Source organism: Rattus rattus, chromosome 14, assembly GCF_011064425.1.
Source record: "Rattus rattus isolate New Zealand chromosome 14, Rrattus_CSIRO_v1, whole genome shotgun sequence".
Taxonomy (NCBI): domain Eukaryota; kingdom Metazoa; phylum Chordata; class Mammalia; order Rodentia; family Muridae; genus Rattus; species Rattus rattus.
The window spans coordinates 38,202,894-38,274,982 of NC_046167.1; the positions used below are offsets into that span (position 1 = coordinate 38,202,894).

The 72,089-nt window shown below is 39.5% G+C and overlaps 2 pseudogenes; one reads left to right on the plus strand and one right to left on the minus strand.

Moving 5' to 3' along the window:
- Positions 1-19,716: 19,716 nt before the first annotated feature.
- On the minus strand, positions 19,717-44,190 carry LOC116883196 (annotated as a pseudogene).
- Positions 44,191-52,679: 8,489 nt separating this feature from the next.
- On the plus strand, positions 52,680-54,294 carry LOC116883162 (annotated as a pseudogene).
- Positions 54,295-72,089: the final 17,795 nt, after the last annotated feature.

The window sequence follows — 72,089 nt, forward strand, 5'->3', positions numbered from 1 at the left end:
AAGACATAAGGTATAAAAGTAAAGCAAAACATCAGGCTATTTAGGACAGGATGTTTCCAAGGAGGTGAAGCAACGGAATGTTCTAGTGGGAGATGAAACATTCTGCCCTGTAGGAGAGCTCTGTTAAGATTGAAGTAAATAACTCAAAATAGCCACTACAGGTCTCTGAAGCTGACCAGATTCTGCAGGCATATAAACAGAAAGGCTTCTGAGGGTCATTCTCAGATAAGCCGAAGCTGTCTGGGAGAAGCTGGCACTGCTTTCTGGAAGGGGCTTAGCCCAGCTGGGTCACCTGGAAGGACACTCTCCAACCTGTTGAGCTGCTGCAGCACACTCTAGATTTCTAACTTTTGTGGTCTGTTAGCTATGCTACGGTGGGATATTGTGAGACATTTCCCCAGGAAAAATATCACTGAAAAAGTACAGAAGTTGGTGTTTCACAGCTTTCCTCCCCATCAGTCAGTTCTAATATTCTTTCCGCCCATTCTTAGATGTTCCTTTGATGGAAGAGATTTATACAGATGACATATCCATAGCTGGACATTCACCGTTACATACATTTGGTACTTTGACCTGGCCTAAGTCTTCATTTTAACCATTACCCACATCAAAAGAGCCTTCTCTAGCCAACATTGAGAGCACATCAATGGGTATCAGTATTTGAATAGAAGTCCCACAAGATAATAATTTAACATAATTATAAGGTATGTTACCATCTAGGACCTATGATATCATTAAATTTTGATGAGGTTTACAGTGGCTGGCAGGAAATCCCTCTGTTGAGCAGGCCTCATATATAATCTATTACTTATTCATTCTATGATTGCACCAGTAGCTAACAGGCTGTGATCCAGCTAGTCCAACAATGGCTATCTACCAAAGAAAATTCAAGAATCTACAAGTTGTTCAGCCATCAAGGCTGGATGTCTCAGCTGGTCTTCAATATATGCTAGAAACCTGAAGAAGTAGGATTCACTACTACTAATGCCAATGAAGGAAAGAACTTGCCAGAAAGAGCAAATACAAGCAGGCAAGGATCAAGTGCTAACTTCTTTCATGCACTTTATTTAGGTTGCCAGGAAAAGGTATGGCCCAAATGCAAGGTGGATCTTCCACTTAAAATATTCATTCAAGAAAGAATTCTTACACAGATGTACCCAGCCACTTGGGCTTAGTTCATTAAAGAGTAGTCAAGTTGACAACCAAGATCAGCCATCACACATGCCAATTTCTAGATATGACATGGCTGCTACACACACAACATCACAGCAACTGGTTATCTTCACAAGACTTAACTGCACAATATAAAGCTAAAAATGACTAGATGGGAAATGGTTCCCAGAGGTCCCATAACTATTGGCAAAGGATGGTTGCTGAAGAAGAGAGAGCCACTCTCCACTGAGGGCATGGCTGCAGGCTTATTTTCGTGTTCAGTGGATTACTTGGACTCCCGATTATTGTAGTGGTTATACTTGGTTGTCAACTTGACTATATCTGGAATGAGCTACAGTCCAGAATTGGAAGGCTCACCTTTGATCCTAACCTTGAGGCTGGGAGATATATCTTGGTATGGAGATCTTGAGGAGAAGTGACTATGAATCCCAGGAACTTAAGGCAAGGAGATCTCTGAGTTCAAGGTCACCTGGGACAAAGCAAGTCCCAGACCCAGGCATGGTGGTACACACCTTTAATCTGGGACACACCTTCTGCTGGAGATTTACATAAGGACATTGGAGGAAGGAAGAGTCTCTCTTTTTCCACCTGTCTGCCTGTCTTTGTAGGACTGAGCCACTGCTAGATCCTTGGACTTCATCATAGCTGCTGGTGATCATTGTTGGGGAGTTGGACTACAGACTATAAGTCATCAACCAATTCTTTTACTATATAAAGACTACCCATAGAGAATATGGTGGATATGAATTTTGAAGAAAGGAAATGTGGGGGACACTGGGGAGAGGGCAGGAGGTATATTGGGTGTATGTGGTTAAAATATGTTTTATGTTCAATATTTTCAAAAATTAGTAAAAGAAATACATGTGACTGTGAAGCAAAATGTTTTTAGTCTTAGGGAGAACTTGGACAAGTCGTCTTTCTTTTCCTAGAAAAATATATAATCCACAACTTTAAATATGGGGAGCAACAATTTCATACACAAAGTTTAAGAAAAAAATCATTGATATTAAAAACATGAAATGACAGTGACAAACCAGGACTAATGGGGCACAGGTACTATAAAGAACTAAATGGGGGTGAAACTGGAGTGGAGGAAACTTATCATGGGAAGGGAGGGAGGAAAACAGAGGGAGGGGAGGAGATATGAAGATTAAATAACACTAAGGATGCTTGAGAAAACCTCAGGAAATCATAATTTATGTTTAAAATGACATACACACATTATTTTTAAATAAAGTTACACCACTTGGGACAACAATGACCCCCCCACACACACACACACACAAAGTCATAGAGACTATCTAACAAATTCCAGTGCTGGGCATGGAAAAGCTTTCAAGTTCTGGTCCTGGAGATGCCAAGTCTCCCCTAAAAATTAATGTTTTTGTCCTTTGATGGCAAAAATTGAAAGTAAGACTCTCTTACTGAAGACAGTATATTCTTCAGACACTGACCAACAACAGATAAGTGGACTTAATAAGAATAAAGGCTTCTACACGCCTAAAGAAACAATAATTTGGGTGGAAAGAAAGCCCACAGAATGGGAACTTTTGACAGTTATACAGGCAATTAAGGAATTTAAGGAATGCTAAGAGTGAAAAGACAGCATTCTGGAAATAACACAACAATTGGTTATATAATACCAAGTGATGAACCCAAATTAAGAATATATATGTATATCTATGTGTATGTGTATGTATATGTATGTACACACACAAACACACACACACACACACACACACACACACACACACACACGTAACAACCATAAAAATGAGGCCATGAATTTGAAAGAGATCAATAAGGACTATTGGGAGGGTTTAGAGGGAGAAAAGGAAAGAGGGAAGTATAATAATATATATAATAATTATATATAATAATATATAATCTCAAAAAGTAAAAGAAATAAATTTAAAACATTATGTTCAAATGGTAGAATCTCAACTAATTTAATACACTTTCAGAGTAAAATACACGATAGGGGCATGGGTCATTTTTAGTAAAAAATAGTTTTTGGCATGATATTCAGAAAAGAAAACATCACATTGCTGGATGAGAACTGAAGAAAAAGCAGTGGTGTGAAATCCAACACAAAAATCCCTTGGGGCTCTCAGAGTCTGAACTCCAACCAAAGAACATATATGGGCTGGACTTAGGTCTCCCTGTACATATGTAGCAGATGTGCAGATTGACCATCATGTGGGTCCTCAACAACTGTAATGGAGGCTCTCCCAAAAGCTGTTGCCTGAACGTAGGGATATGTTCTATTAACTGGCCTGCTTTGTTTGGCCCCAGTGGGAGAGGAAGTGCCTAGCATAAAAGACTTCAAGTGCTAGAATAGGAGGGATACATAGGGTGGCTCCAACCTTCAGAAGAAAAGGGGGGATGGGAGAAGGATTGTAAAAGGGGCTGATTGGGAGAAGGGCAGTGGGTAGATATAATATAAATAAGTAAATAAAAGAATTAAATTAAACACAAGGACCTCTCACTGAACGGAAGCTACAGATGTGCTCAGGGTGTATGCGTTCAAGCTCTCACACTGATTATTTGACAGTAATTGGGCTCCACCTTGGTTTTCTGTCTGTGGCATGCTGTGGCCCCCCAAAGACTGTTTTAAAAGAAGATTCCTGAAGACCCTATCGAGTCTGTTCTCACTGTGTAAAATGACCCATTCTCCATGGCTGAAAGGTGCTGGTGTCTAGTTCCCAACCTGCATCACTGATTTGATTGCTCTCTCTCCAACCCTCTCGATATTCTGCCATTTCTCCCCTGATAAACTTTCAGTGTACATAATATTGATAGGAATCTGGAGTATTGTTGCCTAAGCCTAAAGTCTTTTCACTGGAAGGTGCAGGCAATTTTCTGCATTCAAAGTTGGGTCCAAGCTTGACTAAAGCTTGACTTACTAAGGTCCTGATTGGACTCAGTACTTCAAATCATTATATACTTTAAGAGGCTGACATGGATTGTTTCTCAGTTTCAAATTTCTTCATTCATGATTCAGTCTGCCTTCTGTTTCTCCATCATTTGTCCTGCAGCTTCTTCACTTCTTGGCCTGACATGGTACTGTGTACCAATGACAAAACTGGCATCCTCTACACTAGTAGCAAATTCTAGGATGATGTTAAGCCACCAAATTATAGGGCCCGCAGTTTCCAGAACTGTAGCTAGCCAGATTTCCCCCACCGTGAGTCTCTTTTTTTTTTTTTTTTTTTTTTTTTTTTTTTTTTTTTTTTTTGTTTTGAAAATGGTTTATTTTAAATTACATGGGAAATTCATAATTACATGCTTCATATAGATAAATTAATACAGAAATGCTGTGTGGTTTATTTCCCAAAATAAACCAGCAATCCCTGTTTGATATACACATGTCTGTACTTCTTTGTCTCATGTATATGCAGATGTATTTTAATTTTTTTTTATTAACTTGAGTATTTCTTATGTACATTTGGCAAACATCCTTCCTCCCCCTTCCTTATCGCTGTTCCCCTCCCCTCCCTCCACCCATTGCCGCCCTCCCCCCGACAGTCTAGTTCACTGGGGGGTTCAGTCTTAGCAGGACCCAGGGCTTCTCCTTCCACTGGTGCTCTTACTAGGATATTCATTGCTACCTATGAGGTCAGAGTCCAGGGTCAGTCCATGTATAGTCTTTAGGTAGTGGCTTAGTCCCTGGAAGCTCTGGTTGCTTGGCATTGTTGTACATATGGAGTCTCAAGCCCCTTCAAGTTCTTCCAGTTCTTTCTCTGATTCCTTCAATGGGGGTCCCGTTCTCAGTTCAGTGGTTTGCTGCTGGCATTCGCCTCTGTATTTGCTGTATTCTGGCTGTGTCTCTCAGGATCGATCTACATCCGGCTCCTGTCGGTCTGCACTTCTTTGCTTCATCCATCTTGTCTAATTGGGTGGCTCTATATGTATGGGCCACATGTGGGGCAGGCTCTGAATGGGTGTTCCTTCAGTCTCTGTTTTAATCTTTGCCTCTCTCTTCCCTGCCAAGGGTATTCTTGTTCCCCTTTTAAAGAAGGAGTGAAGCATTCACATTTTGATCATCCGTCTTGAGTTTCATTTGTTCTAGGCCACTAGGGTAATTCAAGCATTTGGGCTAATAGCCACTTATCAGTGAGTGCATACCATGTATGTCTTTCTGTGATTGGGTTAGCTCACTCAGAATGATATTTTCCAGTTCAACCATTTGCCTACTTAATTTCATAAAATCGTTGTTTTTGATAGCTGAGTAATATTCCATTGTGTAGATGTACCACATTTTCTGTATCCATTCCTCTGTTGAAGGGCATCTGGGTTCTTTCCAGCTTCTGGCTATTATAAATAAGGCTCACGATGAACATAGTGAGACACGTGTCTTTTTTTATATGTTGGGGCATCTTTTGGGTATATGCCCAAGAGAGGTATAGCTGGATCCTCAGGCAGTTCAATGTCCAATTTTCTGAGAAACCTCAGACTGATTTCCAGAATGGTTGTACCAGTCTGCAACCCCATCAACAATGGAGGAGTGTTCCTCTTTCTCCGCATCCTCGCCAGCATTTGCTGTCACCTGAGTTTTTGATCTTAGCCATTCTCACTGGTGTGAGGTGAAATCTCAGGGTTGTTTTGATTTGCATTTCCCTGATGACTAAAGATGTTGAACATTTCTTTAGGTGTTTCTCAGCCATTCGGCATTCCTCAGCTGTGAATTCTTTGTTTAGCTCTGAACCCCATTTTTTAATAGGGTTATTTGTCTCCCTGCGGTCTAACTTTTTGAGTTCTTTGTATATTTTGGATATAAGGCCTCTATCTGTTGTAGGATTGGTAAAGATCTTTTCCCAATCTGTTGGTTGCCGTTTTGTCCTGACCACAGTGTCCTTTGCCTTACAGAAGCTTTGTAGTTTTATGAGATCCCATTTGTCATTCTTGATCTTAGAGCATAAGCCATTGGTGTTTTGTTCAGGAAATTTTTCCAGTGCCCATGTGTTCAGATGCTTCCCTAGTTTTTCTTCTATTAGTTTGAGTGTGTCTGGTTTGATGTGGAGGTCCTTGATCCACTTGGACTTAAGCTTTGTACAGGGTGATAAGCATGGATCGATCTGCATTCTTCTACATGTTGACCTCCAGTTGAACCAGCACCATTTGCTGAAAATGCTATCTTTTTTCCATTGGATGGATTTGGCTCCTTTGTCAAAAATCAAGTGACCATAGGTGTGTGGGTTCATTTCTGGGTCTTCAATTCTATTCCATTGGTCTATCTGTCTGTCTCTGTACCAATACCATGCAGTTTTTATCACAATTGCTCTGTAATACTGCTTGAGTTCAGGGATAGCGATTCCCCCCGAAGTCCTTTTATTGTTGAGCATAGTTTTAGCTATCCTGGGTTTTTTGTTATTCCAGATGAATTTGCAAATTGTTCTGTCTAACTCTTTGAAGAATTGGATTGGTATTTTGATGGGGATTGCATTGAATCTGTAGATCGCTTTTGGCAGAATGGCCATTTTTACTATATTAATCCTGCCAATCCATGAGCATGGGAGATCTTTCCATCTTCTGAGGTCTTCTTCAATTTCTTTCTTCAGAGTCTTGAAGTTCTTGTTGTACAAATCTTTTACTTGCTTGGTTAAAGTCACCCCGAGGTACTTTATATTATTTGGGTCTATTATGAAGGGTGTCGTTTCCTAATTTCTTTTCGGCTTGTTTCTCTTTTGTGTAGAGGAAGGCTACTGATTTATTTGAGTTAATTTTATACCCAGCCACTTTGCTGAAGTTGTTTATCAGCTTTAGTAGTTCTCTGGTGGAACTTTTTGGGATCACTTAAATATACTATCATATCATCTGCAAATAGTGATATTTTGACTTCTTCTTTTCGATCTGTATCCTTGACCTCCTTTTTTGTCTGATTGCTCTGGCTAGAACTTCAAGAACTATATTGAATAAGTAGGAGAGAGTGGGCAGCCTTGTCTAGTCCCTGATTTTAGTGGGATTGCTTCAAGTTTCTCTCCATTTAGTTTAATGTTAGCCACTGGTTTGCTCTATATGGCTTTTACTATGTTTAGGTATGGGCCTTGGATTCCTATTCTTTCCAGGACTTTGATCATGAAGGGGTGTTGAATTTTGTCAAATGCTTTCTCAGCATCTAATGAAATGATCATGTGGTTTTGTTCTTTCAGTTTGTTTATATAATGGATCACGTTGATGGTTTTCCGTACATTAAACCATCCCTGCATGCCTGGGATGAAGCCTACTTGATCATGGTGGATGATTATTTTGATGTGCTCTTGGATTCGGTTTTCCAGAATTTTGTTGTTTATTTTTGCGTCGATGTTCATAAGGGAAATTGGTCTGAAGTTCTCTTTCTTTGTTGGGTCTTTGTGTGGTTTAGGTATAAGAGTAATTGTGGCTTCATAGAAGGAGTTCGGGTAGTGCTCCATCTGTTTCAATTTTGTGGAATAGTTTGGATAATATTGGTATGAGGTCTTCTATGAAGGTCTGATAGAATTCTGCACTAAACCCATCTGGACCTGGGCTCTTTTTGGTTGGGAGACCTTTAATGACTGCTTCTATTTCCTTAGGAGTTATGGGGTTGTTTAACTGGTTTATCTGTTCCTGATTTAACTTCGGTACCTGGTATCTGTCTAGGAAATTGTCCATTTCCTGCAGATTTTCAAGTTTTGTTGAGTATAGGCTTTTATAGTAAGATCTGATGATATTTTGAATTTCCTCTGAATCTGTAGTTATGTCTCCCTTTTCATTTCTGATTTTGTTAATTTGGACACACTCTCTGTGTCCTCTCTCGTTAGTCTGGCTAAGGGTTTATCTATCTTGTTGATTTTCTCAAAGAACCAACTTTTGGTTCTGTTGATTCTTTCTATGGTCCTTTTTTTGTTTCTACTTGGTTGATTTCGGCTCTGAGTTTGATTATTTCCTGCCTTCTACTCCTCCTGGGTGTATTTGCTTCTTTTGTTCTAGAGCTTTTAGGTGTGCTGTCAAGCTGCTGACATATGCTCTTTCCTGTTTCTTTCTGCAGGCACTCAGCGCTATGAGTTTTCCTCTTAGCACAGCTTTCATCGTGTCCCATAAGTTTGGGTATGTTGTACCTTCATTTTCATTAAATTCTAAAAAGTTTTTAATTTCTTTCTTTATTTCTTCCTTGACCAGGTTATCATTGAGTAGAGCATTGTTCAATTTCCACGTATATGTGGGCATTCTTCCCTTATTGTTATTGAAGACCAGCTTTAGGCCGTGGTGGTCCGATAGCACGCATGGGATTATTTCTATCTTTCTGTACCTGTTGAGGCCCGTTTTTTGACCAATTATATGGTCAATTTTGGAGAAAGTACCATGAGGAGCTGAGAAGAAGGTATATCCTTTTGCATTAGGGTAGAACGTTCTATAAATATCCGTTAAGTCCATTTGGCTCATGACTTCTCTTAGTCTGTCTACGTCTCTGTTTAATTTCTGTTTCCATGATCTGTCCATTGATGAGAGTGGGGTGTTGAAGTCTCCTACTATTATTGTGTGAGGTGCAATGTGTGTTTTGAGCTTTAGTAAGGTTTCTTTTACGTATGTAGGTGGCCTTGTATTTGGGGCATAGATATTTAGGATTGAGAGTTCATCTTGATGGATTTTTCCTTTGATGAATATGAAGTGTCCTTCCTTATCTTTTTGATGACTTTTAGTTGAAAATTGATTTTATTTGATATTAGAATGGCTACTCCAGCTTGCTTCTTCCGACCATTTGCCTGGAAAGTTGTTTTCCAGCCTTTCACTCTGAGGTAGTGTCTGTCTTTGTCTCTGAGGTGTGTTTCCTGTAGGCAGCAGAATGCAGGGTCCTCGTTGCGTATCCAGTTTGTTAATCTATGTCTTTTTATTGGGGAGTTGAGGCCATTGATGTTGAGAGATATTAAGGAATAGTGATTATTGCTTCCTGTTATATTCATACGTGGATGTGTTATGTTTTGTGCTTTTTTCTCTTTGTTTTGTTGCCAAACGATTAGTTTCTTGCCTCTTCTTGGGTATAGCTTGCCTCCTTATGTTGGGCTTTACCATTTATTATCCTTTGTAGTGCTGGATTTGTAGAAAGATATTGTAAATTTGGTTTTGTCATGGAATATCTTGGTTTCTCCATCTATGTTAATTGAGAGTTTTGCAGGATACAGTAGCCTGGGCTGGCATTTGTGTTCTCTTAGGGTCTGTATGACATCGAGTCTCTTTCACTAATGAATTCAATATGTTCTTGATTCTGGTTGATCTCCCAATGCCCTCAGTCAGGAACCTGTGACACTATCTACACTGGCACAGCCTTCTACCTCCAAATGAACCTCATCAAGACTGCTCCATCCCAACCTTCTCCTCGACCTATTCCAGCTAGAGCATGGGTTCTCTGCTACAATGTCTGCTCATAGACTCACCTGATCTCATTAATCAACCCCCCCATGCCAAATAAGTCTAAATAGCCATGCCCAGGTAGATATAGATTCTGATAACCAAATAAACCATGCCTTTAAAACCAAGATTGCCCAGGATGGATAGTAGATTGAGTTTAGAAGGAGTACTGATTTGGGTTTTGTGGTTGCTATGTTTTTTCTTTCAACCCTCCCTGGTGCTATGACCCAGCAGCAATTAATTTTCAGCTAGAGATAGAGATAAAGACAGACAGACAGACAGGCAGACAGACAGATAGACAGATAGGCACACAGAGACAGAGACAGAGAGAGACAGAGGCAGAGACAGAGAGACAGACGGCAATTCCAGCATAACTAACATGCATGATAAACAGTTGGTCAAACTACCTAAGCTTAGTCGTGCTCTGTTAACACAGAGGCTTGGAAATGTATCTTTGTGTAGAAGATAACATTCTTCTCAGCACTTTGCCTCTTTCTTCTTACGTTGGCATGGACTCTGGTCATGTTTGCTATACATTTGGGTTAACTCCTCTGATTTACATATATTCTAATATTTTACGTGCTTTGGGATTCTGTGAAACTACTTCCTTTCTTGGTTTTGTATGGTTTATCTTTTATCAAATACAGACAAACCCGTGCCAAGTGTGGAGATGCCAATTTGAATGGAGGCTCTACTGGAGAGTTGACACCATTCCAGTTCTACCACTAGCTGAGTCCTCGTGTGTGGAATACTTTTGAATTGGCTTCTTGAAGCAGGTCACACCAGCATGTGTAGCAGGGATTCTGGGGACATCCGAGTGCATAAACTACAGAGAAACTGATGAAACCTTTTCTGTATAAGTGTTTCCCCTACAGTTAGTCACAAAAAATTACAAAGTTCTGCTCACCCAGGTGTACTTCTCATTTATAATCAGAGAAACCATAAATGTAAAGTGACTCTGATCTTGAAACAGAGCATTTTATCCCCTTCGTCTCCATCAGAGGTGACTTACTTTGATAGACTAAAAATAAAATACTGCAAGCTTAGAAAGAAGGCTCATTACAGTATTTGTTAGATCAAAATTCATATTAAAAAATAGTGACCCAGTATATGGTAATATTATCCTTGTAAAAACTGAATCCTAGCTGAGTCAAAAATTTGACTGCCCAAGGCTGTCTTAAACAGCTAGTCATGTGGATTCATTCACTTAAACACACACACACACACAAACATTCCAGCAGCACCCAAAGGGCAGCGATTCACATGATTCACATGCCTTCTCTCATGTTTGTATGTGCCTTGACCAATATTCAGGTAAGATGCACAATAAAGCATTTTACACCTGAAAAGAAAGCCCAGGCGAAGGCAATTGTAGACAGAGCTCCTACTGCATCCAAATTCTGCGGCTTTCCCCACAAATATGCTCACATAGAAAAAGTCTGCCATGGAGAGAGAATAAAGCATTCCTTTGAAGGGACACAAGACTCAAAGTTAGGAAACGGAATTTGCAGCATACTGAGATTCTGCCCTCGATTTTCATCTATCACGTTTCATTATTAGGATCCGGCTCTACTGAGTAGAATCCTGTGCATAGCAGGATGCTGTATTTTCATAGTTCTTAATGCAGATCTATGCAAAATCTTTTACAAAACATCTAAGAGTATCAAGTGAAAAATTAACACAAGACTGACCACATTTTAAGAATTTATTCCTATTTTAAAAAATTCTGCATGGAGATACACGAATATTTAGAGCATGGATTATTTATAGATAATGGGGATTTAGACAATATTTTTCCATCTTATTCAGAACTATTTGTAATTTTTTTCAGTGAGTTTGAATTGCATGTACGACAATGATACTAAGTAAGAATATGAGCACTATTTCTCAGCACCCACTCTAGTCTATGAAATGAAAGCAGGTACATCATTGCAGAATGGTCTAGATACCAACTAAACTACCACTTCTCTTGCTGTGTTTTAGAAACTTCCATTTGAGCCCCAGATGAATAGAAGGGGAACACTTGCTGGCTCTTAATATAAGTGCAGTGCCTCCCCTCAAGGTGGAGTTTGAATAAAGCTTTTTCAGATATGAATAACCTCTTATTACAGTCAGGATAAGAAAATGGACTGCTGGAGAAAGACGAAAGTCTTGTACAAGTTTGCTCTTTTTTAAGAGCACAAACAAGCACGCATTTATTTGAAGCATTTCTCAGCACAATTCCACAAGACAGGCATATGTAATACATGAAAAAAGGCTTCAGTAATTTCATATGAGTAGTCTAGCTGGTAAGAGGAAAAATTGCATGAACTGATCATCTCCATACAAAGATGGGATGACTAGCAAAGCACACACTTCATAGCAAGCACACTATGAGGTGTGTGTACATCTGTAAGTTCATAAATGTGAACATTTAATTTACTTCCTGATGATTTTAACTGCAGAAGTCAAGGGGCCAGGAAGAAATGCCACTCCTCTATTATTTCTTCAAAATATGAATGGCCACAGTGCTGAATAGGGTTAAGACAGATTTTGGTTCTCTCTAATGGCATATTCCAGAAAATAGTCACATCTCTTTCAATACTCATTATCATAATTATAAAGAACAAAAGCTAATAAGAATTTATAAAGATTGCTTTACCATTAGAGGAAGATTATTCTGATAATGTAGGCTTGCTCCTGGGGTATTTTTAGGTGGGTGACTTAGTAACATAGAAGAGAACTTAGTGGCGGGTGTGTATAATACTCAAAGACACTCATAACCCAAAGTGCAAGGGATAAAAGGCACTGATCATAAGAAAAAAGGTGTTTCCAGATCATCAGATGGCTAGGCAAGACAGGTGCCTTGGACACGATCCTCTAGATTCACTCCAGGGATGTTTTACCGATGAGGGACCTAGAGAACAGAGACTGTCCCACTCACCAAGCTCAGAAATAGAAGATCCAAGGCTTTTGGACAATCTTTCTTTGATTTCAAGGTTTCTTCTTCCATGGAACTGTAACACCATCAGCCTTCTAATCAGACCTCAACGGTAGCTTCTACACATTCTATAGAGCTACTGCATAACAGATACAGTGGGCCCTGGTGAACTTGCTTAAATCTAGGCACCACTGAATGCATTTGTATGCCCAATATGAGTTCATACAGCTTGAAAAGTCCGAAAGTTTGATGCCTTTAGTGACCCATACAACCAATTCCTGTCCATTATTCTCCAAAAGGTGTTATAGTGCAAAGCATTTTCAATTCACTAAAGAAATCTGCTCAGCTTTGATACAATTCCAAGCCAGAGGAACTCTTGTGTTGGGGTTTGCATCAAAGGACTGAAATGATATGTGTCCCTTGCTAGACTGCAAACCGCAATGCCTCAATTCAGATGACCTCAAGGCCTGACCAGAAAATACTCAGTAGCTTCTTCCTGTTACCTTTTCATGCTGGCTTGTCCTTTATATAGCTAATGCTCCCCAGATGTATCAGTGGCAAGCTTTGTTAACCCCTTTGTCATCTTAAATGAGCTTTAGCTTCCTTTCACAGACATGTGAAGGGAAATGTCTCCTAATGGAGAATATAGTAAAATAAATTACTTGAATATATGTATGTTTGTAATTGCTCATATGTATATAGTATTTGTATATAAAGTACGGTATAATAAATTCTACATGTGCCATTATTTAACTTCAGCAAACTTATGTTTTAATAAAGTTGCATCAAAACTTTTCCAAATTATTTTGCAGCAAATTCCAGGTAGTTTTCTACAAACATCCTTAGGTGTCCTTCATGGATGCCCAAATCCTCAGTCACTCAGACCTTTCCATAAAATGAAAAAGTATTTACATACGACACACATATCATCCAGTAAGTTGAAATCACCTGGACATGCTGCATGATACTTAGGCTAATGCAATATCATATAAATAGTCATTATGCTGTATCATTTATGGAATCACCATAAGAAAAGTGTCTACAGACGAAAGTTATTTTAAGCATCTTTTTTAAATTTGAGTGAACCCATGGGACACAGAAACAGATGGTCAACTATATTTTATTAATAAATATTTCAAAAAATAACCGGAGACAAGACTCATCTTTTTTATAAAGTCATAATTTTATAGTTTCATAATAATTACTGAATGTCATTCAATTTTCAAACAGATAAAATTTCCAACTATGGTTCTAATGTCTTTTTTTATAGTTTATTTGAATCCAGATCTAAGTACAGCTGAGTGTAACCATTAACACACAGCATCAATATCTCTTGCTCTATTGCTTTCCCCTTCCACTTGTCCTTCATCTTTGTAGTTCATTGGCTATAGGAATTCAGTGCTCGTCCTGCTGACCACTTCCTTTGATCCATGCAATATCTGTGAATGAGCAAAGGCTCTGGAGACTCAGTCAGGTCCAGATTTGATTTTGCTGAGATGACTCCTTCAGAGAAGTTTAGCTCTTCCCACCAGACACTAGCTACCTGGCTCTCCTCCTCTTTGGCATTGTCAGTGATCAGTGCCCAGTCCTTCCAGCCACAAGTCACCCTGGGTCACAGAAGGTGTCATTGCAAATATACTGTTTATATTTTAATAGTTTACTGAAAAAATATTATAATTAAAATATAGTTGCCAAGAGGTTCTACTGTTAATGGGGTTTAAAAATAAGTAGTTGGTTCACTAGAATTATCCAAGAGTTGACTTTTTTGTGAAGTATCATTATGAACTTACGAATTTAAATTAATTTTATGTAGGTTAGTATCTGGCACTTTCCTTCTTACTGATATTGCATTTATTTGCATGTGGGGGCATGGCTGGGGAATCCCAGAGATTAAACTCAGGTAGCCATGATAGTAAGTGCTTTGACCTGATGAACTGTTTCCTGGATCCCCCTAAACCCCATTTTAAAGTTAGAAAATAATGGGATTAGATATGGGATTTAACAACACATTTTATTTTGGTTGATTCCTGTCCCCATCTTGCTCTGCCCACATCTGTCCGCATCTGCCAGGCTCCCTTTTTTGGCTGAGTCCTTTTATCCTTAGTACTCCCTTCCCTCACACTCTGCTCCATCCTCTTCCCAGCCCAGTTCCTTACAGCCACCCCCTCCTTTCCAGAATCTCCCGATCTTTGACATAACACATGTAATCCTTCTTAGCTTTCTTGTTATAGAGTGTGTTGAGCTTCGATGATGGTCTTACTTTTTTTTCTGTCCAAGAGTTGGACTTAGTTATGCTCTGCACCTGCCTCCAACACTGAATTCTGATTGCTGAAGCAATGGGCATGCCAATCCTCGTGTGATCCTTCAGATGAAGCAACTGATAGCAATATTTCAAGTTCAAGTGTACCACATGTCTAGTTCTTTGTTCTCTCTCATATCTACATTCCCTTTCCCTGCCGCAAAGAATCTTTCTTTGGGGCTAAGAGCAGAGTTTGGTCTTAGTATGCAAAGGCCTGGATTCCATCCTCAACACTGTATATCCTCTCTCCCCAAAGAGGGGCACAGGAGTTTGGAGGTATAATATGAAATAAGTATACACTATAGATACATTTGTTAAATAACAAACTGTCATCACTACTGACATTATTACAACTTTAAAATCTTCCTTGCATCAGTTTTTTTCTTTAGGACATATGAGAGATATAAATTTAAAAATATCTTTAGATTCTGAGCATAGTGGTACAGGTGTGAGGCAAAAGCAGGCAGATTTTGGTGACAGACAGTCCTGGGTTACATAATGAATTATAGAACAGCCAGGGCTGCTTAGGAAAAGCCTGTCTAGGATTTTGCACACACATATACATATATTATATTTTGTCATATCATACATTATATTTCAAATATATTGAAGTGGAAGTTTCTGGTTGTGTCACATGATGCCGACTCATGTGATGTTTTGCTGAAGCAGGTGAGATGTTTGGAAAGACTATAAGTAAGGCTCAACAGACAGGGACAGGGTGACAGGGCGCTTGCATTGCTCGCCCTGCAAAATTTTGCTAGTCTTGCTACTTAGTTGATCTTCACTTCATTGAGCAAAGTATAGCAGCAGAGAACTTCTGGCATTCCTCCTGATTCTGGTTGCTCCTGCTGACTTGTGCCAATTCAGTGGAGACCTGGCTGTTTCTGCTGGACTCTACTGAACTGTACTGTTGGTATCCTGACTCTACTGAACTGGACTGCTGGTATCCTGACAACAGAGTTTGGAATTGCCCCAATGAATTATTTCTAAACAGGTCCACATCCCCTTGTCCTATTTACCATATTTTCTCCCTTACCTTTGATGGTGAGCTAGAAGTGGGGTCAAAGAGAGTAGGTTTTGAAAAATCTAATCATATGTATTATATTACCATATATATGCATATGTATATATAATACTATAATTCAATTTCTACATTTATAATTTTTGATACTGAACTATAATTTCCCATTTTAATTATCAAATTTTGCCTTATAAAGCATGTTTATGTTTTAAAGTCAGTCTTATAAAACAAGACACCTTCAGGGAGTCTATTTTCTGTTTCCATTTCTTCCTATACACCACTCACTCTGTGCACATGTAGGGTGGTATATACATTAGGATTGTCCTGTGTGTCATTGTATAGTGGCTATTGCTACAGCAAACTGTGCCAATGTTCACTCTGTGATGTTGACTTGATGTGGCACTGGTCATTTTTATCATCTGATACCTTCGGTATAATTGACTGTTAATATGAATTTGGTTTTATTCTTTAACAATAACTTATCTAGATTTAAAAAAAAGACATGGATATATGTGGATTAGGTTTTATTTGTTTCATTCCAGAAGGTAGAAAGTGTTGCTATTAAAATCTCGGAGCATTTTCAAGTTTCTTAGATGTTTTCTTTTTATGTTAAAGGAAGTTTCTTACCATCTTTAATGAAGAAGCATTTTCTCTGCCTTTGTCAGGGTTCTTTCTCTATATTCCAGTCATGTGATATGACTTACATTATTTTTAGGAAAGTTATTTTTATAATTGGATATTCTGGTGTACCTATCTAAACATTTCGATGTTTCCTCTTGCAGACTTATCTTATGTATGCTCCTTCTTCTTCCTGTATTGTCCATAAGAGAGAAACCGATTTCTAGAAGGTTGGCTATTAACAGACTAGCTTTTAGAAGCAAAATTTTCTGAACTGTATTCCAAGAATGGATGTGAGTGATAGAGAGGTGAATTGGAAGCAGTTTTAAAAAAAAAAAAACCTCTGCTTTCTTATTTTCTTAAGTGACCAAATAAAAACATTAGATGAAATTTATTACTGCCTCTGAGCTGATGTGAATTTTCCAAAATACAGTTTACTCAATAGTCCTGGGTGTTATTTATAATTCATTCCTAAGCGAAGCTTTGTTTCTTAATTCCTCTTCTCTATGGAACTATCAGAGCTAAGCTTTCCACTCTCTTCCTCCCTTCCTCCCAGGTTATGGAACCAAACAGTAGCTGGTAATAAACACCAACACACAGAGCTATGTCACATGTGTGTATGTGTTCTTTATCTTAGTCATGATTTTTTTGTTTCAAAAGTTTTAAAATATTGCTGTCACAGGAAAAACTTGTGAAGAAGATGTACTCAAAATTGAGTTGAGTACACCTGCCCAACCTCTCTTTTCTGAAAAAGTTTTGACATTCTGTAAGATGGTGGCTTTGAAAGAGGATGTGACTCAAAGATGATATAAAACCCACTCTCTGTGTACTGACTGCTTTATTTGTAAGACAAAGATTCTCTTTTACTACTTTAAGTCTTCAATTATTTGTTCAAAATAAACAGTTTATTCTCTGGACCGTGTTGCCTCTTTCTAGTTTGATTTTCATAAAATAATAATTAAAAGTTTGAAAGAGAATATTCAAAGGTCAATATATGATCTTTTTAAAGTTACTATTGCCAGTGTTTCTGCAGTACTTTTATTCGTGAGAAGGGGAGATAGCTTAGAAGTTAGAAATAGCCTTTGTTATATGTTGGAGCATCTTTTGGGTATATGCCCAGGAGTGCTATAGCTGGGTCCTTAGGTACTACTATGTTCCCTTTTCTGAGGAACCACCAGACTGATTTCCATAGTGGTTGTACCAGCTTGCCATCCCACCAACAATGGAAGAATGTTCCTTTTTCTCCATATCCTTGCCAGCATCTGTTGTCACCTGAGGTTTTGATCTTAGCCATCCTGACTAGAGTGAGGTGAAATCTCAGGGTTGTTTTGATTTGCATTTTCCCAATGACTAAGGATGTTGAACATTTCTGTAGGTGCTTCTCGGCTGTTCGATGTTCCTCAGTTGAGAATTTTTTGTTTAGCTCTACAGCTCATTTTTTCTTTGATTGGATTTTTTTTATTCACATTTTAAATGTTATCCCCTTCCCGGTTTCCCCTCCAGAAACCCACTGTCCTATCCCCTCCCCCCTACTTCTATGAGGTTGCTCCTACCTACTCCTTCCCACCTCCCTGCACTGGGGCATGGAACCTTGACAGGACCAAGGGTCTCTCTTCCCACTGATGCCCAACAAGGTGTATGCAGATAGATGTAGCCCATTTTTAAATAGGGTTCTTTGATTTTCTGGAGTCTACCTTCTTGAGTTCTTTGTATATATTAGATACTAGCCCTCTATTGGATGTAGGATTAGTAAAGATCTTATCTCAACCTGTTGCTGTTTTGTCCTATTGACAGTGTCCTTTGCCTTACACAAGTCTTGCAATGTTATGAGGTCCCATTTGTCGATTTTTGATCTCATGGCTTATGCTTAAACCATTGGTGTTCTGTTCAGAAAAATTTCTCCTGTGCCCATGTGTTTGAGACTCTTACCCATTTTCTCTTCTACTAGTTTCAGTGTATCTGGTTTTATGTGGAGTTTCTTGATCCACTTGGACTTGAGCTTTGTACAAGGTGATAAGAATGGATCGATTTGCATTCTTCTACATGCTGGTATACTATTCAGCTATTTAAAAACAATGACTACATGAAATTCTTGGCGAATGGATGGAACTAGAAAATATCATTTTTTTTGTGACGTAACCCAATCACAAAAGAACACACACATAGTATGCACTCGCTGATAAGCGGATATTAGTCCCAAAACTCAGAATATCCAAGATACAATCATAGACTATATGAAGCTCAAGAAGAAGGAAGACCAAAGTGTAGATGCTTCAGAACTTCTGAGAAGAGGAACAAAAATCCTCACAGGAAGAAATATGGAGACAAAGCGTGGAACAGAGACTGAGGGAAAGGCCATCCAGAGACTGCCCTACCTGGGGATCCATTCCATATACAGACACCAAACCCAAACAATATTACGGATGCCAAGAAGTGCATGTTGACAGGAGCCTGATATAGCTGTCTCCTGAGAGGCTCTGCCAGAGTCTGACAAATACAGAGGCAGATGCTTGCAGGCAACCATTGAACTCAGAACTTGATCTCCAATGGAGGAGTTAGAGAAAGGACTGAAGGAGTTGAAAGGGTTTGAAACTCTGTAAGAAGAACAACTATATCAATCAACCAGATTCCCCCCTCCCAGAGCTCCCAGCGACTAAACCACTGTCCCAAGAATACACAGCGATGAACCTATGGCTCCAGCCACATTTGTAGCAAAGGATGACCTTGTTGGGCATTAATGATAGTAGAGGCCCTTGGTCCTGAAAAGGACCGATGTTCCAGTGTAGGGAGGGAGATGGGAGAAAGTGGGTGGGTGGTGAGGGAACACCCTCATAGAAGCAGGAGGAGGGGCCATGGGATATCTGATTTCTGGAGGGGAAACTGGGAAAGGGGATAACATTTAAAATGTAAATAAAAATATCCAATAAAAGAAAAAAAAAGAAATTAGAGATAGCAATGTTTACAAATATATAAATAAAGAAACCTTAAAAGTGGGATTGTGAGATGGCTTAGTGGGTAAAAGAGCTTGCTGCTAAACCTGATAACCTGAGTTCAATCCACAGGTCCCACATAGGACAAGGAGAGAAAAGATTACTATAAGTTTTCAAACACACACACACACACACACACACACACACACACACACACACACACGCGCGCGCGCGCGCACGCACTTTTGCTCATACAGGTGGGGAGGGGTAAGAAAGGAAGAAAGAAAAAAGAAAAAGGAAAGGAAATAGAGGGGTGAAGGATGAAAAGGGAAGGAAAAGAAATTTCTGCTGCATGTAGAAATATTAGTATAGTCACTATCGTAATCTGTATGGAAGTCCTCCGCAAACTTTTTTTCCCCAATATGTAAGTCTTTTATTGTCCCCAAAGAGCCAAAATTGTACTGGTGATCAGGATCTTGTTTCTGGAACTAGGAAACTGAGGTCTCATTCATCGGCCTGCTGCACGGTTCCCTTCTCAGAAACATAGATGCCATCCAATAACTTTCTGATATTCTTGTTTTTAACTGTTTAACTGGCTTGCTTAATCAGAGCCGCTGGATTTGAAACAAGTTCAATATCATTTCCTTCAAGGATTAGCTCATCCTTCTGGGCTTGAGAGACAGAATAAGCAACACCTGTCCTCATCCGAAACCTGCGGATGTATTTTTCATCCAAGAAATTTTGGATTTCAACCAAAGACCCATTCTCCTGAGTAACGACATTGATAGGGAAGTGAGCATACACAGACCTTATCTTGTAATGGAAGCCCAGTGTCATACCCTTGATCATGTTCTGAACACGACTGCAGATGTCTCTGACAGTGGCCAGTTCTTCCTGTTACCCCACCACTTGTCAACACAGAGCCTTTTCTTTTTCTTTCCAAGAAGACTCAGCTCTACATTGATGTGATCGAAGTTCCTCCGCAGAGTTCCCTGGGGCCCTTCACAATGACTGTGCGCCCCTTCAGAGTGATGTCGACATTTTCTGGAATGTTGACAGTCTGCTGAGAATGGTCTTCGTTCTCGCAGTAGATGGGGCAAAGAGAGCCCTCCACAAACTTAAAACTGGAAACTACCTTACCATCCAGCTACACTGTCTTTGGATACATAACATCCCCACCCCTCACATTCACTGCTAAACTTACAGTGCAGACTCGGTTTCAGGAAATCTTGCTATTTACACTATGTCTCTATGCTCTTTACTCCAGATGTTGGCAAGACCATGATGAAAATGAACTGAGTGGAGCCACTCACTTCAGTTAGAAGAACAGCAGCACTAGAATCATCCTAAAGGTGTCAATCTTAAAATAGATAGTGGTACAAACCACTTCAATAAAGCAGCCTGTCATTCCACATGAGCTAGTTTCATTTTCTCCTCCAAATTTCTTTCAGTCCTTCCATCACACCACACTTCCCTAGGCACAAGGAAATGGTCTGTGCTCTCTTGGTGAACATGCATCAAAATCCATTTGACAGATGCCTCTGGAAACAACTGTCAAGCTCTCAATTAAGAATTAAAATCTAGAAATAATTTCTTTGTTTTATAGACAAGGAAAAGAATTGCATAAGACTTTTAATAAAAGACATTTAGAGATAATATGTACCTGTTTCTGGTAATGGTTGAAAACATGTGTCCAAAAGTCATGTCTTGATAAGGTTATTTAGAAAATGTAATATCCATACGATCAAATAAAGCACAGTAACTAAATGCTAAGTGGAAATTCATTCTCACCAAAGAAAAGAGAAGTGAGAAATTGGAGACCTTTCTCATCATACATTGAGTAATGTGCTATGGTGATTTTGGTGATGACCAATATAACTCTACCCCCATTCTTTTTCTCTCTTTGTCTAACCAATGTATATATTATCATTCATTTCTCAGTACAGTGTAGAGTTGCAACAAGATTATAAAATCAAAGCTAGTCAAACTCGAGAGATAATAAGTGAGCTTCTATTTGGAAACGAATTAATTCTTAACTGAAAGTGTATTGAATAGAATCACCTACCTAGAGTACAACCATATTGTATTGATCCAGTGAATTAATTGCTTGTTGATCTCCAAATATTCTATTCTACATTGAGAAATGATGCATATATTTAATGCATAACATGATGTTTCTATATAAGTAAATATTGACTAGTGATTCAAAAAATCAAGATAATTATCATCACCTGAAAGTTATGGGCAGAGAGGGAGAGAGAGAGAGAGAGAGAGAGAGAGAGAGAGAGAGAGAGAGAGAGAGAGAGAGAGAGAACTCAAGGAGAAGGTTACATTATGGGAAGAGGGACAGTAGTATACAAGTGAAATCGAGATGGAGAGAGAAATCATGGAGGATAAAGATTTTAACAGAGAGAGGAGTTAGAGAATGGGGAAGTGAGATAGATGGAGGTAGGATTAATCAAAACAAGGTTGGTATATCAAAATCTACTGTCTGGTAGCTCAATTTAAAAATGTAAAAGAAAGAAAGACACACCAAAAGGCTAGCCAATGCCCATCAGAGAAGTAATTGATCTGTCTCACATGTGTCATATTGCTATGTGAATTATTGATTATGGGGGAAAGCCGCCCTCAATATGGCCACATAGCTAGTTGTGGTGGATAACTAAGCCCTTTGGTTGAAAACACCATAAACCTTGAATTTAAGATATAGAGAAATTAAGCTGTAACCAAGCTCAAATCTTCTGCCTTATTGTCTAGCACATAAGGTATGATATGGGCTGTGAGGGGGCATGGGAATAAAATTATGATCTTATCAGGCTGGAAACTCTATGAAATGTAATACTAACCCATCAGGTAAGATATGCCTGTTGGTGTAATAGTGGTGCAACCAATAAATTCCTTATTGGATCTGAGTCCTGCTTTACATCAGGGAATCATGTTGAGTATTGTAATACTGTGCCTACTGGCACACACACCACACAACTTGTATCCTCCTAATACTGAGCCATGGATAGGGAAAGAACAAGTCAATGCCACTTACTGCTAGTTTATGGATAACAGATACCAGGAAATGGAGAGGCATAGTATCCAATTACATACTCACTAGTAAACATGTCTGTCTATGATAAATAGAAGTGTTCTAAGTCCAGAGAAACATAAATGACCCTGTGGCTTAAATAGAAAATAAATGATCCTTAATTCTGTGGGACACAAAACAAAACTAAAAGTAATGAATATAGGAAAGAGATTTGTAAAGATAGGAGAGGCCTGGTAAAAGTGGAAGGGAAGTAAGAGACGGAGAGAGTAATAGATAAGTGAATTTATTGTATAAATAAATTATCAAAGAATAAAAATTTCGATGACAAAGCAGAGCATTAAGATATACTTGTTGAGATAATTTCAAATTTAAAATACATCATTATTAGACAAACTTAGCAATAGGTAAAATGTGTTAATTTTTTTTTTTTTTTTTTTGGTGCTGCTACAAAGCACCATAACCAAAAGGTACTTATGCAAGAAAGAATTTATTTGGGTTTATAGTTTCAAAGGATAGCTTCCATAAAAGTATGTTAGAAAGCATAACACCAAGTGGCAGGCATTCTGGTAGGAACAGAACTTGACAGATCGCATCTTCAGCAACAGATATGAGATGGTGAGAGTAAGCTGGGAGTAGAGTGAAGCTATGGCTTCTCACAGCCTATGCCCAGTGATGCACTTCCTCCAGCTAGGCTACATCACTTCCCCAAACAGTATCACCAACTGGACACCACTTGTTCAATTAACTGAGCCTATGGGAGACATTTCTCATGCAAACCATCATAGACTCATTCATTTTATAGTTAAAGGTATCTTTGACCCAATCTCTCCTCTTACCCCTCTAAAATCTTTGAAAAATTCATTTTGTTCCAAGTTCAACTACTTTTAACATCCCACAAGAAGCATATCATGCAATATTTGTCTTCCTGTGTCTACATTACTCCCTTTGGCACCAGGTAATCACAAATGGCAGGACTTCCTGTTTCTAAAGGACAAATAGTATTGCAATGTAAAAAAATCGATGGGTTAATTTTAACCTTCAATTTATTCTTTGATGGGTCAAGGCTGTTTCATATATTGGCTATTAGCATACAGTAAGTTCTTAATTCACTGAAAAAACAAATTGACATTCAAATGCTTGTTCAGTTGAGAAAATGTTGTCTTGATCTTTCAGCCAATGGGAAATAGGATCACTATTTACACTGCTTTTGTGATAACTTTAGAAGTCAGCTCGGAATAGTTTCCTCCTTTTTGTTATTTTTAGTGCAAATAGATTGGGCTTCTACCCTTAGAGAACTGAGATTTGACTTGACGTTTTGAAGTATTTAGAAAGTGGCTAATGATCATACATTGAATGGTGTGGATATAAAAATTGCTTGGGATATGAGGGGAAGGCTGGGTGAATTTTCCTAAACCATTTGAAATTTCGGCAAATTATAACATGTTTGGTCTGTTGTATTATTCAGTTGACTAGAATTAATATTTAGCTTGTAATTCGAAGAACCTGAGGTTGGAAGAAAAATATTTGAGGTTGGACTTTATTTGTGTGAAATTTCTTTTTATGAATTGTGAAGTCAGCATGAACACATGAGCTGAATTCTAATAACAACACTCGCTCCTCTCTTCCCATTGATTCTCTTCTCAGACCATTTTTATGACCAAATGAATGGATCACAAGCAGTTATTTGTATTTTTACACATTTAATGTGTGTGTGTGTGTGTGTGTGTGTGTGTGTGTGTGTGTGCCGGTGTGTGTGAAAATTCTACCGTGCATCTTCTGAGATGAGAGCTATGCTCTAAATGCAGTTACTAAGTAAGGGAAAGTTTATCTTTCTTGTGGTCAGACATTTGATGTTAACTGCAGCAAGCAGGAAGAATGTTGACACTGCACAGAATGAAGCTGAATTGACTTTCCTAAGCTTATAGGACTCACGACTTTCCTGTTTACACACGAATGATCAAAAGAAATCAGAACTAAGAGGCAATTTCTATAATTAATTGTTTTTATTGAAATGATATTTTTCTAGGAGTAGATTCTTCAAATGTCACAGTAGGCTTAAAGGGAAAAATGCAAGAGACGGGAAGGGATTAACTTGCTTTTCAGCTTTAGCATACCCACCCTCCCCCTCCCACATCAGAGTCCTATTGGGGCTAAATTCTCAGGTAGTTATCTCTAAATCACAGAGCCCCATCTCTCTGTAGCTTCATATTTTGTTTAACTGCACTGTAACTCCAGTAAAAAACCAAAAATCAAACAACAACAAGAACAACAAAAACAGAAAACAGAAAACAAACAAACAAACAAACAAAAATAGAAATCATCATCAAATAAAACACACAAAAAGTTTTGTTTAACTTCCCTCCACTCTGTGCCTGGCACTATAATCTTTTCAATAACTCATTTCTCCTGGGAACAGCACTGCTCACCCTTGCATGGATCTGCAACTCAAACTCCCCCTTTGAACCAGACCAATATAGATGCAGATGTACACAGCCAAACATCAGACAGAGCATGGGGACCCCAATGGAGAAGTTAGGACAAGGACTGTAGGAGCTGAAGGGGTTTGCAATTCCATAGGAAGAACAAGAATATCAACCAACCAGACCCCCCAAAGCTCTCAGAGACTAAACTACCAACCAAAGAGTACACGTGGTGGGGGGTTGGAGGGGGAACCCATGGCTCTAGCTGAATATGTAGCAGGGGATTGCGTTGTCTGGAATCATTGGGAGGGGAGTCCTTGTTCCTGTAGAGGCTAGATGACCCAGGATACAGGAATGCTGGGGTGCTGAGACAGGATTTGGTGGGCAGGTGGGGGAGCACCCTCGTAGAGGTGGGAGGGGATGTGGATTTATGGAGGGGAAACTGGGAAGGGGAATAACATTTGAAATGTAAATAAATAATATAATCAATAAAAAATGTAAAAAAGAAAAGCATATTTTAGTTGGCTTATGATCAAGTGGATTTTGATAAGTCTTCTTAATATAATCCTTAGTTTTAGTGAACATTTTTATATGTGTAGGAAAATAAAATTATATATGTATCTTTTACCATGTATAAAAATTGATTCAAACCAAATTAAACACAAGAAGAGGAGACTTGCTACCCTAGATTATCTAAGGGAGGAATAAAGAAAACACTTCATGATGTTTAAATGCGTAAAGATTTTTTTTTTGTAGAGGGATTAAAGACACCAGCAACAAACCAAAGCAGGATTATATTAAACTTTTAAAAATCCACAAATGATAGAGTGAACAAAATAATGAGACAACATGTAAAATAAGACATAATAATGTTTTACATCCATACTCTTATGTTTGCTGGTACAAATTTAATCTATACTATATACATGTTTATAGACATGAGGTTTGTTCCCTTTATCCCAGAGAGATTTGTAAGATTACACATTATTTCATTTCTTAGATATTAGTTTTTCATCAGTGTAAGAAAATACCCAAGTCAGGAAACTTGAAGAGAAAAGAGGTTTATTCTACTCAGTTTGAGAAGTTGTGCCACATTGGAGCAGATGGCCAAGACTAGTTTTGACAGAAGAAAGAAGTTGTGTGTCCACAGAGAAAGGCAGAAGGAAAGAGATGTCGTTGGGGGATACTTTTGTGGTTGCTTTTGGTTTCCTACAGATAGTGGGACTATGTAGCCCTGATAAGCCTGGAACTTGCTATATGGACCAGGCTGGTCTCAAACTCAAAGAGATCAAACTCAAAGTGTTGATCATCTGCTCGACCCTTTCTGGGGCAAGAGCTGTAGTCAATGGTACCTGACACTCCATTAATTCCTGCTTCCAGTAGCTTATGGTAAGCAGGAAAGCTGAGGTTTTATTGCATGGAACCTTTGGGAACAGTGAGAAGGTAAAAGATACCCCCCCTTTTTAACCAGAGGTAAGAAAAAATTTATTGTTACCTTCGAAAAAACCTAAATCCTCTTTGGTCCAAAATATATTTGCAAAATACAGAAGGGCACTATGGGAAAAGCAACCAATTGCTTACCTAGTATTTTATTTATTTGTTTGTTGTTTGTTTGTTTATTTATTTATTATTGGATATTTTTATTTACATTTCAAATGTTATTCCCTTTACCGGTTTCCAGCCATAAGCCCCTATCCCGTCCCCCTTGCCTTCTTCTATAAGGGTGTTCACCTTACCCAACCACCCTGACATTCTCTTACACTGGGGTGTCAGGCCCTGGCAGGACCAAGGGCTTCTCCTCCCAGTGGTGCCCAACATGGCCATCCTCTGCTACATATGCAGCTGGAGCCATGGGTGTGTCCATGTGTATTCTTTGGGTAGTGGTTGAGTCCCTGGGAGCTCTGGTTAGTTGGTATTGTTGTTCTTATGGGGTTGAAAGCCCCTTCAGCTCCTTCAATCCTTTCTCTAATTCCTCCAGTGGGGAACCCATTCTCATTTCAATGGTTTGTTGCTAGCAATTTCCTCTGTATTTGACATGCTCTGGCTGAGCCTTTCAGGGATGGCTATATCAGGCTCCTGTCAGCATGCATTTCTTGACTTCATCAATATTATCTAGTTTTGGTGGCTGTATATAAATGGGCTGTATACCCAGGTGGGACAGGTTCTGAATGGCTATCCCTTCAGTTCCTGCTCTAAACTTTGTCTCATATCCCCTCCTATAAATATTTTTGCTCTCCCTTTTAAGAAGGACTGAAGCATCCACACTTTGGTCATCCTTTTTCTTGAGCTTGATGTGGTCTGCGGATTTTATCTTGGGTAATTCGGGCTTTTGGGATAATATCTACTTATCAGCGAGTATATACCATATGTGTTTTTCTGTGATTGGGTTATCTCACTCTAGATGATATTTTCTAGTTCAATCGATTTGCCGATGAATTTCATGAAGTCATTGTCTTTGATAGCTGAGTAGTACTCCATTGTGTAGATATACAACATTTTCTGTATCCCTTCCTCTGTTGAAGGGCATCTGCATTCTTTCCAGTTTCTGGCTATTATAAATAAGGTTGATCTGAACATAGTGGAGCATGTGTCCTTGTTATATGTTGGAGTACCTTTGGGTATATGCCCAGGACTAGTGTAGCTCAAACCTCAGGTACTACTATGTCCAATTTTCTGAGGAACCTCCAGATTGATTTCCAGAGTGGTTGTACCAGCTGGCAATCCCATCAACAATGGAGGAGTGCTCCTCTTTATCTACATCCTTGCAAGCATCTGCTGTCACCTGAGTTTTTGATCTTAGGCATTATAACTAGTGTGAAGTGGAATCTCAGGGTTGTTTTGATTTGCATTTCCCTGATGACTAAGGATGTTGAACATTTCTTTAGGTGCTTCTCAGCCATTTGACATTCCTCAGCTGAGAATTCTTTGTTTAGCTCTGTATCCCATTTTTAAATAGGATTATTTGGCTCTCTGGAGTCTAACTTCTTGAGTTCTTTGTATATTTTGGATATTAGACCTCTATCAGATGTAGGATTAGTAAAGATCTTTTCCCAATTTGTTGGTTGCCATTTTGTCCTAATGACAGTGTCCTTTACAGAAGCTTTGCAGTTTTATGAGGTCTCATATGTCGGTTCTTGAAAAGATACCCCTTTTAAGTCAGTAGCATAGGTTACCTTTATAGTTTAGGCCTGGTTCCAAATGCACATGTCATGTCATAGAACTGTATCCCACAGATTGTTTAGTGATAGCCTTTGACAACTTTTATATCTTAGCTCACTGTGCCTTTCTTATTCCTCTTTTGACTTCTCCCACTTTCTGTAAATAGAGTGTATCTACCCACATCACACATACTTGGTCATCACTGGCTCTGCAACAGTAGACTATTAAGTATTCTAAGTCACAACACAGGGTGGAACACTGTCACACCTTTCATACAGTGATGTTCTTGAACAAGAGCTGTCATGGTATGCAGCACGTCATAAACAGTATTTTCAACCATTCTTCACTTAGTCTTATACCTTATTTTGTGCCATTTAAATCAAAACTTCAATATATTTGTGTATTTCCTCTAATGTATTTTTGTATTCTGATACCCACAGAACAGAGTTCCAGACATTCAGCTGTTGAGCTGAAACATATGAAAACATCTAATTTTAATAGCTATTACTAGTGGATTCCCAAACCACTGCAAGTTATTTGCATTTCATACTTCTTTAACCATACCTACGCCATCACTATGTGTGAATACTGATCACTTTCAGGATTTCTGTCAGTTGTTAGTGAAAACTCTTCAGAGGCAGTTAGTTACTAAGTGGCCCTCAGTAGGTGGAGATAGGAGGGAGTGATGGTGAATCTTGATCCTTGGCTTGATTGTGGCTACTGAGGCAATCAGCTCTGTGGACTGAGCTGCTGCCTAGTTCTCAGGTTTTTCAGCATGCAGGCAGTTCTTAGACTACCCAGTGCCTGTCACTTTACCTCTCTTTGTTTATCTCTCTCTGTGTCCATTCCTCTCTCTCTCTCTCTATCTATAGCTATATCTATCTATATCTATATCTATATCTGTATCTGTATCTGTATCTGTATCTGTATCTGTATCTATATCTATATCTATCTATATCATCTCTCTCTCTCTCTCTCTCTCTCTCTCTATATATATATATATATATATATATATATATATATATATATATATATATTTGCTATCTTTCTTCCATTTGATGGTTTTGGCTCCTTTGTCAAAAATCAAGTGACCATAGGTGTGTGGGTTCATTTCTGGGTCTTCAATTCTGTTCCATTGGTCTATCTGTCTGTCTCTGTACCAATACCAGGCAGTTTTTTATCACTATTGCTCTGTAATACTGCTTGAGTTCAGGGATAGTGATTCCCCCAGAAGTCCTTTTATTGTTGAGGATAGTTTTAGCTCTCCTGGGTTTTTTTGTTATTCCAGATGAATTTGCAAATTGTTCTGTCTAACTCTTTGAAGAATTGGATTGGTATTTTGATGGGCATTGCATTGAATCGCTTTTGGTAAGATGGTCATTTTTACTATATTAATCCTGCCAATCCATGAGCATGGGAGATCTTTCCATCTTCTGAGATCTTCTTCAATTTCTTTCTTCAGTGTCTTGAAGTTCTTATTGTACAGATCTTTTACTTGCTTGGTTAAAGTCACACCAAGGTATTTAATACTATTTGGGACTATTATGAAGGGTGTCGTTTCCCTAATTTCTTTCTCTGCTTGTTTCTCTTTTGTGTAGAGGAAGGCTACTGATTTATTTGAGTTAATTTTATACCCAGCCACTTTGCTGAAGTTGTTTATCAGTTTTAGTAGTTCTCTGGTGGAACTTTTGGGATCACTTAAATATACTATCATATCATCTGCAAATAGTGATATTTTGACTTCTTCTTTTCCGATCTGTATCCCCTTGATCTCCTTTTGTTGTCTGATTGCTTTGGCTAGAACTTCAAGAACTATATTGAATAAGTAGGGAGAGAGTGGGCAGCCTTGTCTAGTCCCTGATTTTCGTGGGATTGCTTCAAGTTTCTCTCCATTTAGTTTAATGTTAGCAACTGGTTTGCTGTATATGGCTTTTACTATGTTTCGGTATGGGCTTTGAATTCATATTCTTTCCAGGACTTTTATCATGAACGGGTGTTGAATTTTGTTAAATGCTTTCTCAGCATCTAATGAAATGACCATGTGGTTTTGTTCTTTCAGTTTGTTTATATAATGGATCACGTTGATGGTTTTCTGTCTATTAAACCATCCCTGCATGCCTGAGATGAAGTCTACTTGATCATGGTGGATAACTGTTTTGTTGTGCTCTTGGATTCAGTTTGCCAGAATTTTATTGAGTATTTTTGCGTCGATATTCATAAGGGAAATTGGTCTGAAGTTCTCTTTCTTTGATGTGTCTTTGTGTGGTTTAGGTATAAGAGTAATTGTGGCTTCATAGAAGGAATTCGGTAGTGCTCCATCTGTTTCCATTTTGTGGAATAGTTTGGATAGTATTGGTATAAGGTCTTCTATGAAGGTCTGATAGAATTCTGCACTAAACCCGTCTGAACCTGGGCTCTTTTTGGTTGGAAGACCTTTAATGACTGCTTCTATTTTGTTAGGAGTTATGGGGTTGTTGGACATTGAACTACCTGAGGACCCAGCTATACCGCTCTTGGGCATATACCCAAAAGATGCCCCAACATATAACAAAGACACATGCTCCACTCTGTTCATAGCAGCCTTATTTTTAATAGCCAGAATGTGGAAAGAACCCAGATGCCCTTCAACAGAGGAACGGATGCAGAAAATGTGGTACATCTACACAATGGAATATTACTCAGCTCTCAAAAACAATGACTTTATGAAATTCATAGGCAAATGGATGGAACTGGAAAATATCATCCTGAGTGAGGCAAACCAATCACAGAAAAACACACATGGTATGTACTCATTGATAAGTGGCTATTAGCCCAAATGCTTGAATTACCCTAGATGCACAGAACACATGAAACTCAAGAAGGATGACCAAAATGCGAATGCTTCACTCCTTCTTTAAAAGGGGAACAAGAATACCCTTGGCAGGGAATAGGGAGGCAAAGATTAAAACAGAGGCAGAAGGAACACCCATTCAGAGCCTGCCCTACATGTGGCCCATACATATACAGCCACCCAATTAGACAAGATGGATGAAGCAAAAAAGTGCAGGCTGACAGGAACCGGATGTAGATCTCTCCTGAGAGACACAGCCAGACTACAGCAAATACATAGGCGAATGCCAGCAGCAAACCACTGAACTGAGAATAGGACCCCCGTTGAAGGAATCAGAGAAAGGACTGGAGACCCCATATGAACAACAATGCCAACCAAGCAGAGCTTCCAGGCACTAAGCCACTACACAAAGACTATACATGGACTGACCCTGGACGCTGACCTCATAGGTAGCAATGAATAGCCTAGTAAGAGCACCAGTGAAAGGGGAAGCCCTTGGTCCTGCCAAGACTGAACCCCCAGTGAACATGATTGTTGTGGGGATGGCAGTAATGGGGGAGGATGGGGAGGGGAACAGCCATATAGAAGGGGAGGGGGAGGGGCTAGGGGGATGTTGGCCCAGAAACCGGGAAAGGGAATAACAATCGAAATGTAAATAAGAAATACTCAAGTTAATAAAGATAAAAAAAAAACAAAAAAACAAACAACCCAAGATGTTGATTAGAGTATGATTTAATTCAAAGACTGGTTTATTTGCTTTTGGAATAGATTTTTATACAGAGTTTTTCTGAATCACATGGGAAATTTTGCCCGCGGTTTGGAACTAAGATAGGAAAAAGAGACGTTTGTGGCTCCAGGTTGAGAGCATAACAGATAGATGGTATACTGAAGTCTACAGGAAACTCATATTCTTTGTTCGTGGGCTCCATGGAAATTTTGGGTTAATTTTCTGACATGACAGACTAGAAAAAGCCTAAGAATAGGCTCATATAGGATTTTAGTTTACTTCATTTGCTTTGGATTGTTTTAATTTTCAAAATGGGTGTGATTTTGAATTTTGTGGTTTTATTATTTCTTTGGGTGAGAATGCAAGATACAAGCTTTTCTGGTTGCCGACTAAAAGATATGTTGATTTGGGAAAAAGGTTTTGTCTTTGCGTTTTTAGAAATGGTGATTAGACTCCAGAGCTATATAGATCAGATTTGATAGAGGGAGATCCCCAGAAGATCTAGATCCAAGAGAATAAAACCAAAAAGGAACAGAATTTTATCTTAGCCAGTCTGTATACCCGACATGGACTGATACAGTCCATACACATATCTTGATGATACTAAAGTTTGTTTGTATATATATATATATATATATATATATATATATATATATATATATATCAGAGTGTACAGCTTTGGTCAGTCTCATCATCAGATGTGCAGAAGTGACCTGCTTGAACTCCTGATTCAACTGAACAAAAATTGTTGATGTGGCCTTCTTAAGTCCAAGCAACTCTTCCATTTCCCCTACCCCCCACCCCCAAAGATATCTCGATGCCTATGTACAGCTTGAAGAAATTATGAAGAATTGTTGACCTAGTTCACAAAATTTTGGGAGGCTGGAGGTGGTTATTCTAGGGTTGTCTTTCTGGGGAATTTAGAAATGGTCAAAATTGAAGAGGGAAGAATTAGCTAAAATTTATTATACAGCCATAATCTCTCATTTGGTAGAAATCCTTATAATTATTACTAAGTTGAATCTATAATTTCTTACTTTGGTACAGTATTTGTTTTGATTCAGAATCAGGGTTTTCATTGACATCTATTTCCTCTATTGTTACAAAATTTTAAAAGTAGAAGGTTAGATTTGATCCTTCTATTAATGCCATTACAAACTGTCTTTAGATGATTAAGCAAGGGCCAGATAGCAAATTCTTGGCTCAGAGTTAATTGCTAGGGGTGCTTGCTAGATATTTTATTTAGAAAGAGCTGAGAGTAGATAACAGACACTAATTCAGATTACTTTACATAGATAGTTTTCAAAAATGCCAGAAATGCACAGAATGTGACATTTGACATTATCTATCATTTGTTGAGACATATGTGCTCCTAATGGTTCCCCTTTCAAGGATTCAAAGAAGAAACTAAGCATCCACCTTCAGGTGAAGTTATACATTACAGCAAGGTAGCCACTGGGCAAACATTGCCTATTTCATTTACAAACAAAATACCATCAAGAAAAAGGACACACTATGCGGAATAGTTAGCTAATAATCTTTGCCAAGTCAGGGTAATTCGTCCTTCAAAATTCTACATTACAAAGGTCTGCCAGATGATCCTGGGCCAGAAGACTGAAGACTGACACCCCAACTACCTGACATACAGGGGCTGTATAGGTAGGCAGCTGTCTCTACAACTTGTCTCAGTTCTGGAAATTGTTAGGTTTCCTATATTTTCAGATGATATTGATTTTTCTCAGATTTCTAATGGGGTTGAAGACTAATTATAGCCTCATAGCCTGTGCAGTCTGTTTATCATTGAGAAAGCATATTTAATTGGTTAGTTTTCAGATAGTATACAAGCTAGCCAGGCTATAACATACAGAATTTAAGCCTTGCTTAAGTTAGGATAAGTAACTGTCCCCGCCAGCGGGGACCCAGTTATTCAGGGTCCCGAAGAGGCTTTCTACCTGTGGGCCAAAATGGGGGTGAAGAGAAGAAGGAGACCAAGCAAGAGTTCTGTTGTCAAGGTCTCGTTTATTGAGAGGAATGTACAGCATTTAAAGCTCTGAGGCAGGAATAGAAGCAGGAACTGAAGCTTAGGGTGGGGGAGTTTGGGAAGTGCCCAAGGATATAAGGTGAATCACTATACTGCAAGATATCCTCCTATAACAAAGAGGCAACAGTCTTCGGGGACATGTTCTTTGAAAAGGTGAACCCTTCTCAGGAATCTGCTCAGGGACATCCGGTGTTTTGCTCAGGCTGAAACATCCTGTCATTGCTCCCAGGGTCTTCCTGGGAGAGGCTCTTAGTTCAACAACCTCAAGTCTGTATGGCAGTCAATTCAAGGTTAAACCTCTGTGGCCATGCAGCCCAGAGTCAAGTAGCCACCTTGAGCTAAGCAGTCACTAAGCAGCTAGGCCCAAATCCAATACGGCTCACTGCAAGTAACAATGTATTCTATTTAATTGAAAAAAATGATGAACTTGGTGTTAGGCATTTTTATACTTTATAAATTACAGAATGGTAATAGTTATGCTCAGTTTATATTTGAGAGGAAAGAGACTTTTAACTGGACAAAAAGAGAGAAATGTGGGGTAATGTTTATGTGCAGGTGAGGGCAGGCACAAGATAAGGCAAGGCCTGTGATTGAGCAGTGAAAGAGAAAGGCAGGCTGAGAATTTTAGAGATGGGACAGAGAAGACAGAGAGGGGAGAAGAAAGGTAGATGAAGGAAGAGACGTTTGACCCAGATCCATGTGGCTTTAAATAGCACAGGTAGCTATGGTTATCTTCTAAGGGATAGATAAGTATAGGACAATTTGTCTTATCTAGATGGGCAGTTTATATCAATATCAATTGTCTCTGAGTTTATTGTGTGAACATTTTGTGAGGTTAAGAACTTACTGATACAAATCTGATTGATAAATTACAAGCCTGTAGACTTTTGATTTCACTGGGGCACAGGGATTTGTGACAGCTAACTGCGAGATGGGCAGTCAATTGCATGGGGTTGGCATGGCAGAAACCCAGCCTGGGAACATAGTGGGTCAGGTAGAAACATTTTGAGAACAAAGGGTCAGAGATTCTGTCAAGATGAGAACACCTCGTTGGTGCCATGTGGCCCACCAGTGCCCAGCATAGTGTGGAATGGTAAATCCATTTTTTATTATTTCCTGCTACACCCACTCTCTGACCCTAAAGTTGTTACAAAAGAGATGCAACAACAGTGACATCAAGATCAGGAGTGGATTCTCCTTTAACTTATGGTGAATATATTATGGGCATGCCGTGGAATGTTAATCCTGAAGGTATGAGGTTGGCATCCCCAGACTCTTATATCCTATTTCTAAAGTGGCAATGCCTGTACCACCTTTCTTACCTATAAATTTAACTTGCTAGTCTCTTACTAATGTGAACTTATTTCTAATTGATGAGTACAGTGCTATTTTGGAGATTTAGACCTTGTAATTTAAAGTACTGTTTGTGTTTGCTTCTCAGATGTTAGCACTAAACAGTCTCTTACAGTGGAATGAGTTTGCTATGTCAAGAATCCTTGAATGTTAGCTAATGAAAATACAATATATCTCTTGATCAGTGTGAAATAGAGATAGTTCATTGTAAGGCAAATAAATGACCCAGGACATGGATTAGATTGTCCTAAATGATTTGTTTCACTGTGGAGGAGGTTAAATGCATTTTTATAATCACAGCATAACTCACAAGTCAATACACTTGCCAAATACATTGGTGGGAATGCCAGCAGGTGGGTTCCTGCAGCCTGGTCGGGGCTTTGCTATGGGTTTCTATGCTGTCTGCTGACTTTCTCAGCTTTTGTTTAGTGGTACTAGTACTCTGCTAAGTTAATGGATTCCAAAACTTTTACCTAATATTCCAAGACAAAACTTGAGGTTGGTAATACATGGTTATGGAGGGAGTGCTCAAAATTGAGTATGGTTCTTGCTCTGCAACATCTACTCTCTCTATAGCTGCCATGTTCTAATCTTCCAGATGGTCTGCAGAATCAACACACATGAGAGTTTTATTTCTTCTGTGGAATTTAAGATCACACTAAGTCCTCAATTACAGATCAAAGGTAACACACACATAGCATATTGCTCATAGTGAATACTTTAAATATAACAAGGACAGTATTGTTGGTACAAGTCTGTAACTCGTTTTTCCTACGTTTACAAAAAGCAAATGGAAACAAAAGGGAAAATACATTTCTCTATTTTAGTAAATATTTAAAGCCATGGTAGTGTCACCTCTGATAACCAGAGCTATAGGATGGGAAGGTAAGAAAGAGAGGGCAGAGGGAGCAATAGTTGGAATGTCTATGAACTCATGAGCCTTAGTAAAACATGTAAAAAGAGTGGCTTATGAATATTATGTTTGCCACTATGAGCAAATACAAACAATGGACAATGCCATTTCCTGTGTTTGTTGTATTTTCCTCCCTGAAGACATTCACTTAGGACTTAAAATATTCGGGGGTTTTCTTTAGGTGGTAATAAATACATGTTTTCACATCCCATTTCATAGTTCGAGTAAGAGTCTGAAAACAGAGCTAGAATTTGGAAATAGCTCAAGGGATACCTTTAATTATTGAACTAAAAATGTAAGATTAATTTGAAAAGTATCTGTGGGAATACATGGGTAAAATAGCTCCCCAGGGATGAGGGAATGGCTTTGAGTACCATCCATTCAGTTGTTTTGGTTTCAGACAGTGATCAGAGCTGGTTATGGTCACTGCCACTTTGATAAATGACTTTCCCATCATATTCTCATTTTGTGGGTTTCGGTCAGACATCATATTGTAACTTGGTTGGTGTGGAGGCTTGTGCTTTACTGTATTTTTAGAACATCTAGACTATTTAGAAAGTTTACATAATTCTGGTCACAGTGACTAAGGTGACTAGGGTTAAAAGCAGACAGATTTGACAAAGGAAATTTTTCAGCATTAGAATAGGGTGACACTTCCCAGTGTGTCATTCAAAGCCATTGACTTCAGTGCTTATGCAAAAAAAAGGTGCCCTTGAAGAAGAGAAAGCATTGCCACTTTCCCTGCTGTTTGTAGGAATGTGATGCTCCGAAAGACAAAGGAAAGAGACATCTATTTGATGTCATGCAGAATTTCTTGTGTTTTGCTAACTCTGAGGAATCCATATCAGCTCATGTAGAGGAGTGTATGCCCTTGTCATTGAAAAGTGAGACAGAAAAAAAATAAATAAATAAATAAATAAAAAGAAAAGTGAGACAGGCTGAGAAAGTCACAATAGTCACAAATAACATAAAATACCTCAATGTGACTCTAACCATGCAAATGAAAGATCAGTATGACAAAAACTTCAAGTCTCTGAAGAAAGAAACTGAAGAAGATCTCAGAAGATGGAAAGATCTCCCATGCTCATGGAATGGCATGATTAATATTGTAAAAATGGCCATCTTGCTAAAAGCAATCTGCAATTTCAGTGCAATGCTCATTAAAATTCCAACTCAATTCTTCATAGAGTTAGAAAGAGCAATTTTCACATTCATTTAGAATAACAAAAAACCCAGGATGGTGAAAACTATCCTCAATAATAAAAGAACTTCTGGGGAAACCAGAATTCTTGATCTCAAGCTGTATTACATAGCAATAATGATAAAAACTGTATGGTATTGGTATAGAGACAGGAAGGTAGATCAATGGAATAGAATTGGAGACCCAGAAATGAACCCAAACACCTCTGATCACTTCATTTTTGACAACAGAGCTAAAACCATCTAGTGGAAAAAAGACAGCATTTTCAACAAATGGTGCTGGTTCAACTGGAGGTCAGCATGTAGAAGAATGCAAATCGATCCATTCTTATCTCCCTGTACAAAGCTCAAGTCCAGGTGGATCAAGGACCTCCACATAAAACCAGATACACTCAAACTAATAGAAAAGAAAGTAGGGAAGAGCCTTGAACACATGGACACTGAGGAAAATATCCTGAACAGAACATCAATGGCTTATGCTATAAGATCGAGAATTGACAAATGGGACCTCATAAAATTGCAAAGCTTCTGTAAGGCAAAGGGCACTGGCATTAGGACAACATGGCAAACAACGGATTGGGAAAAGATTTTTCGAATCCTATATCTGATAGAGTGCTATATCCAATATATACAAAGAACTCAAGCAGTTAGATTCTAGAGAATCAAATAATCCTATTAAAAAATGGGGTAGAGAGATAAACAAAGAATTCTCAGCTGAGGAATATCAAATGACTGAGAAGCACCTAAAGAAATGCTCAACATCCTTAGTCATCAGGGAAATGCAAATCAAAACAACCCTGAGATTCTACCTCACTCTAGCCAGAATGGCTAAGATCAAAAATTCAGGTGACAGCAGATGCTTGCAAGGATGTGGAGAAAGAGGAACACTCCCCCATTGTTGATACAATTGCAAGCTGGTACAACCACTCTGGAAATCAGTCTGGCAGTTCCTCAGAAAAATTTGACATAGTACTACCTGATGACCCAGCCATACCACTCCTGTGCATATACCCAAAAGATGCTCCAATGTATATCAAGGACACATGCTCCACTATGTTCATAGCAGCCTTATTTATAATAGCTAGAAGCTGGAAAGAACCCAGATGCCCTTCAACAGAGGAATAGATACAGAAAATGTGGTACATCTACTCAGCTCTCAAAAACAATGACTTCATGAAATTCATAGGCAAATGGATGGAACTAGAAAATATCATCCTGAGTGGGGTAACGTAATCACAAAAATCATACGTGGTATGTACTCACCGATAAGTGGATACTAGTCTAAAACTCAAATTACCAAAGACACAATTCAGATATGACATGAAGCTCAAGAAGAAGGAGGACCAAAATGTGGATGCTTCAGTCCTTCTTAGAGGGGGAACTAAGATATTCATATGAGGGGATATGGAGTCAAAGTTTGGAGCAGAGACTGTAGGAATGGCCATTCAAAGCCTGCCCCACCTGGGGATCCAGCGCATATACATACAGTCACCAAACCCAGACAATATTGCTGATGCCAAAAAGTGCATGCTGACAGGAACTTGATAGAGCTATCTCCTGAAGAGGCTCTGCCAGACCATGACAAATACAGAGGTGAATGCTGGCAGCCTACCATGGAAATGAGAATGGCGTCCCCATCGGAGGAGTTAGAGAAAGGATTGAAGGAGCTGAAGGGATTTGCAATCCCATAAGAACAACAATATCAACCAATCAGAACTCCCAGGAACTAAGCCACCATCAGAAGATTACACAAGAACAGATCTATGGCTCTACCTGCATATGTAGCAGAGGATGGCCTGGGCACCACTGGGAGGAGAAGCCCTTGGTCTTGCCAAGGCTGGACTCCCCTCCAGTGTAGGGGAATATGAGGTCAGGGAGGCGGGAAGGGGTGGGTGGTTGGGTCGAGAATACATACCCTCCTAGAAGCAGGGGGAGGGGTGATGGGACAGGGGAGTTATGGAAAGGGAAACTTGGAGAGGGGATAACATTTGAAATGTAAATTAAAAATATCCAATAAAAAAATAAAAAAGAAAAGTGAGACACGGTGAAGCAGAAGTGGGTGGGTGGGGAATACCCTTATAAAAGCAGGGGAGTGGGGATGGGATGGGGGTTGTGGAGGGGAATCTGGGAAAGGGATAACATTTGAAATGTACATAAATAAACTATCCAATAAAAACAAAACAAAAGAAAAGTAAAAAAAGGTAGAAAAGAAAATGCAATGTACAAACCATGCTGTGCAATGTTAGAAATGCTCAGGTTTGCAAACTGCCCCACAAGGCATCTCCCCATGTTCCTTAAACTGAAAGGACTGTCAGCAAAATATCTGAGAATTACATATTATATTACAGCATGAATCTGCACTAGAGTCAAAGGAAGAATAATAAATGTATTTTCATTTGGAAGAGAGAGAGAGAGAACCACATGAGAAAGAAAAATAGAAAAAATAGGAACTGGGATAGATGAGCTATGTCAGATACCATGGTGACTGCTGAGACAGGAAGGGCTCCTCAGTGTTGTTCTAAATTGAGTTTAAGGGTCTAGACATTTTAACGCCCATTCATCAACGGTTAAATGTGAACTCTTTCTAAAAGGGAACACAACAGTGGATAAAGCAGCTTGTATCAGCCAGAAACACTTCTCATTTGATCAACTGTCAGGGGTCAGCACTTCCGACAACTTGGAAAATGAATGCTGAAGTGGGTGTCTTGGTTTGAGTTGGTACAGAAAAAATGCCATCAACTGGATGACTACAAAGCAGAAATTTACCTCACACTTCTGGAGACTTAGACGATACTGACATAAGGTTTCCAGTGAACGCTTTCTTTCTGAACTATAGATGACTAATTTCATCATTTTTTCAAGTTACAGAAAAAAAGATAGACAAGTTCTTTTCTGTATTTTTGTGTAGGCATGTTATCCCATTCGTAAAAGATCCACATTCATGAACTGATTGATTATGAATGTCCCTACCTCTTCACTGTAGCACCCTGGGTTTTCATGTTCTAAGACTCTGACTACCATGCCACCCAGAACATTGTTCCTGAAGTTGCTTTTTGTTTGTTTGTTTGTTTTATTGTATCAATTGGGTAAGTGTATGTCAAAAGATGATCCAGTGGTTCATCTATAGGCCAAACTTATTTTTCCTTGCCTGTAAACTATAACTGCAATCTTGGGTCATCCTGGTGCTCTGGGGTGACAATACATTATCCCTTTGCATTGTCAGCTTTTCTCTATCACAGGGATTCTTCAGGGACTGACCAATGGCCATAGCTTCAGCTCAGTTAAATTCTGTCTTCCCAGTAGAGTGAAGCATTCCCTACCCTTTCAGTCCTGCAATTCAACCTGTTTATGTTCCATAAAATCCTCTTTGCACTAATTACCAAGAACAATTGCTAATTGTTCTTGGGGAATATGCAAACTGCAGGCTCAGGAAAGGTTCTATTGCTGTGAGGTTGGCCATCTTGTAACTGCAGGAACCAGATCAGTGTTTTGGACTCAGAGCTTTGGTTTCAAGATCAATTCATTCTTGAGGTCATTATACTGGTACTTAGTGAGTCAGTGGATTGGATGGTTGAGGTCAACTGGTTATGTACTTCAGTTTATTTTGTATTTAGCATTTTTGTATCTTCCTTGCTGGTATCAATGTTTTTCTTCAGATTAAATGAACAAGAAAAAAGTTATACGAATTACCCAGTATACAATTTTAAATCCAAGGTGAGAAAAAATAGCCTCTGCTTTGATTCAGTGGACCTTGCATTTGGTTTGGACAGAAGCATTGCTGTGATGTTGTAGGGTCCTCAATTCCATCTCTGCTTATGCTCGATAGGTTTGGGTGAAAAAAAGCTTCCATTTCCTGGACCACTATAGATATTATTACACCCTAATAAACATCTTTGCTACTCGTGGTTGCCTTTCTAGGCCATTGTTTATTGTGATGCAAATGCCTACCTAGATTTGTGTGACTAAGCCAGCCTCTTGGTCTCTACTGTTTGGAGATGTTTCTGTAGTGAAAACTCCAGTCTTAGCAAAGCAAGAATCTTAGTAATGCTTATTTCATGAGAACCCATTATTCTAATACAGTGAGTACCTATGTGACTCTTCTTTATAGTAGAGATTTTTAACTGATAGCTTTAGCCCAGCCTTCCACAGTATATCCACTCTGGAATGCCTAATTCTCTGAACTTTTCCGTTCCTTTCTCCTTTCCAGTCACGGAATTCTGAACTTTTTATTTTACTTGATGGTGCTATTGATTGTTCCAAGCATCCAAGAGCAATTCTAAGAACATGCTGATTGCTTCTTGGAGATTTCAAGATTGAATAATGAAATGTAGAGACGTATTTTCAAATGAAAGCAAGACAAACTGTCCCTTATCCAAATTAGGCTATGAACGACTTGAACCAGAGCCTTCAGAATCCAGTTCCAAGAACTTTTAACCACATTCTCCCTACATACATTTGGGCGTTTTATTGAAAATTAATTAACTCTGTTGACTGATATAGGAAAATAGAGTCCTTTTAGTAACAACTTAGTTTTCTTTATTATTTTAGATTACTAGAATCATCCTATCAAAACTTATATGAAATCTAGAAGTGGGTATGAGGGAGAATACATTCAGTAAAAACTACACATGTATAAATATTTTTAAAATTTTCAGTTTAAAAGTCATAGTCACTGACAAGTTCTCCCTGACCTACTTATTCTAGCGCATTATTGCAGTTTTAGTTGTCACCGAAAGCGCCTGCCTTGAAACTGTCAAAATGATTAACTGACTTTTGATTTATTGATCCATCATTACAATCTTAGAAAAACTTATCTGATTCATTATTTATTACTATTGATGTGTTATTAAGTATATATTCTTAATATTTGACTTAATTACTAGTAGTCTGCCTTTTTGCAAGAGCATAGTTATGTCTTATTTTTCCTTGAATGTTGTCTTAGTCAGGGTTTCTATTCCTGCACAAACATCATGACCAAGAAGCAAGTTGGGGAGGAAAGGGTTTATTCAGCTTACACTTTCACGTTGCTGTTTTCATCACCAAAGGAAGTCAGGACTGAAACTCAAGCCGGTCAGAAAGCAGGAGCTGATGCAGAGGCCATGAAGGGATGTTCCTTACTGGTTTGCTTTCCCTGGCTTGTTCAGATTGCTTTCTTATAGAACCCAAGACCACCAGCCCAGGAATGGCACCACCCACAATGGGCTGGGTCCTCCCACCCTGACCACTAATTGAGAAAATGCCTTACAGCTTGGTCTCATGAAGGCATTTTCAAACTGAGGCTCCTTTTCTGTAATAGCTCGAGTTGACACACAAAACTAGCCAGTACAGATGTGTAGAATAAAATTGTCTGGGTTTGATGTTTTCTTTGTGGGAACTTTTCTGTGGACTTTGAATCATCTTTACTCGGAAAAAGTATGCATCCCACTAAATATTTTAAGACCATGAAGGACTAGCAGGTGAATCACCACAGTTACCAAATCATACCAGCATTACTGTCTGTGAGAAGGAAAATGCTTCTGCATTTCTACAGATAGAGGCTGGAGAACCGAATGTTTGATTCCAAGGCAGGATTACTGGCCTCTCACGAGAAACTGTGTCATAACCTATCAGCAAGTAACACAGTAATACTTTACCAATTTATGCTTAAATCTGGAGTTGCAAAACAAGGGTATTGAGAAGATAAGTTTCTTTCTTGGCAAAGTGTGTGATGTTAATCCTTCTTCCGATCAGTGTCCAGTCACTCAGACATGCCTGTATATGCCTTTCTTTCCCTGCATTGTCCTCTGATGTGTCCTTCCAGATGAGGTTACCTCAATGCCGGCCCATGCTCTTCATGCTGAGGCTCTGTCAATTCTCCCATTGACACTTGATTTTGCTGGGATCTGCTATTCTGATTTCAGTGTCCAGTCTATATGTAATGAATCTGAAAGTTGTCACTCTTGTCACAAGAACACAACATTCAACATTCTTCTTAGATCTTCCCCAAAGCAAATTACTGCTCCAAATACCTGTTCAAAAGAAAAAGGACATTGCACTCAAAACCGAGGTGCAAGTGGCTGACTAGAAACCTTTGGCAAGAACTTTTAAAATTATAATTGTTGATTGCCAGAGGCTCTGTGTAGATAAACCTAGAAACTAAAACTTCCAGGAGCCTGTCTGAACACAGTGGTAGAAAACTTGGACCACACCTCTCAGGACTGAGTTTGAGGCTGGTCAGAGCTAGAGAAAGAACAAAGATCAAGTTAAAAAGCAAACAAGCAAAATGTTCACAAGGTAATTTGTGACAGACTATGTCATGCTAGTTTTAGGTATGCTGAACTAATGAAATAGAAACAGAATTAGCAATCTCAGGGGAGTAAGTAGCATGTATTTAGTATGACAAAAGCATAATGATTTTTAAATTTGGCAACTTCAATGTCTCTCTGATCAGAACATGGTTTTTCTTTTTAATGAATATGAGTAGAGATTTGTAGTTACTCTGCTCTGGGTCTTTGTATTAAAGAAGGAAATCACAATATACAAGATTATGTAAAATGGGTGTACATAGGGTACAAACAAATTTTTTAAAGACAGTTAAGGAAGATTCTCTAGTTTCTAGTCCAGGTTCTAGATACAGCCAAATAGGTAACTTTAATGACTTGGTCTAAATGGTCTTAAATGAGAAATTTTACAGGACTACCCACCTGGATGGAACTGAAAGTTGGAGTGGGAAGTGGATAGGGAGAAAATTTTGTAGTAGGAAACACATGGGGGAGAAAGCTAGGCCATCAAGATGATAGCACATAAAGGTGAAGTGGAAATTTCTGGTTTCTTTGGAAACTCAGTTATGTCATATGATGTTTTCCCAGGGCAGACAGGTAAAAGAAGATCTTGCTGAAACAGACCCAGGTGATATGTTTTGCCAGGTGATGTGCAGACTCATGAGAGGACGAGTGATGTTTTGAAGAGTATAACTGTGTCTCCACAGGCAGTGGCGTTAACTCACCGTGCTCTTCCTCCCTGGTCTTGGCTCATCTTACATTGCAGTGCTGATCTTCATTCGCCATGACTTCTTATAGAGCAACTCACCAAAGAACTCAGGATATTCTGGTGCTTTCTTGTCGCTTCTGCTGGCTCAGGCTGATCGGCAGTTTCTTCTGAATCAAACTTCCAGAACCGCCAGAATTGCCATTGCTGATTCATGAGTGCTGATTGCTGACTGGACTAGACTTCAGCTGCTGACTTGTGTTGGTGTTTTGCTAGAGGACTGGTCTGCCGAAAATAAAGATTGGAATCGCCCCAAAGACTAATTTCTAAACAGGCCCGCAATCCCTGTTCCCTATTAACTTTTCTTTTCCACTACCTTGGTGGGTGGTGGGCTAGAAGGGGGTTGACATGTTAAAGAACCATAATTAAAGTAGGTTTTGAAAAATCAAAGCCTACATAAAGGTGCACCAAGTGTCACAACCTGAGTTTGATCCCTGAAATCCACATGGTGGAAGGAGAGAATCAACTCCTTAAGATTGTCCTTTGAACTCTGTGTGCCTCCCCAAGAAATACAGACAGACAGACAGACACACACACACACAGAGATAGAGAGAGACAGAGAGAGATAAAGAGAAAGAGAGAGAGAGAGAAAGAGAGAGAGAAAGAGAGAGAGAAAGAGAGATTGAGAGAGAGATTGAGAGAGAGAGAGAGAGAGAGAGAGAGAGAGAGAGAGAGAGAATCAACTTGCTAATTAATGTGAAAAGAAAGGCAATGTTTTACAGATGATGCAAATAGACTGAACCATAGTATGTAGGCAATTGCAGAAGGGAAAGTTCAGCTTCAAATGCCTGATAAGGGAACATACCTAGTGAGTGAGTGGCCTGAACTACTCAAAGCTCTTAAGTCACTTAGGGTTTTGACTTCTAAGTTTCCTTGAGATAAATATTGAGTGGTGCCTATCTAAACTGTTTTAACTGTTAAATTACCTTAGTTATTTTTTTTTATAATTTCTGTGATTCTACCAATTAGTGAAAGGTTTTTTTCTCGTTTCAGTAAAAAGAATCACATGTAAAAACATAAGTGAGGAATGTGACTCATGGTCTCAAAGGTCTGTGCTACCAGGCCCAATTGTTTAGGAGCTTGTGGTGAAGTATCATACCTCGATGGAAAGTTATGATGAAGCAAATTTGCTCACTTGATGGCAGCCAGGAAACAAAGAGACTAAGAAAAAGCCAGGGACAAGATCAAGCTTGTCTTTCAAAGACATGATTTCAGTGACTTCCTCCAAGAAGATGCTATTTCTAATGCCCTGTCATGCTGAGTTCATGAATAGATTAGTCCATTAATAAGTTAGTACCTTTTTGATCTAATGTGGCTCTAATTTTTACCTACATTTTAGCAATCACTGACTTTTCCAAATCTATTATTCTGAACATAATATGATGATTCTGATTAAACATTCCTAGTAAACTTCTCAACTTTGGCTTACAAAAGTAACTTCTGACACCTGCTTAAAAGAAAGGGAAGTTTAAATACAAAGTGACAGATAGGATAAGTTGGTTAGGAGTAAAAGACCAGCCTTGTTAGGAGATCTGTGGAACCTCCTGTACTTCTAGAGGATGTGTATCGACACCAGCCTTTGCTCAGCTGTGTTCTCTATCACTGCAGAGCTTTTTAAAACACAGCTTGGTGATGCCCACTTTCAGCTCTGGCTCTGCTCATGAGCCCCCACTACAGAAGTCTGTGCTTTCCAGTGGATGTCCTCCAGGAAATTGTCCTACTACATTACAGATTTGTTTGAATTACTCTGGGAAGGCAATTGACGCATAGGCCAGGTTTCCTGTAAATCCCTCCTCCCCGAAGAGTGGATGGTTCCTATGATATCTAAGAAAGCAAGGCCTATGGAAAGTTCTGGGTGATTTATTCAGCTATATCTCAAAGAACTATATTATCACTTCAGCTTCCAACTTGTAAACCCCAGGGCAGACAGTGGTGAAGCCAGTGGCTATGACAAGGAATCAAAGCACCACCATGAAGACCACAGACTTATCTCCCCGGAGTCTATTTTCCCACCATTCTTCTGAGAATCACTTTCAAAGAGAACCTAATGAAATTAAAGTGGAAACAAGTGGTCTAATATCTAATCCCAGAGACAAAATATAACTTGGTTGAAGCAGCATTATTTAAGATTTAAGGGTTCACATCTTAAAGCCAAGATCAACAACTTCCTAGGCTTCTCAGTGAAGCAAACTTTGAATCTAAGTAAAAGTTCTTTCATTTGTGAAATAGAGAGAGTGCTGTCTTTTTCCAATATGAGAACTAAATGAATTATGGCATAGATTACACACAAATATTATACACAATCTATAGCAGCATTGCTATGTGTGCATCGCTCCGCCTCTCTTGTCACTATTTTTATCTGAATTTATTGCGCTCGTATTGCTTCTGAGTATTGTAAACTTCCTCTGATGAAGACAAAGTTCTCATAGACAAACCCACAGAGAGATGTGAGTGTTCCTGGGTTCCCAGAATTCAGACACTGGAGGTCTACTTCCCCTCTCAAGAGGAGTGCTTGAGGAGGTGAGAATCAGTGATTTATCTCTGATCCAGATGTTTATATTAGGCTATTCATATAGATCCTCAGGCTTAGAGTTTCTATTTGGCATTCATATCAATAACTGAGGATATGGTCTCAAAGAGTGAGTCAAACACTGAGAGATTTTGTACATTCTTTGTGTGTTTACATGCTAAAGAAAAGCTTCTTAGAATGTGTCAGCCAGTGTGCATACAGAGAACTGGCTACCGGATGATAAGAATTGTGAACTCTCCTTCTTCAGCGCTCCTATAACACAGTGCAAAGTATCTACAGTATTTCCAAGAAATCCAAACAAACGACACAAACAAAACCAAACCTAAGGAGAGCAAGTCTGAATGGTTCTTTGCTGCCTAATTCTTCTTGCTATACCCCTTAAATACAACTTGCCTTTTCAAAAAGGTTCACACTACAAATGGTTTTTCTGAGGAGTATTGTCAATGCAGTCCTAATGAAAGCAGGACAGAAAATGTCTGAGAGTATTAGCAGGATGGAGGAAACAGCTCAGGCCAGCAGCTACAGCTTATCCACCACATGGTTGGCCAAAACCACAGTGCTGAGGTCACAGCAAAGTGGACGGAAGCACTAATTTTATCAGTGTCAAAATGCAAGTATCTCCTTCTGAAGGAGGGTGGGGAGGAGGGGGTGGGGGAGGGGAGGAGAGGGAGGAGAGGGAGGGAGAGAGAGAGAGAGAGAGAGGCATTGAGACATTTTTTTTTTTTACTGGCTAATTTGTTATTGCAATTAAGGTTAAGGTCACACTTCCCTTTGCAACAAGAGAAGACCCAAACAGCATGACCAAGAAAGCGCTGTAAAGAACTTTTCCAAGATACTGTTTTTCTCCTGGAAAATGTGGTTTATCTAATTGATGACTGAAGAAAACCATCTTTTTAAACTTCCCACTCAGTGAGTCACCCTGGGGTGTGTCTGCCATGCAGCATCCTGTGAGATCCAGTAATCTCAAGTGGCATGACCAACGCAGCCCCAAACTCCTGCGTCAAGAGGAGTTACGGGTGCTGGGAAACCAGAGCGAGCTGGTTTCCTAAACAGAGTGGTTAGCAAAATTACATGTTATAAAATGAGGCTCCATCCTTTAAAGGATCATTACCTATTTTTAAAAGAACCTGTCCAATAATTCCTCTCAATACGCAAATGTGCACAGTTGGTAAAGGCCAGGTGACTTTCTCCTGAAGGGTGAGAACAGCTACTATATCCTTAGAATTTCTCCCTGTTCACTCAGAATATTTCCATGCCATGGCCAGTTTGAAAGGTGGAAATGAAATGGTAAACTTCAGGAAGTTCTTTTTTTTGATGTAATTTGAGACTCTGAAAAAACAGCTTAAGAACTGAGACAGGGAACATCAAATACTGGGGGAAAAATTGCAGAAAAGTCTGAAACCTTTCATATTGGACCAGAACCTTGCCTGTGCAATAATGATGCATTTTTTGATGCCTAGAATTTGTAGCCATGAGAAAGTTAGAGCTGTAGTTCATAAAAGCATGAGGCATATGATAGGTCATGGAAAGTAGAATGAGGACATTAGGTTTTCCAAAGGGTGAGGATGTGTAACTAGGCAACCTAAGGATAAGAAAGATAAGAAAAACAAAGGCAAAAGGATTGAAAATAAAGTCAAGCTATATTTGCTTTAATATAGCCTATCCTCTTTGTTGTAGATAAGTCAGGGTAGATATCTAGACACAAATGTGATAGGCCAGCTTTTAGATTGTTTAAAATTAATCAAACTTTCAGTGTGTTCTTTGGAATAAACCATAGAGGGAACAGAACAATTGAACAGTACACAAATTTCTCCCCATACTGAAAAGCTCTTACTGTAGGCTTTAAGACTGAATTGGTCTTGAGAAGAATGAACAACACAGCAGCTAGGTTACCAATGTAACCTAGAACAGTAGATCTGGAGTGCTCAGGTCTAAGAGGAAATTCTATTTTGGGAAGTACAGCATAAACGTTTTTTGCCTCCCTTACATAACTATAATACTAAGGACCAACAAGAGGTAACTTCTAGGCTACATAGAGGTAAAGAAATACTTTAGTGCTATTCAGACAGAAGAGGCAAGATGGGGACCAGTCTCATTAATGGGACCAGTTATGTAAGGTTAGCCCAATGTGAGGTTGCCCTTGAGGGGAGAGTTCTGAGCATGCTGAGGATTTAGAATGATTACCTTGTTCCAGATTCACGAGGGCTCTCAGCGGTCAAGGCCTCAGTTGTGCAGACATTTCTTGGTTTTGTTTTGTTTGATTATTATGACTGCTCATTGGCAACAGTGTACATCCCACTGCTTACTCTCCAAGGGACCTCACAGTTGCATATCCACCTCATGATAACCGGCTCTCTGACAGAGGTAGAGAATTGCAGTATAAGATACTATGACATTCCTGGTTGGCACTTAAAAGGAAGGTGAAGAACCAGCCAGTCATTCAACCAGACAAACATTTTATATTATCTGTTACATTTTTTCTTCTTACTTTCTAAAAGTCCTGTCACTGTCACTTCAGATGATCCAGTATTTGGAAAACATGGTATGTCCTGCTCTAAACACCGTAACAGGATAAGATTAAAACCAATGGTCAACTGACACGATCGCTCAGCTGGAAAAGACACTTTCTGCCAGGCTTTCTTATCCCAAGGACTCACATGATGGAAAGAGAGAATTAATTCTTGAATTTGTCCTTTGAACTCAAAGTACTTCACGGCAAGCACAGTCTGTACACAGACTCTTGGACACAAAGTAAATACGTGAGTGTAAGAACAAAAGGTAATAGAATGAGTTTGGATAGTATTTAAACAGAGGGTAGTAGTTAAATACCAAAACAATTGCAGTGAGCTGTATTGGATTTGGGCCTAGCCGCTTTGTGAATGCATAGCTCAAGGTGGCTACTTGACTCTGGGCTGCATGGCCACAGAGGTTTAACCTTGAGACGACTGCCATACGGACATGAGATTGTTGAACTAAGAGCCTCTCCCAGGAAGACCCTGGGAGCAATGACAGGATGTTTCAGCCTGAGCAAAACACCGGATGTCCCTGAGCAGATTCCTGAGAAGGGTTCGACCTTTTCTAAGAACATGTCCCCGGAAGACTGTTGCCTCTTTGTTATAGGAGGATATCTTGCAGTATAGTGATTCACCTTATATCCTTGGGCACTTCCCAAACTCCCCCACCCTAAGCTTCAGTTCCTGCTTCTATTCCTGCCTCAGAGCTTTAAATGCTGTACATTCCTCTCAATAAACGAGACCTTGACAACAGAACTCTTGCTTGGTCTCCTTCTTCTCTTCACCCCCATTTTGGCCCACAGGTAGAAAGCCTCTTCGGGACCCTGAATAACTGGGTCCCCGCTGGCGGGGACAAACAATAAAGCTGTGTAGTTATGTCAGGAATCACACTCAGGGAAAGGATATTCTGAATTATTCTTTCTGTTAGATATATTACACAGCCAGTCAGAAATCGATTGGTAGCATCAGAATATTAAAGTCAGAAGGACCTGATAAAATGAGTCTGTTGGTTCATTTTTATTATCAACTTAACATTATCTAGAGTTATGTGGGAAGGAAATATCGGAGTTCACTTAAGATCAGACCTTGATCAAGCCTGGCTACGGTGGGTCTGTGTGAGAGAGTGTCATGATTAATGATTGCTGGGGGAGGGTTGAGCTACTGTGGATGGTAGCATTTCTGAGCAGGTAGATTTGGGCTGTGTAGTATAAGGAAGCTTGCTGAGTACGAGCCAAAGAGCAAACCAGCAGGCAGCAATCCCCCATGATTTCTGTTCTAGGCATGTCTGTTCCAGGTCCCCCATGATTTCTGTTCTAGGCATGTCTGTTCCAGGTCCCCCATGATTTCTGTTCTAGGCATGTCTGTTCCAGGTCCCCCATGATTTCTGTTCCAGGCATGTCTGTTCCAGGTCCCCCAAGATTTCTGTTCTAGGCATGTGTGTTCCAGGTCCCCCATGATTTCTGTTCTAGGCATGTCTGTTCCAGGTTCTTGCTCTGAGTTCCTGTCCTGACTTCTGTCCTTGATCAACCTGGAATTGTAAAATGAAATAAATCCTTTTCTCCATGGTTTGCTTTTGTTCGCAATGTTTATCACAGCGATCAGAAGCGAGCTAGGACAATGAGCAAAGCTGAGAATTAACGTGCCACCGTAGATGCCTTCCCTGCAAGTGAGCAAGCTTGTCTCATGGTAAGGAACTCAGAGTTCCTAGTAACTTCTCTAATGAGTCAGTGCGTTGTAGAGGGTGAGGTTAACAGGTGTCCAATTTTTGTCCTGTGAACTGGACAAGCTTTAGAAGGTACACCTTTCCCAGGGGTAGCCCCACATTATTGTCTCTGTGTATTTAATACAGACTCTATTTAAGGATATATTCTACTAACAGAAGTGCACTTTGCATGTCTCCTGAGTATCTAAGCAACCTGAATCAGATCATAAGGGTCACAAGCACTTAGTGGTGTCATATAAACACAATTAAGACAACAAATCACTAAAATAGATAAAGGACTTTACTGCCCATATCCCAAATATTAGAACCGTTTCCATCTAGTTCAAGCCTGATAGAATGAGATTGGATGGGGACGAAAGGAGACAAATATAGAACTGTTACTTTTTTAAGAGAGGTCTAGCAAACAGTGAGTCATTTCCTGTTTTCCCTGCCTCACTTGCTCTCTTGTGCCCTACCATTCTGCACTAGACAGTTTGGTTGGGGTCTGCCATTCAGAAAACATCATATAGATGGTGGTGCTAAAGGGTGACTGATGCCAGCTTGTTGGTCTGAGACAGCCACTAGAAGTTGCTGACCAGAAAAACTTTTATGGACTATAGAGATATGAAAGCTTCCTTTTTATTTTGTGAATCTAATATAAATGACAGAAAGAAGACCACTGCTGAGAGAGACAACATGAAAAATTTTAACTATTGTGTTGAGTTCTTTAAGATAGAATGTTAGCAGAAAATGTTAGACAAAAGTTTTAAAAGATGTTTCATACTGACGCCTTTCCTTGAAGAAAATGAGGTAAGCTGCTAATAGAGAAGCTTTTCTTTAACATGATGAGAAACACTCATAACCAATCTTCAGCAATACTCTTTGAATAATGAAGTACTGGAGACACCCCTATTAAAATTGGGCATAAGCTGTGAACATAGGCTCTGACCACAGCTTCACTATGCTTTAATGGTTCTGAGGAGAGCCATTATGGACTCTTCATAACTGTGGAGGTGAACACCCTCCCCCAAGTACCAACTTACGATTGTGTAGCTACATTATTACAGAGGAGCTCTGTTCCCCTTAAGCAAATTCTCTGATCTCTCATGGCTTTCTGAAATGTAGGAGGTGCTCAGGATCCCTTGGAATTCAGCAAGGGTGTTTACAGAAGACGCTGAGGGGGAGTTACTATGTGCTGAGACTAAAGTGTAGCCACAGTGACCAGGTAACGATGTTTGGTTTTACATGTTACAGACCCTCTCCAGGCTGCATCAGAGCATCAGAAAAGCCCCCATGCTACTGGAACCCACTGGAATTATGACTCAGTGTCCTAGTTCTCACGGTGCTAGCTGTAGGATGCGTTGGAGACATGGAAACAGTTGAAGGATAATTTCTGGGGGAAGCTCAATGTTTCTTTCAGTATCTTTACATATGGGTGTCTGGCAGGGGAAAGAGGACTTGAGAAGCATTGTCAGTAGTGGGCAGAGAATGTGACCCTTTGGTTAGGAGCACTTGGCTCAAGATCATCCAGTATTTGTCATCAAATATTGAATAAGTGAATTATGCTTTTCCTCAGATTTTGGTTGGCTTAACAGCAGCCTCAAAAACAAAAATGTCCAGGATTTAATGGGATGGAAAGCCTCTAGTAGTTGAAATACTGCATTATAGTATTTCTGAAAAGTCAGGAGGCTGTCACGTCTCTCACTTTGTATTTTCTCATTGCAATGCTACCAGAACTTTCCACCACCTAGTAGGCCTGGTCAGAGCTGGAATTGCTGAAGCTGATGTTGTCTGCTGTGTAAAGCCAAAGGGCTGCATGGGCTGGGATCTGCAAGTTATGTGGGGAACTATCAGAAAGTCTAAGAGTATAATGCTAAGATATTCATAGGCCACGTCAAAGATGGCTTTGTGCTGCCATATTGTTTCCTATAAGGACTAGTCCTCCTCACAAGCATAGCAGTGGTGATGAAGTAGTGGCTGTCTTTCTGTGTGGTACAGAACTTTCAGCTTCAGCACTCTCAACTCTGAAGCTCATGCACAAAATTCCTGGTAACTCCTTACTGCTCCCTGGAATTGAAGAGTAGAGGCAGACCTACAGCTGCGTGGGGGCACACCAGTAGCCTCTTCTGATTGGAAACAAAGGAAGCATCAGAGATTGTTTACGTTGCTAACGTAGGGAAGATCCCGTTTTGAGTGGAACCGTTTCCCTACATTAACATACTGACTTTTACTTTACCATCTCAGCAACTATGTCCACCTCATTTCCCAGTGACTACCACAGAAGCAAGATGCAGTGTGCATACAGCTGAAGAGAACTTCTTACCAGGGTTTGGCTGATAGACCAGATCCTTGAGGTTTCTGTCAATTGGACTGCTCTTAGCACCTACTCTAATAATCCAATCTTTCAGTCACAGACAGGAGAATTTGATCATTTAAACATTTAAACATTTAAACATTTGATCATTTAAACATTGCAGGGAGTGGTAAGGGCAAGTAGTAGGAAATGACTTCAAGATATATGACAATTTTAATTTTAGGAACTTTCTGAATAAAGAATGATTATCATAAATAATATTAATGACAAAAATCAATCAAGCTGAATGTAAATAACATTGAACTTTGTATAGTTTTGTCAAAGTTAAAATCTGGAAACATGAGAGGTGAAAGGTCAGCCTGTCTCCTACTTCTGCCCCTGCTTTCTCAGCTGCTGTCTGGCTGGGCCACCAGACTCAGGATAGACTCTCAGTACCATCGAGGTGAAGCTGACTGAATTTTGCTGCCTGTGCTGCTGTCACTTGGGCTCAAGCACAGCTCTGAATCCCCACTGCACTTGGGCCTGGGCAAGCCCAGCGTTGCATTCCTGCCCCCCCCCCGGGGGGGGCCCCTTCTCAGCCAGGCAGAACATCCTCCAGCCCTCACTTCTTTACCTGCCAGTTACAGCTGCAGCTACAGCACTGAGAAACAGCCCTAGCAATGCCAGAGAACCAGAATGATCATTCTAGGATTTTTTCTAATCCCATCAACTGGGTCGGGACTCGATTTTAAGCCTCCCTTAATCTGGGCCTATTTCGACAAAGTGTTCATTATCGCTGAGTTCTCTGTAGGGGAGAAGCAGGTTTTTGCTTATGTATCCACGTTGCTGTCAGAGTGTAAATTTAATCTATTGGAAGGACTTGTAGCCAAAGAGGTGTTGCAAGTATTAAAAGAAAAAGTCACTTCATTGTCTGATAACCATAAGAATGCATTTGCTGCAGACAGAGATGAAATTGTCTACCCATCAACAGGCGACATCTCCGTATACTGTGATGAGAGAGGAAGTTCATTAGCATCCTGATGTGCTTTTGGTGTCTGACTAGTGCCCACATCCCCAGTGAGTCGTTAAGTGGAGCCAATGTGTTCCAGGTGAAGCTAAGCAGCTGCTTAGAGCAAGTTATGAATTTCAGAGGGAATTTACACACGGAGTAAAGCCTGACTAGACTACTGCACGGATTGAACATTCAAAGTTACTGGAATAATCTTTCTTGGAAAAAAAAATCTGGAAGTGAACTCTTAATAATTGCTGTGAAAAACTAAGGAAGACAAGTTTCTGGATGATATGATTTTAACTTAATTACGTCTGTAGATTACTTTTATATTATTTGGAAATACTCAGTATACTGACCTAATACAAGAAAGCATTTTCTACAAAAAAAAGGTCCGAAAACATGTGTACAGCAATTAAAACTTTTATATGTTTGACCATTATTTCATCCTGTGGTGACATGTTTATTTTAATTGGTTATAATCTTTTTAAAACCAATATGCCCATAAAGTTAGTATTTACTCTTTGAAAAAGTCACTTTTACTATTCTGATGTTAGTAAAACTACTTCATGTTAAATTCAGTATTACTACAAAAGATAGTTTAACTTCAAAATGTTTTTCATACGCTGCAAGTTATTTTTGATGTAACAATTCCACTCTGCGTTAAATATCGCAGCATTTCCCCTGTGCCATACAGGACAAAATAATGTTCTACTTCGGGAGACTGAGAAAGTATATGAATCTGGGGGACACAGCTCACCAATAAAGAGGTTCACAGTATGGGAAAGCCCTGAGCTCAAAACACAGCATGGTAATCACTTAAAATAGAAGATTCGTTTTTAACATACTGGTCATGTTTAGGAGGGTAAGTTTATGTGGAGTCTGTTATTTAAAACATAGTTGGCAAGATTTGTGCACATCTGTCAGAATAAAAAGCTTGTAAGTTGCATTATTTTGCTTTAATTTTTCTTTGCTTAAATTTTTAAGTAAAAAAGTACTCAGGCAAATGCAAATCAAAATGATCCCAAGATTCCACCTTAACCAATCAGAAAGACTATGATCAAAAATTTCAAGCAACAACACATGCTGGCAAGGATGTGGTGAAAGAGGAACACTCCTCCATTGCTGGTAGGATTGCAAATTGATGTGACTATTCGTAAAATCAAGCTTGCAGTTCTGTAGAAATTTCGAAATAGTTCTATCTGGAGACCCAGCTATACTATTTCTGGGCATATACGTAGAAGATGGTTCACCATATTGAAAGCACATGTGCTCTACTGTGTTCATAGGAACCTTATCCATAATAACCTGAAGTTGGAAATAACCCAGAGGTTCCTCAACTGAAGAACTGACACAGAAAATGTGGAATACTATTCAGCTATTTAAAATGAGGATAATAATTTCATAATTTCAAAGGTAAACGGACAGACCTAGAAAATATCCTAGACCCAAAAGTACATGCAAAGTATACACTTATTAATAAGTGGATATTAGCCAAAAAGTACAGAATACCCATGATACATGCCACAGATCCTAAGAAGTTAACAGAAAAAAAGGCCCAAGTGAGGATGCTTAAATCCACTTAGAAGGAAGAATAAAAAATTATGGGAGGCAGAGGGAAAGGGGGTACTTGGGTGGGAGAGGAGGGAGGGAGAAGGGAAGAGCAAGGTCAGGTACAGGGGGGGCAGGAGAGAAGCACAGAGAGCCAAGAAAATAAATGCAGCTGCTAGGGGTGGTGAGTTGGGTGAGGGTAACTTCTAGAATGTCTCAGAGACCTGGGATGTGTGAGGCTCCTAGGATTCAATGGAGATTGAAGGAGCTGAAGAGGATGACAACTCCACAGGAAAACAAGCAATGTCAACTAACCTGGACCCTTGGGAGCTCCCACAGACTAAGCCACCAACCAAAGAGCAGACATGGGCTGGTCTGAGGCCTGTGGAAATTATGTAGCAGAGGACTGCCTTGTCTGACCTCAGTAGGAGAGGATGTGCCTAATCCTGTAGAGACTTGATGACCCACGGTAGCAGGATGCCCTGGGAAGGAGACACCCTCTCAGAGGCAAAGGGGACAGGGGATGGGGCAAAGAGCTCTGGGAAGGGGGACAAGGAGGGGAGACAACATTTGGAAGAAATTAATTAGAAAAATAAAATACTACTTTTACTAGCAGTACAAAAGATCTCTTTATTATATTTTCTTCATGGAAATTTGACAATAAGCATATTTCATTATACACTCTTGATACATTTTAATATTTAACATATTTTACAAATAATATTTATCAGAAGTACTCCCATTATCCCAATACAGAGTGAGTTCAGATGTCTCCCAATGGTTTACAAAAACTATTTTCAATTACAGGGCCTGATGCATTAGGGGTTTTCTCTACCAGAGTCTTAGACAGGAAGACCATGAAGCATCAGACACAGGTCCTGCACACAGGCTTAGTTGTAAGAAAGCATCCTTACATGGTTACTGGGGTTGTCTACACTAAACATCAACTTCCACTGACTTAATCTATTACTTCTTTTCAATCTAGAGCACGTGAAAAATTAAGTCTCAAACCGAATCTCTACTACTGACAGATTTGTTGTGACCAATGAAATTTTTCCCAAGGATGAACACTAACACAGGGTTGAGTTGCCAGATCGAAAGCATGCTATGTTCTCTGCCAGATTTTATCAGAATTGAATGCAATCACTTTGGTACAAATTAGCTGCTAACACTCAAAATTTGTATATTCCCTTCAGCTTCTGTCTTGTATTAGCCTGGGGAGTATACTCTTATACAGATAATCCTGACACAGTTTGAATGTTTTCCCAGTTTTATCCAGGATGTAGAAATCAGAAGTAAAAGCCCATCAGTGACAGAGGATGTGCCAGTCGTTCCTGCATCTATCTTCTCTCCTGGACACTATTACAGAGATGTGAGATCTACGGAACTCATCCACAGGAGACTGAGCTTTGAGTAGCATCTTTGTCCATGTAGTTCAAACCGTAAGTCCCATAAGCCACATCCTTGTAAGGAATGGCTTTCTGCCTCACTTTTCAATGGTTTTAGAAAGGTCTATCTCCTATTAACACTGTCCTTTGCCTTATAGAAGCTTTGCAATTTTTTGAGGTCCCATTTGGCAATTCTTGATCTTAGAGCATAAGCCATTGGTGTTCTGTTTTGGAAAGTTTGCCCTACGCTTATATGTTCAAGGCTATTCCTCACTTCCTCTTCTATTAGTTTCAGTGTATTTGGTTTGATGTGGAGGTCTTTGATTCACTTGGACTTGAGCTGTATACAGGGAGATAAGAATGGATTGATGCTCATTCTTCTACATGCTGACTGCCAGTTGAACCAGCACCATTTGTTGAAAATGCTGTCTTTTACCCACTGTGTAGTTTTAGCTCCTTTGTCAAAGATCAAGTGACCATAGGTGTGTGCGTTCATTTCTGGGTCTTCAATTCTATTCCATCGATCTACCTGCCTGTCTCTGTACTAATACCATGTAGTTTTTATCACTATTGCTCTGTCATAGAGCTTGAGGTCTGGAATGGTGATTACCATTGGAAGTTCTTTTATGGTTGAGAATAGTTTTCACCATCCTGAGTTTTTGGTTATTCCAAATGAATTTGCAAATTGCTCTTTCTAACTCTATGGAAAAACTTTCCTTCTTCTGAGATTTTCTTATATAAAGACCTTTCACTTGCTTGGTTAGAGTCACACTGAGGTATTTTATATTATTTTTGGTCTTTGTGAAGGGTGTCATTTCTCTAATTTCTTTCTCAGCCTGTTTATCCTTTGAGTAGAGGAAGGCTACTGATTTGTTTTAGTTAATTTTATATCCAGCCACTTTGCTGAAGTCGTTTATCAGACTTAAAAGTTCTCTGGTGCAATTTTTGGGATCACTTAAGTATACTATCACATCATCTGCAAATAGTGATATTTTGACTTCTTCCTTTCCAACTTTTATTTCTTTGACCTTCTTTTGTTGTCTAATTGCTCTGGCTAGGACTGGGTAGGTAGGGAGAGAGTGGACAGTCTTGTCTAGTCCCTGATTTTAGTGGGATTGCTTCAAATGTCTCTCCATTTAGTTTGATGTTAGCTACTTGTTTTCTGTACAATGCTTTTACTGTGTTTAGGTATGGGCCTTAAATTCCTGATCTTTCCAAGACTTTTAACATGATGTGGTGTTGAATTTTGTCAACTGCTTTCTCAGTATCTAATAAGATGATCATGCAATTTTTATTTTACTTTGAGTTTCTTTATATAGTGGATTACATTGTTGTATTTCCAAATATTGAACCATCCCTGCATCCCTGGAATGAAGCCTCCTTGTTCATGGTGAATGATTGTTTTGCTGTTTTCTTGGATTTGGTTTGTGGGAATTTTATTGAGTATTTTTGTGTCAATATTCATAAGGGAGATTGGTCTGAAGTTCTCTTTCTTTGTAGGGTCTTTGTGTGGTTTAGGTATACATGGCAACCAACAGATTGGGAAAAGATCTTTACCAATCCTATATCTGATAGAGGGCTAATATCTAATATCTACAAGGAACTCAAGAAGTTAGACTCCAGAGAACCAAATAATCCTATTAACAATAGGGTACAGCTGGAGCAGTTTAATATTTCACTGCCAGAGGCTACATTTCTCCCCTCCATACCCCCTTCCTCTTCTCCTTAGACCACTTTTTAAAATTGAAATCTTTGCAATTCCAAATTTATCTTCCTTGCTTACCACATTGTTAATCTGATCCTTCCACAGTTATTTGTGCTGTGTTCCTAGTAATAAATGCTTTTTACGCTAAAAAAAAAAATAGGGTACAGAACTAAACAAAGAATTCTCAATTGAGGAATACCAAGTGGCTGAGAAGCCCCTAAAGAAATGTTCAACATCCTTAGTCTTCAGGGAAATGCAAATCAAAACAACCCTGAGATTCCACCTTACACCAGTCAGAATGGCTAAGATAAAAAACTCAGGTGACAACAGATGCTGGCAAGGATGTAGAGAAAGAGGAACACTCTTCCATTGTTGGTGGGATTGCAAGCTCATACAAACACTATGGAAATCAGCCTGGAGGTTCCTCAGAAAATTGGACATAGAACTACCTGATGACCCAGCTATACCACTCCTGTGCATATAAACAAAAGATGCTGCAACATATAACAAGGATACATGCTCCACTATATTCATAGGAGTCTTATTTATAATAACCAGAAGCTAGAAGGAACCCAAATGTCCCTGAACAGAGGAATGGATACAGAAAATGTGGTACATTTACACAATAGAGTACTACTAGTTATTAAAAACAATTACTTCATGAAATTCTTAGGCAAATAGATGGAACTAGAAAATCATCTTGAGTGAGGTAACCCAGTTAAAAAAGAACACACATGGTATCCACTCACTGGTTAGTGGATATTAGCCCAAAAGCTCGGAATACCCGAGATACAATTCACACACCATATGAAGCACAAGAATAAATTAGGAAAATATCCAGGAAGGCCAACTTAATCCTTTGACTCAGGTGAGAAGTACCTGGCCAGACTGCTCCCAGTTGGGGGACAAAAGGCTTCCACATGCAAAGGCAGGGCTCAGCAGGGGTCAAACCTTGTTGGAGACCCAGAAGGGTCTTGTTCCGGCTGAAAACATCCCGTGGATGCAAACTTCTTGTGCCGTAAATAACAGGGAGAGGCTTTTGATCCACAATCTAAGACAAAGGCCAGACAGTGACAAGGCAACTAGGCCCAAATCCAATTCAGCTCCCACAACTCCTCCGTATTTCTTTTATAAAAAAAAACCATAAGGTGGAAGTAGTGGTCTGAGAGAAATCAGACATGCCTCACAGAGTGCCCAGCTCGGCCATGGCGAGCCACTCTTGCAGTTAGGACTGTACCCCAATGGTTAGTAATGAAATTATGTTGTAACACACCGTTCTGGGCTAACCGTGTGTGTTTAAGGAGGGAGAAGCTGGGCAGAGGAGCATTTGACCGGCCCGTACGTTTAAACGGGGCGTAGTCACCTCTGTCTTAGGATCGACCTCTGGAACCCCAGCCTATCTGACATAGGCTTGTCGCCTTGATCACCTTGTCGCCCTCAAGGGTCTGTGTCCAGATTGGTCAAGGGTCAGAGGAAGTTGCCCGTCACTGAGGAAACTACATCGGGTCATCTTCTCATTCCTCTTATTTGAGCCCGGGGCAAAAAAGTAGGAGCCAGATGATAATTTAGGAGATTGTGGAAGTCGAGCCTCTCCTGATAAGTAGTGGACACCTAATCAAGTACATTGTCTTATAGGTTCTCCTCAGCATGTGAAAAGAAGCATGTCGAGCCGCTCCTGTAATAAAATTTAGAATTCCCAATTGTAAACAACTACTCTAGAAAGTTCACCCACTGTGTTTGCCTAACAATAGAATGGGGGGAGGGTAACTCCAGACACTGCAGACACAATGGCTGCAGCGGTAAATGGCTGCTACAATAGCAGCAAAAATAACAAGGTCTTTCCCAGGACAGTTTAGGATCTCTGGAACAACCAGCAGACAATGGAACCACGTCTGAGATCTATCTGTATAACCGGGGCAGAGTTCCCCAGTCTAGAGCAGCTTCCCGCAGGTAGCATTTCTGAGAAGCTACAGACTGCAAAATGAAAACACCAGTTAAGGCAGCAAAAGTCGCCTGGGGAATGAGGGGCAGGGTAACAGCTGGAGTCCAGTCTTCTCCAGCAAGCAGCAGCGACAGGGGGTCTGATAGGCCACAGTGGGACGGGAACACAGGCCGAGGTGGGACAGGAACACTGACGATAAAATCTCTGTGATGACAAAAGATGAGGGTACAGGAATGACTTCAGGAACCGGAACCACCGAGAGCTGAATCTTCATGTAACCAGGATCAGCAAGTCTCAGCAACCACCTCTGGCAGCTGGCATACTCTTGTAGCATCCTGTAGAAAAAACACAAACATTCCCTCTTCCCCATATAAAATATCTGGGCAGGATCATGTCAATATGTGGATCTTTCTATTTCACCTAGGCAGAAGTATGCCTAGTTGTAGGGTGCCATAAACTTTGGCATCCAAATTTTAAAATTGAAATAAAAGGAGCATTTATTTAGCATACAGGGATAACTCCCCCTTTCTATTTATTAAGATATAGTAAAGATATTATTTATTAAGGTAAGTCCTCGAGGATTAAATTGAGGACACTGAGCACTTGTATTTATAAATTGACTTGTATATCAAATTATTGTCTCTAGCATCTCAAACTTTATTTACCTAAACATAAGCATTAATTAGAAATGTCAAATCCTGTAAATATTGTCTAGATTCAGTGGTATTAGAAATCTCTGAACTGGCAGGGTGAGGCTGGGAATTGAAAGCAAGCAAATGGAGTCTTTTTCTTTTTATATCAACTCCATTACCATTTTCTATGGTTTTGTTTAGTTGTCTGAGCCAGAGCACTGAAAGACAGTGCGTTGTCAGACATTTACACTGAAATCACTCACTGATTTCATGTAGAAAACTTGTCTCTAATAAAGCATTAAGTAATTGAAATCAATTGTAAACCACAAGCCACACATTGGCTATCAGTATGTGAATTGAAAGCTTGATTTTTTTTTTTAACATTTTAAAAACAGTGGCTAAAGTATGGAATTTAATAATCTGTGTTGAAGCAGCAAACTCAAGAGAATAAACAAGTGATCTAATCATATATGTAACCTTTTTATTATATGAACCACCTATAAATACACAAAGTGTATTTCCTATGGGTTGTATGTACAAATCTATAGTAAATACAAAAGCATGTAAAGATTAAAATTATCAATTTTGTCTGAAAACTTTGTATATGTAATAGGCCAAATATCAGTATTTTGTAATAACCAATTAACTGTTGTTTGGAATAAGATATGTTTTACCAGGTTTCTTTTCAAAATACTTTTATGACTCTAGTCCACAACTCTGTACTAACACAGCTGAAGCTTTATCTCCAATGTGTATAACAAAGACCTAAGTCCTCTGGTAAGGTGAGGTACTTAGCCAATTAACATATCTTTAGAAGCTTAATATTAGCTTCAAATATTCTTTTCTGGAGTAGTGTAACAGCTACTCCCCAAATATTAAAGCTCATTTTGAGAGCAAAAGTTTGTAGTAAAATTTTTCATATACACTGAAAGATTTAAGGTTCTAACTTCTTACATTGAAGAAGCAACAAAATTACATAATATAAGGCTATTAGCCATTCTTTAGTAAAAATTTTAATGATATCACTTTATGGGCTCTCTAAAATTATAAGCAAGCTCACGAAATGAAAACTCACAATCGCCAGGATGTAAACAAATTGTATAAAAATAATCCTCTAAATCTATCTTGAAATGGCAGTTGGATAAGCAAACAAGCTGTAATGCTCTCACAAGTTCTAAAACCTCATCAATCCTTTGTAAATCCTGTAACAATCTCTACCTGTTTGATTTTTTTCTTAATTACAAATAAGTTTGAGTTAGTCAATGTAACACTGACAATCTTTAATCATAATCTTTAAGATCTCCTTGTAACACCAAGCAAGCCACAACTTTGGCTATGACTGTCAATTTTTACATATGAACGCACGATGGTGCGGTCTCTAATACCTCAACAAAGAGACATTGCCCTAAAATCTTTTAGAAGCCTGGTTTCTAGAATAAGAATTCCATAAAAATATTACCTCAATTTAGACCTGTTTCCCTAGGTTGGCCCATGTCACATGTTGTCTAGAATGACTTTATCTAAATTACAGTTCTAAGCCAACTTTCTGTTACCAATGTTACACCTTTTTAACCATATCTAATAACTTAAAAGCCAATAGCCCATAACCAAGGCACGTAGAGCATATTTATACATTTAAAACCAATCAGAAACAAAATTGAAGTGGCTATACATGTCTTTAATATTTACACCAAGCACCATTTTTAGTTTTCTAGCTGTGATTTTAAGAGAAGCACCTTGTTACCTGTTGAGTCCAATAATCAGTTTTATTACCATAGAAGCTGTGGAAGCTCCTGGTGTCTTTAGGATCGGCTAGTACAAACATTTAGCCAGCCCCCAGGGAGCTTGCCCAGCGGACTTAGGCTTCTAGCTACAGATGTAGGCTCCAAAAGCCAATTGAAAACTGTTTTTTATTCATTGTTCCCCTTCTTGAAACGAGTTAAAAACCAAGTCCAAGGTGTGCCACGACCAGCAGATAAAAGTTTTTTACCATTTTTCTTTTGAACATGAAACATAAAACATTTAAACAACGAGAAACAAAAATCACAGACATACACTGACAGACATCTGGACATCCTGGTGCACCAGAGACAAACAATAGACAAAGAGGGAAAAAAACATATGGTGTCCCACTATAGGGACCCACATATCCTACCTATGGAACCCAGAACCAGAAATAAGCATTTCTCCAATAGGAGCCAGCAGAGAGGCAGGATGTCTCCTGCCTTTCTTCTGTTCCCAGGAGAGCTCTGAAAAGTTTTTCTCTTTCTCCAAAGCATCTGCGGAGAGTCTAGCAGGACTGTTTTTCCCAAGCCTCTCTCTCAAGTCTAGGATATAAACTATCTCTAGTCGGGGTCCAAAGACTAAAACAGAACTCTAAAAGAATGCATATGTAAAAAACGCTTTACTATTACCTTGTCCCATTTATATGACAAGTTTTACTCAGGCTAGCCCAAATCATCCAGGCCTTTTCTGGCCCATCTTACCCCAATCCGTCCCTGCTTCTATGCCGGCCGGGCTCCCGGGACGTCCCAACAGTACCCCTTTCTTCTCCGATCTCGGTGGGACCTCCATTTGTCAGCGCCAGCACCGACACAGTACCGAGTATCGGGCGAAAGCCTGTGGGATGAAAGAAACACACACACACAGGTTATTCGTGTCAAGCCAGAAGAGGAAGAGCGCTTCTGGTTTCTTTATTGACCCAACTATATATCCAAAGTACATCACTTAGCAGGTGTCTTGCCAAACACAGTGGGGAACCCTGGCTGAGACTTCGGTAACAAAGGACCGACTATGTGGCCTGAATAAATTAGGAAAATATCCAGGAAGGCCAACTTAATCCTTTGACTCAGGTGAGAAGTACCTGGCCAGACTGCTCCCAGTTGGGGACAAAAGGCTTCCACATGCAAAGGCAGGGCTCAGCAGGGGTCAAACCTTGTTGAAGACCCAGAAGGGTCTTGTTCCGGCTGAAAACATCCCATGGATGCAAACTTCTTGTGCCGTAAATAACAGGGAGAGGCTTTTGATCCACAATCTAAGACAAAGGCCAGACAGTGACAAGGCAAGTAGGCCCAAATCCAATTCGGCTCCCACAGCAAACATAATTTGTAGCTGGCTTACAGTTTCAGAGGTTTAGTCTACTGTCATCATGTTGGGAAGCATGGCCGCATGCAGGCAAACATGGTGCTGTAGGAACTGAGAAAACTAAATCTTAACCTAATGTGGCAGGAAAAAGTGAGCTACACTGGGTGTAGCTTGAGCATAGGAGACCTCAAAGTTTGCCCCACAGTAACACACTTCCTCTAACAAGGCTGCGTCTCCTAATAGCACCGCCCCCAGGGACTAAACATTAAAACAGTAATGAAGCTCAAGAAGAAGGAGGACCAAATTGAAGATGTGTCAATCCTTCTTAAAAGAGGTAACAAAAATATTCAAAGGAGGGCAAGGTTAAGAGCAGAGACTGGAGGAATGGCCTTTCAGAACCGCCACCACTTGGGGATACAGCATATATGTATGTATATACATACATACACATAAACATATATACACATATGTATATATTCCACCAAAACTAGATAATATCTATGAAGCCAAGAAGTACATGATGACAGGAGCCTGATATAGCTGTCTCCTGAGAGGCTCAGCCAGAGCATGGCAAATACAGAGGCTAATGCTAACAGCAAACCATTGCACTGAGAATGGGGTCCCTGTTGGAGGAATTAGAGAAAGGATTGAAGGAGCTGAAGGAACTTGCATCCCCATACGAACAACCTTGTCAACCAACCAGAGCTCCCAGGGACTAAACCACTACCCACAATCTATTCATGAACTGACCAATGGCTCCAGCTACATATGTAGCAAAGGTTGGGCACCAAAGGAAGGAGAAGTCCTTGGTCCTGCCAAGGCTGGACCCCCCAGTGCCGGGAAATGTCGGGGGGGGGGAGGCAAGAATGGGGATTGTTTGGGGAGGGGGAGCACCCTTATAGAAGAAAGGGAGGGGCATGGGAAAGGGGGTTTATGGCTGGGAAACCAGGAAAGGGAATAACATTTGAAATGTAAATTTAAAATATCCTATAAAAAAGTGTAGAATATTCAGGGACACGCTCACAAAAGTTCTTTAAGAAACAACAGAACCATAATGTGATAAATCTATAAAGGTGGCTGCCCAGAGCAATAGCCAAAATATGCTCTAGTAGACCATGCCTGTCAAACAGAGGGATTATAGTTTTAAGGCAATTGAAACTATCAATTACTTAAAGGCACAATACCATTTCAATGAAGTACTTATAATTGGAAAATCTCCTATGGAGAACTATAATAGTGGAATTTTTTTTGTTTTACTGTATCCATAAATACATGAAATCTATTATTTGGTATTTTTAATTGGAGAAGAAGCATAATAGTATGACTTTTCCTTAAAAGCTGTCTTACCATACCTCATATCTTAGACTAAATAAAGCAAGAAAGGAAGCTCACTCAGTACAAATATCAATTAATTCATGTTCTACCTTTGTTGTTGGAGATACAATACTCAATAAAAGTATCATTATATATATGATATATAGTACATTATATAATGTATATATATATATATTGCATGTTATAATGAACTGCTATAATAGAATATTTACAAGTTTTGGAGATATATATCTTACAAAGCATTTAAAATAAAAATATTTTAATAATTAGTATTTGTCAGTGAGCATGGATACAAGGTTTGTAGAAAAAAAGTTAAGTAAAACGAAGACCTAAAATAGAAACAAATCATTGTACAATTTTATTCCATTTCCCATTTTGTGGCTGTAACTTTAAAATATGCTGTTGTTATAGAATAAATAAACAGAACTTTGTCATAAAAAAAGATGTTGAATATCTAGTTAATAATAATCTTCAAAAATTTGTGGTGAGGAGATGGAAATGATACCCAGAAGCAGCATAGGTCCCGAGGAGCCCAATCAGATAAAATAACAAACCATGGATAAATGAGACTGGAAGCCATCCGATGGTATGATTTAGCTGAATGAATTCTACCATCTCATATTTTTAAGGACCCCCTTCTTGTACATTAAATAACTTCCGTTTATTAGCATTTCAGTAATATATATGAGAACAAATGGTGTTCTATTCAGTCTCCTTTCCTCAGCCATGCTGTGGTCTACCATGTTTGTAGAGCAAAATATGTTTATTTCAGACCATTTGGCTTTAGATGAAGTTACCTCTTTCCAGAAATTCATCATTGCCGTGCTTGATGTTCTTTGTTAGTGTAGACTCAGTAACCAATTTATCACTTTCATGTTTGTCTCCTTATCTTCCCTGGGCAAAGAGAGCTCAATATTAGCACAAGAGAACAAAATCCGTCTGCTTTTTCTCCTCATAAGAATGTAACAGCCATCCAGAGACTGCCTCACCTGGGGATCTAGCCCATATACAGACACCAAACCCAGAAATTATTGCAGTTGCCAAGAAGTGCTTGCTGACCCGAGCCTGATATAAATGTCTCTGAAGAGGCTCTGCCAGAGCCTGACAAATAGAGATGTGGATGTTCACAGCCAATCATTGGACTGAGCATGGAGACCAAAACGGAGGAGTTAGAGAAGGAGCTGAAGAGGTTTGCAACCTATAGGGAGAACAACAATATCAACCAACCAGACCCCCAACCCCGAGCTCATGGGGATTAAACCACCAACCAAAGAGTTGGTGAACCCATGGCTCCTACTGCAAATGTAGTAGAGGAAGACCTTATCTGCCATTAGTGGGAGGAAAGGTCCTTGTTCTTGTGAAGGCTCAATACCCCAGTGCCAGTGTGGCGGGGTGGGAATGTGTGGGTGGGAGAAGCCCCCTGTAGAAGCAGGAAAGAGGACGGGATTGGGGGTTTGTTGAGGTAAAACCAGCAAAGGGGGATAACATTTGAAATGTAAATAAGTAAAATAGCCAATAAAAATTATTTCTGTTTAGAAAACGAACAACAACAACAACAACAACAACAACAACAGCAACAACAGTATGTGTTGGTCTGGGCTTTGCCTGAATTGAGACATTGGAAATGATAATCAACTTAGGTCAGTATCAGGAGCAACATAATAGCAACTAGGCTGAGTTTTTTTCTACTGTCACTGAGTTTTACCAATAGCATCTTTTCTATTTGGAAGGCCAGTGAAAAGAATGTCTTGAGATATATTTCTTCCTCAAAATGAATCTTTTTAGCCCATCAAAGTATCAGTGTTCTGATAGCTGTCTTTGGAGAGGCTCTGCCAGAGCCTGACAAATACAGATATGGATGCTCTCAGCCAATCACTGGACTGAGCACAGGGACCCCAATGGAGGAGTTAGGGAAGGAAGAACAACCCCAGCATATCAAAGGCTTCCTTTACTGCCCTGCACTGTCACCTTGTCCGTTAAATATGATGCATCCTGCTAAAATAAGTTTGTTGTGTCTGGCTTGAGGATGTTAAGCCCTCCATGGTTTTGCTAAAGACCTCACCTTTCAGGAGTTCTTAGTTCTGAGCTGAAGGAACTTTTGACTCATATGCTGGTAGGTATCCCATAGACAAAGAACTCAAAACGAAAGCATGGTTTTCAGTAGCATGGGCTAATATCTTTCCAAGCACAGTTGTGTTAGAAGGCTTGGTTCCTGGAAAAATGGACAATGAAGCTACCTGTCATTTCTAGTCATATGTACTTTCAATGTCCTGCTTGGAGAGACAGGCTTCCAGGCCAGTCTTCAGATCCTTGACAATGTTTTAGCAATAGTAGGCTTGTTATTTGAAGGAATTTGAGAAGGTCATGAGCCTTGTGCATAGTCTTAAAATTAGTATTGTTCTTAAGTCACTAATTCCTTGCTCAATCCCCCAATGTCTTCCACTGAACTCTGAAGAACACCCATGACCTTTAAACTGGCTTTTTCCCAGAACAAATTGGTTTTGTTGTCCTTAAGGCAGCTCGTGTTTATGTGAAACTTTGCTCTCTGTTTCAACTGCTGCTGCCCCAGCCCTCACACTCTAGCTTACATCTTCTCTTCTTTGAATCTCACTCATCCTGATTTTTTGAGAAGCTGCCCCTCTATATGAATCACATACTCTTTTATTTTTTATTCCACTTTCATGTACCTGCCAAGTAAGGAGACAGGGTCTCCAAGGTTAAGAAGCCATTGTCTGTATATATCTTGGGTTCAGACATGGATTTTGCATCTTAGAAATCATGTTTTCTGAATCACAACTGCTTCCCCAGTACTTCTGCAGAGCAGTTGAACTTTCACCTTCACAAGTAATGAAAATGCCAGCTTGTTTGTGAATACTTTTCAAATGCAAGGAACACAATATTGTTTTGCATATGCCGAGTGTATATATATTTCTATTGCTTTTATCTTCATAGTCTGAAGCTCTGTGTACAGAGTAAAAGCAATCACCTTCCTGATACATCTTGGAAAGTCAATGCTACTAATGTCATACTAACATCTGTACTTAAATGAAAAATTCAAGGATAGAATACTTTATTATTGGCAACTATTAGTTGTCTCTCAATAGTTGGTAATGAGGCTTCTTATGCTCTCCAGATTTGATGTGAAAGAAAATACACTAAATACCTTTCTATCTACCATGTATCTGATTTGTATTTAGTTATCTTTAGGTGCTCTGCTGACTAGTTTTATGTCAACCTGACACTAGCTAGTCACATTTTAGAAAAGAAAACCTCAATTGATAAAATGACCCCACAATATTATTCTGTAAGGAAATCTGTGGTACATTTTCTTGATTGATATTTGATATGAGAAGGCCAAGCTCACTGTGGGGTCATACCATGTCTGGGCTGGTGGTCCTGGGTCTATAAGAGAGCATTCTAAGAAAACTATGAGGAGCAAACCAGTAAACAGTAGTCTTGGTCGTGATATTTTATCACAACAGTAGAAACAGTAATCATGGATTTCCTATAGATCTAGTATTTTTTTTAATTTCAAGAAAAATATGTAAATTTGTAACAAATTAAAATGTGAATAATTATTTTAAGAACATTCGTAGTGAGCCAGTTATGGTGAGTCACATCTGTATTTTTTTTTTCTTTTTTCTTTTTTTCTTTTCTTCGGAGCTGGGGACCGAACCCAGGGCCTTTCGCTTGCTAGGCAAGCGCTCTACCACTGAGCTAAATCCCCAACCGACATCTGTATTTCTTACACTTGAGAATCTGGGACCATAGAAATTTGAAGTCAGATGTGAGACTCTGTCTTTTTTTTTTTTTTTTTTTTATTATTAACTTGTTATTTTTATATACATTTGAGTGTTATTCCTTTCCCGGTTTCCGGCAACATCCCTCCCCTCCCCCTTCCTTATGGGGTGCTCCCCTCCCAACCCTTTCCCCATTGCCGCCTCCCCCAACAGTCTAGTTCACTGGGGTCTAGTCTTAGCAGGACCCAGGGCTTCCCCTTCCACTGGTGCTCTTACTAGGATATTCATTGCTGCCCTATGAGGTCAGAGTCCAGAGTCAGTCCATGTATAGTTTATAGGTAGTGGCTTAGTCCCTGGAAGCTCTGGTTGCTTGGCATTGTTGTACATATGGGGTCTCGAGCCCCTTCAAGCTCTTCCAGTTCTTTCTCTGATTCCTTCAACGGGGGTCCTATTCTCAGTTCGGTGGTTTGCTGCTGGCATTCTCCTCTGTATTTGCTGTATTCTGGCTGTGTCTCTCAGGAGCCATCTCCATCCGCCCTGTCAGTCTGCACTTCTTTGCTTCATCCATCTTGTCTAATTGGTGGCTGTATATGTATGGGCTGCATGTGGGGCAGGCTCCGAATGGGTGTTCCTTCAGTCTCTGTTTTAATCTTTGCCTCTCTATTCCCTGACAAGGGTATTCTTGTTCCCCTTTTAAAGAAGGAGTGAAGCATTCACATTTTGATAATCTGTCTTGAGTTTCATTTGTTCTAGGCATCTAGGGTAATTCAAGCATTTGGGCTAATAGCCACTTGTCAATGAGTGCATACCATGTATGTCTTTCTGTGATTGGGTTAGCTCACTCAGGATGATATTTTCCAGTTCCAACCATTTGCCTACGAATTTCATAAAGTCGTTGTTTTTTATAGCTGAGTAATATTCCATTGTGTAGATGTACCACATTTTCTGTATCCATTCCTCTGTTGAAGGGCATCTGGGTTCTTTCCAGCTTCTGGCTATTATAAATAAGGCTGAACATGAACATGATTGGAGCAAGTGTCTTTTTTTATATGTTGGGGCATCTTTTTGGGTATATGCCCAAGAGAGGTATAGCTGGATCCTCAGGCAGTTCAATGTCCAATTTTCTGAGGAACTCAGACTGATTTCCAGAATGGTTGTACCAATCTGCAATCCCACCAACAATGGAAGAGTGTTCCTCTTTCTCTACATCCTCGCCAGCATTTGCTGTCACCTGAGTTTTTGATCTTAGCCATTCTGATTGGTGTGAGGTGAAATCTAAGGGTTGTTTTGATTTGCATTTCCCTTGTGAATAAAGATGTTGAACATTTCTTTAGGTGTTTCTCAGCCATTCTGCATTCCTCAGCTGTGAATTCTTTGTTTAGCTCTGAACCCCATTTTTTAATAGGGTTATTTGTCTCCCTGCGGTCTAACTTCTTGAGTTCTTTGTATATTTTGGATATAAGGCCTCTATCTGTTGTAGGATTGGTAAAGATCTTTTCCCAATCTGTTGGTTGCCGTTTTGTCCTAACCACAGTGTCCTTTGCCTTACAGAAGCTTTGCAGTTTTATGAGATCCCATTTGTCGATTCTTGATCTTAGAGCATAAGCCATTGGTGTTTTGTTCAGGAAATTTTTTCCAGTGCCCATGTGTTCCAGATGCTTCCCTAGTTTTTCTTCTATTAGGTTGAGTGTATCTGGTTTGATGTGGAGGTCCTGATCCACTTGGACTTAAGCTTTGTACAGGGTGATAAGCATGGATCGATCTGCATTCTTCTACATGCTGACCTCCAGTTGAACCAGCACCATTTGCTGAAAATGCTATCTTTTTCCATTGATGGTTTTTGCTCCTTTGTCAAAAAATCAAGTGACCATAGGTGTGTGGGTTCATTTCTGGGTCTTCAATTCTATTCCATTGGTCTATCTGTCTGTCTCTGTACCAATACCATGCAGTTTTTATCACTATTGCTCTGTAATACTGCTTGAGTTCAGGGATAGTGATTCCCCTGAAGTCCTTTTTATTGTTGAGGATAGTTTTTAGCTATCCTGGGTTTTTTGTTATTCCAGATGAATTTGCAAATTGTTCTGTCTAACTCTCTGAAGAATTGGATTGGTATTTTGATGGGGATTGCATTGAATCTGTACATCGCTTTTGGTAAAAATGGCCATTTTACTATATTAATCCTGCCAATCCATGAGCATGGGAGATCTTTCCATCTTCTGAGGTCTTCTTCAATTTCTTTCTTCAGTGTCTTGAAGTTCTTATTGTACAGATCTTTTTTACTTGCTTGGTTAAAGTCACACCGAGGTACTTTATATTATTTGGGTCTATTATGAAGGGTGTCGTTTCCTAATTTCTTTCTCGGCTTGTTTCTCTTTTGTGTAGAGGAAGGCTACTGATTTATTTGAGTTAATTTTCTACCCAGCCACTTTGCTGAAGTTGTTTATGAGCTTTAGTAGTTCTCTGGTGGAACTTTTGGGATCACTTAAATATACTATCATATCATCTGCAAATAGTGATATTTTGACTTCTTCTTTTCCGATCTGTATCCCCTTGACCTCCTTTTGTTGTCTGATTGCTCTGGCTAGAACTTCAAGAACTATATTGAATAAGTAGGGAGAGAGTGGGCAGCCT